The sequence below is a fragment of the Macrotis lagotis genome, chromosome 1 (assembly GCF_037893015.1).
Source record: "Macrotis lagotis isolate mMagLag1 chromosome 1, bilby.v1.9.chrom.fasta, whole genome shotgun sequence".
Taxonomy (NCBI): Eukaryota; Metazoa; Chordata; class Mammalia; order Peramelemorphia; family Peramelidae; genus Macrotis; species Macrotis lagotis.
The window spans coordinates 1,192,114-1,264,202 of NC_133658.1; the positions used below are offsets into that span (position 1 = coordinate 1,192,114).

Genomic DNA, 72,089 nt, shown 5'->3' on the forward strand with positions numbered 1-72,089 from the left:
AAGAAATTTGTTCTTGGGCAACAGAGTTGAAGTTTAATGAGCTGAAGAAATGAGAAAAAAGTCTAAAGCTTCTCATTAGAGACCTGCTTCTCTAGTACTGAACCTGGAGTGGACCTGCACCAGAGGCTGCCCATACTGGCTTCTCCTGGGACCTGCTAGACCTTGCTTTCACAAAACAATGCAATTCTCTGGAAGAAGCCTGACATTTAAAATAAATTTGTGTTCTAAGGCATCCAGCATTTATATTATATACATATAAAATCCCAGAGTTGTTGTAAGGATTAAATGAGATAAAATATCTAAAGCACCTTGTAAACCTTATTATATACTTCACTTCTGCTTGCCTTATTTTCCTCAACTGTAAAATGAGGAATTGAATATCTCCTACTAGGTTGTTGTGAAAATCAAATGAGAGCATATTTGTAAAATATTTAGCTCATTTTGTGACCTAGACTGAATATTGCATAGATCTAAATACTTTTCTCTCCTCTACCATCACTTTTTTTACCCTATTCTTTTCGTTTCCCTTTTCCTCTAATTCTTTCCTGCCTCCGACCCTCTCCCTCTGTGTCCAGTAATGCCCCTCCCTTCCACAATGACCAAGCAGAGGTCAGAGCCTTGCTTCTCCCTCAAGGTTACAGCATTTGTCTCCTCCTGTGGTTCTCTTCCTCTGCCTCTTATCTCCCCTGGGAGCAATCGGCCCACACTTCTCTGGTCCGAGTGGTTGGTATGCATATCAGTACCAGAGTCAGAGCTTCTGGGCAGGAAGGACCTCTAAGACCATCTTGTGCAGTCCCTCTACAGCAGGAAGCCTTCCCCCCATTTTATTGTGCACTGTGCCCTTGTGGTGCCATGTGGGTAATGCCCCTTCACTGTGTGTACCAAAGCTTACCCAAAGAAGGTATTTCATACATGCTGACTTTGGGAAGCCTGTGTCTAGTTGATTCTCTGGGGTGGCTCTTGGGCTGCTCCTGTTGACATCTGCGAAGTATGGGGAATAGGGGATAGGAGAATGAGTTTTGTGTTTGCAACTAATGTCTATCCATTAAGAAACCATCTTTTCTTCTGTTGTAATTCTATTTCTTATACTCTAACACCTACCTTAGTGATAATTACTTATTGCTAATTAAATTTACCAAATCCCTTGGGACTCATATCTTAGGTAAATATTTAGTAGTCCTGCACTAATTATTTTAATCAACATGAAACCTATTTCTAGAGATGACAAATAGTTTGAACTAATTACATTTAGTACAAAATAATCTTTGATGCAATGAATTTCCAGGTACAGAAGTGAGAAGCAGAGCAGCAGGGTGCTGTCCCAGAGGTGTGGTCAAGGGGTCTGTCCCCTCCTTGGTTGCTGCTAAATGCTCCAGGTCCCTTTCCCTCTGGGTAGTCAACGACTCACACACAGAGATTTCTGGACTTGGAAGGGAGCTCAGGGGGTCCATAGTTCTGCCCATCTTTCACCAGAGCACCTGGACAAGAAATCATTCTTCTGATCTCTGCTTGAAAACTTCCAGGGAGGGAGAGGCAGCAGCCCCTTCACCAGTCCAATCTACTGGTGACAACACTCCATGTTGGAAATTTCTTCCTACCTTCCAGCTGGCATAGCATTTCTTCCCTTCTCCTCTGTCCTGCCCTCTGGGGGCCAAACAGAGAAAGGTTCATCCTTTTGCCAAAGGGCAAGTCTTCAAAAGATCTCATGATATATCCTGCCCACTCCACCCCAATCTTCTCCTTTCCAAGCTGAGCATCCCTAGGTCCTACAATCAACCCCCCCCCACAATCTGGTTAGGAATTTAATCAGCTTCTTATGGAGTTTCTTCCGCTTTGATACCCTTTCTCAACTATGGCACCCAGAAGTGTTGGTGAAGCTTCCCATGAGGTCTGACCAGGTCAGAGGCTGAGCACAAGGTGGCCAGACACTCAAAAAACATTTACTAGACATCTAATGTCAATCATGTTTCTGTGCCCTGGTTAAGAATGATGTCTGTGAGACACTCCTCCCTTCAAGAAGCTTCTATTCTATTAGGTCGGAGGAGGGGGGGCAACAAGGATACACATGCTCATGGATAGGGAGGGGAGTTGAGTCTAAGAGGATCAGAAAGAGAAATAACATCCAATGCCATGTGGATAGCCAGATTCAGACCACCCCTCCCATTGGTGAAGACCCTCCACCATTGGTGATGCTCTCTCCTAGATCAATATTTCAAGAACTTCATCCTCCCCAGGCTTCATTTTTTTTTCTCAACGACTTGACTGTCTGCCCTGCCCCCTCCTCTGGTAGCTCTTTTTGTCAAGTGTGGAGAAAGAAGAGGTTGGAGGGTAAAAGATGCTGGAGAAGGCCAGAGCCACATCTTGCTCCTGGAGACTCTCTCAACCTCTCTCTCTTAGCTTTCTTGGATGCCTCCACAGTCCAGCTTTGACCCCACCTTCTGCAGGCCCCTCAGTGTGTAGACATTCTCCCTTGAGATCACCTTCTTTGTACTAGTCATTTATACTGTCTTCCCCATTTGACTGGGAGCTCCCTGAGGGCAGGGACTGCTTTGTTTTTATATCACCAGAACTAAGCCAAGGATCTGATCCTTAGTAGGTGTTTATTAAATGTTTGTCAGCTGACTTATTGAGAGACCATTTCCATTAGACAAGTTCCTATTTAGTTTCTTGGCTGTATCACACTGGGTTTTCACTTCACTTAAATCCCAAGCTTATTTCTAGGCTCCATCATCTTGTGTTATGAAGGTGACTCTGAAGCCATAACAGGTCTTCCAGTGTGAAGGCAAAGCAATGTTGTGGATGAAGAGGGTCTGGATTTGAATCCTAGTTCTGCTTATGGGACCCTTAGACAGGTCACTTTCCCTCTCTTTAAATTCAGGTTTTCCATCTATAAAAATGGTATGAGGTGGTTGGTGCAAGTGGCCTCTAATGTCCTTTTGGGCTCTGAGTCCTTTGCTCCTGTCATTGAGATTGAATTAACTTGAAGGAGTGAACAAAGGAATGAGTGCCCAAAGGCTGGCATGCACCAGACTAACAAGGTCTCCTTCCTCCGCTGATGACTCCTTCCTTCTAGCCCAGGGCCTCAGAGTCCCTAGGGCAGCAAGTCTTCAAGTGTTCAATGGGTTAGACTTCCCATGAAAAAGGGATCAATTCATCTCTTTCTGCTTGACCCTAGAGGGCAGAACCAGAATAAATTAGAAGCAGAAGGAAGGAAGGAAGTTGTCAAGAGAAGGTTGGGATTTGATAAAGAACAGTGGTCTCACTGTCAGAAGAGACCAATCCAAGGGCTGAACCTGTTTGGTTAGTAGTGAGCTACCTAATAGTGTCAGTGGAGAGGCTCAAGCAGAGCCTGGATGACTGACTGCCTCTCCAGGTTGGAGCCCCCTGAGTGGAGGGCTGCCTAGCAGGCATAAGCTCCTCTTCCCACCTAAATCTAGGATCTCTTGACTCCTAGGTGTGATAGCTGATGCCAGAGATCCAAGGATACTAGGCCAGCGGGGGCCGGCTAGCCCCTCCAGTCCAGGCTCCCTGCTTGGAAGAACATTGATGCTGCTTCCTCCAGAAGCTCCTCCCCAGGACATATGGAGCATCCTCCTGCTGTCTTGTGTGATGGTAGGAGACCATCCCCATGGCAACTGACAACTGCCTTAGTCTCCCTATCCATCCCCACCAGGGAGTTGGCAAGCCGAGGCAGGAATATTTTTCCCAGGAAGGTCTGAGGGGTAGATGGGGAGTCCTGGCATGTTGAGCTGGGAGAGGACACCCTGGCATCCTCTCCTGAATGGTCTTTGCTACCTGGAAGCTGGTGTATAGACAGGCAGGCAGACAAGCAGGAAGGAAAAATAAAGGAAGGGAGGAAGGAAGGAAAGAAGGGAGGAAAGAAAAGAAAGGAGGGAGACAGGAAGGAAAAATTTACTAAGAGCCTACTCCGTACCAGGGCAATACTGTGCACTTTACAAAGATCTTGTTGACTGTGGTCAGCTGGTGACAGAGCAGGGAGAGCAGGAATTCAAATGTGGCCTCAGTCACTTGCAAGCTGGGTGACCATGGGTTGATCACTTCACCCTGTTTGCTGCAGTTTCCTCAACTGCAAAATGGAGGTCATAGCTCCCATCTCCCAAAGCTGTGATGATATGATGAGATCAACATTGTAAAATGTTTAGTCAGGATCTGGCATGAAGTAGGCATTCTATAAATGCTTATTGACTCCCTCTCTCTGGAAAGCAAGGATGATTTTTAGTCCCATTTTATAGTTGAGTAAATTGAGGCAAACAGAGATTGAGTGACTTGTTCACTAAGACTGAATTTTCCTACAGGTCTTCCTGCCTCCACGTTCAGTGTACTCTGCAATGTAGAAACTGTCTGTACAGCGTGGGGGGCGGGGGTAGTCCTTTCGGTCAGCCCCCCTAGGGCTCTCCCCAGCCTCATTCTGAGTGACAGTGAACTTGGGCTGCCCTGGGAGGGAGATAAAGTTTCAACATTATAGACTGTCTTGTGGTGGGGGGAGGAGGGGGAGAAGGCACCTACCCTAGGGTGTTGGGAGGTAAGTGAGTCAGTGGTTGGCAGCAGGATTCCCTCCCCCCACACCATGGCTAGGATCATTGCTAGAATGGGACTAGGCTTCTGACTGCAGAGCTGACCCCCCCCACCCAGAGGGGGGACTGGGAGGTTGCTTTGCAACTGTTAAAGGGCTTCCAGGGCACCAGTGTGCCACTGGAGTTCTCCTTGGCATGCTTTGCCTCCAAAGTACTCAGCTCAAGATCTCCTGGGTTCTTAACAGGTCTAAAGGACACCATACAACCCAGGTATTGGCAAACAGAAGAGAGGAGGAAGGGCAGGGGGGCCTCACTAACTTTATCCCTATGGTGACATCCCCACCTGTCAGGAGGAACAACAGGACCAGATCTCAGTGAGGGATGAGGATAAAGAGGGGGATCCTGGACTGTAGGGTCCAGGCTATAGGCTGGGGCTTCCATCCCCACTGGCCCATATGCCTTCCATGCCAAGAGACCATGCTGGACCTCTTGTATCTGCAGCAGTCTCTGTCTGGGCCCCTGGCATCAGGGTTGGGCAACTCTGGGGGCCATGTCCCTTTGAAGGTCAGTGAGCTTACTGGGCCTTGGAATAGCTGAACCAGTGGCTGATGAAAGGTCTCTGAGTCTCCCAAAGGGGCAGAGCATGGACAAAACCCAAGTCTTGCTGACTGATTCCTTGGTGCTTCTGTGAGGCCTGGAATGGAAGAGCAGTTAAAGAGGCAGGGATATGTGTCCTGGGAAGACCCAGAGGAGGGAGGAGTTTCATTGAACTTGTCCTAGAGAGGGCAGAGCTCCAAGAGCTGGAGACTGGCATGGGAAGAATCAGACAGAAGAAAAGGGTATTGGTAAGCACTGCCCCAACTGGGTCAGGACACTGGACAGCTCCCAGGGATCTGAAGGGATTTCAGAACCCTGGTTAAGTAGATACCTTTGAGAAGTAGCCAGCTCTTGCTCTGTGAGGATATGAGCTGATGGTGATCCAGGCTAGGCCATCAGAGTCATGCATGGGGCCTGCTCTGAGCTAGGGACTTCTAAGATCAGCTAAGAAGTCAGGCTATGGTGTCAGGACAGGATTGGGTCTGCCTTGGGTCTCCAGCTCCCTCAGAGGGACCCTGACCAGGATGCCCCAAGGATCTCTCAGTCTCTTGACAGAAAGTTGACTTGGAGGGTTGTCTCAGACTGCCCAGGCTTGAGGTGCTTCTTATGACCAGGGCTGGTGCTGCCTTCTCCTTCCTTAGATACATTGAGTTCCCTGGGCAGCGTTCTCTGATGCCTTCTGGGGGAGATGACCAGGAGCTCTCCAAGATGATCATAGTGGGGAACATCTCCATTGTCTCATTCACTAATCTCTCCATTCATTCCTATACTTTCCGGTCATACAGCCAACAGAGAATGAGCATCTTGTACAAAGTAGGTGCTTTCATCAGGGCTTGGGCTGAGTTTGTAGGGGAGAGGAAGTTAGCCTCAAGCCCTTGTAATGGATTGGGGAGGCAGAGCACACCTGTCCAAAAACCCATTTAAACCTAACTGTTGTTCAGTTGGCTTCATGGAAAACTCAGACTGGGGGAGTAGGAGAGGTTTCTTATGATGAAACTGCTTGTGTCCAACCAAATGCCAGAGAAGTCCTAGTATTGTCCCTTTTTTCTAGGAAGGGGCTTTTCTTTTCACTAAGGGCTGAAGGGAAGCCAAGGGGAGATCTGGTCAAATGGGTGCAACCAGCTTCCTTTTCCAAGCATAAGTCAGAGGTAAGACAGTGTAGGCCTCCTACACTGACCCCTATGGTATTCGTCATGAAATCAGTCCAGTGGGCTAATGTACTGCCCAAAGTTATGCTCTGAGTTAACAGAAGGGCTAAGAGCAGAATTAAGGACTCCTTCCTCCTGGATCAGGACTCTTGGCTTTTTTCAGGACCTGCCCAATCAGCCAACTCTTCTCATTGGGTTTAGCCATTCCACCTTCATAAACTCCCAAGAGATGAGAGCAACCAGGATGAAGTGACAATCAGGATTCAAGGGCTTGCAGTTGACCAAGAAGACTCTGAGAGAGGAGGATTCTTGTCCTGGGTTGTCAGAGAGGTTCCATGATGGGGAAGCAAGTCCACTATGGAGGCAAAGGTTATCCCTGAGAGGTGTGATTGACAAGGTACCCTTTGAGGGATGGGGCAGATGAGGTCTGAACATTTTGAATGTTTGTGGGAATACGTGGGAGCCAAGAGTGGTTGGGAGGAATGGGGGGGGGTGAAGGGCAAGAGCCAGGGCATTCCTCCATTAGAACACATGGGGAAGATTGACCCTGGTAGGAGGAGCAGCAGAAAATAGGGGTCTCTAAACCTTTGGGATTCTCTGGGGCTTTTCTCCCTCTTTGTTGACCAGACTGCCTTTGAGCATCTGCCTCCCCCTGAACTCCTTAGCTTCCTGTGCTTGTCCCACTGGCTAGTCCATTACCAAGCTAGCCTTCATTTCATGCTCTCAGTAGGTAGAGACTCCAGGACCCCAGAACATCAAAGATTAAACAAAGAGGTCAGTTATAGATAAGAGGAACTGGAGAAGGGAGGCCAGAGGGCATTGTCTAGGCTGAAGATGGTTAAAGGGCTCTGTCCTGTGGGTGCTTGGTCAGAAGGCAGAGTCAGGGAGAGCTGCAGAGAAACTTATTTAGATTTGATGTCAGAAAACATGCTTCTGGATCAGCCAGAAGATGTCCTTGGAGAGGTCATGACTTCTCTACAGTTACTTCCCAAATGGCACAGCCAGGGTTGGCCCTGGGTTCTCTGTCTCTAGTCTAGAACTTTTTCCAAGGTGCCCTGCTGCATCTGTCTAACTTCACAGAACTGAGGAGTCCTTCATTTGGAACTGCTAGAAAGAGGGTGGGGTAAGACTGGCATAAACAGAGGAAGGGGTAGAGCCCACTCCTGGCCTCTGAGGGACTGTTAAAGGCTCAGGGGAAACAGGGAACGGTGAGGATGCCCACATGTCACATCCCCCACTTTCTGTTGGTGGCAGGACATCGAGTGCCAGAGCTGGGAACAGAGAACAGATGATTCAATCAAGAACATCAGACTTGAGGTCGATGTGACCTGTCAGCAATGTGTTTGGAAGCTGCTTCTGGGCTCTGGCAGCATCTTCCCTAGAGATGTGAGTGAGAAGAGTCTTTTCATTGTCAAAGGGGAGCAGGCTCACTGAGGCAAGGCTGGTCTGTGGTGGGGGTAAGGCATCATTGCTGGATTCGTGGTATGTAAGAAAAGTGGAAAGATGTGTGGAGGAGGGGCACATTCTGAAGGGCTTTGGACACCAAACAGATGGTTTTCTATTTAATGCTAGGAGGGGAGTGGCAGGTAAGAAGACTGAGGAGTTTACTGAGTAGGGGGGTGACATGATTTGGTCTATTTAGTTTTCTTTGCCATCCTATAGACTTTCTTTTATGCATTAAAAATGAGTCTTCATTGCACATCATGTAAAATCTTTAATTGCACATTATGTATAACCTTGAGGAGGGTGGGGAAGAGGGAAAGAATTTGGAACTCAAAACTTTAAAAAATCCTAAATGTAATGCAATTGGGAAAAATTATATATATATATATATATATATATATATGTATTTAAAAAATGAAAATATGGTTTCTAGACTGTCCAAGGGGCCCATGGTCCATAAAAGTTCTGAAGACTCACTACCCTCAAGGGAAGGGGTTGAGGGAGTGAGCGTAAGTCTGATTTCCTGTCTCACTCACCATGCCTATTCTGGGGAGACCACTACTCCTGGAGACAGTGGGTCACACTCGTTTGGGCAAAATTCTCTAGTCAAATGCATTCTCTCATTTTATTCTCATTCTACAAATGCAGAAAATGAGGTTGTGAAACCTTGGGGAGTAGGAGTTGGGGCCAAACCAATAAAGATTTATCATGCCCTACTGTGGGGGTACAGTGAACAAAAAGAAGCTCCTTGCACTCTGGAAACTTGCAATGTGAGAGGTGGTAGAAAGATTAGGGGTGACAGGACAGCAGTGGGGTTGTCCTTGTTCTGAAGAGATGAAACCAGGAGTGACAGCAGATGACAGGCAGAGGGGTCTGCAAGACCAGTTTCTGCCCTCCATTTGGAAAGAAGGCATTAGGAGGAGTTGTCATCCCATCCTCCTCAGCCCTCCAATCGGTGGGGAGGAGTCAATCAAGACTTGAATTAGTTGCATGGTGGTGAGTGGGAAAATGATGGGCTTCTCTCAGGAGGGATATCTAGGTTCATGAAACTAAAATTGAGCATGGAAAAAGAAGCAGAGTGGTGATTTTAAATCTTTTTTCCGGTTTTTGAAAGGTGGTGGGGTTAAGTGACTTGCCAAAGGTCACACAGCTAGGTAATTATTATGTGTCTGAGGTCTGATTTGAATTCAGGTCCTGCTGACTCCAAGGCCAGTGCTCTATCCACTGTGGCACCTAGCTGCACCAATTTTAAATCTTAAATCCACACTAAGACTTTTGGAATGCCCAGTCTACTTCCCACTAGTGGTGAACTACAGGTGTGGAAAGAGACATACACATGTCCATTGTGTTGCTCTATTCTTATTGATCAGGTTTTTTTAGGTTTTTGCAAGGCAATGGGGTTGAGTGACTTGCCCAAAGCCATATTATTATTAAATGTCTGAGGTCAGATTTGAACTCAGGTCCTCCTGACTCCAGGGCTGGTGCTCTATGCACTGTGCCACCTAGCTGCCCCTTGATCAGTTTTTTTTTTAAAAGAGACTTCTATTAGTGGCCGAAGTTATTATATATTATCCTCTCCATTACATGTAAGTTTCATTGTTTTCTTTTTTTTAAGTTTTGCTTTCTGAATTCTATCCCACCCTTTCTCCCTTACATTTTTCTTGAGACAGTAAGAAATCTGTTATAGAATTTACATGTGAAATCATGTAAAACATTTCCATATAGGTCATTTTGTGCAAGAGGACTTTAAGGAGGGCAGAAAAAGAAAATGCAAAGTAGTATGCTTCTGTCTATATTCAGACTGTCAGACCCAGTTCTTTTTCTGGAGGTGGATAGCATTTTTCATCATGAGTCTTTTGGGATCATTGGATCATTTTATTATTGAGAATGCCAGGTTAATTCACAGTTCTTCACTGTCAAGTGTTGCGGATACTGTGTACAATTATTATTCTATGCATCAGTTCATGTTGCTTTTACAGTTTTTCTTCCTGAAATCATCCTGCTTTACATTTTTTTAGCATGGTAATATGCCATCATAATCAAGAACCACAACTCGTTCAGTCATTCTCCAACTGATGGGTGTCCCCTCAATGGCCGATTCTTAGCCACCAAAAATGTTGCTATCAATATTTTGGTGCAAATATATAGTTTTCCTTATTTTTTGAAATCTTTGGGGTATAGATCTAGCAGTGGTATTGCTAGATCTTAGAGTGTATACAGTTTTAGAGAGTTTGGGGCACAGATAGCTCCAAATTGCTCTCCAGAATGGTAGGAATCAAGACGATGGCAATTCAAATCCAACCTGACACTGTGTGACCTTGGGTAAATCACTTAACCCCAGCCACCTTCCATCTAGGGACATCTCCAGTTGTCTTGATTCATATATGACCACGGGATCCACTGGAGGAGAAAGTGAGGCTGGTGACTTAGCATAACAGCCCCTCACTCAGATTAAGTTCATGTGTTTGTCATGGCTTCACCTCCCTGACGTCATGGTCTTCTTTGAAGGAGAAACATCAAATCATCAAATTAGTGGCCCAATTTTCCCTTATCTCCTCTATCATTTATCATGAGAAGGAGAAATGTGTTCACAAGTGGGGAAGGTCAGAGTGGTCCACAGTGGAAGTAGGAGAGATTAGATGAGTGCCAATTCCCCCTCATGGATGGATTGCTTCTTCAGCTATGGGTTGGATCTGAGCTCCTGATTTTTCTTCTAGCTCAGCCATTCTGAGAATCTGAGTACTCAGCTTCCAATGCCATTTCAGGTATGAAGTTCCACCCAAAGGAATTCTAGGGAAACCTCCATCTGAACCTGAACTAGTCTTCTTCTGGAGCCCGTATTCCATGGGGTGCACTTCATGCTTCTCTGAACAGACCTGCACTATGAAGCAGGAAGGAAATGGAAACCTCCTCTTGGGATTGTCACATGGAGCCTGTTGAGCTAATTAACAGTTGACTCTTCTGGACTGTTAACAAGGAGAATTGATGATTTCCCAGGAATGTGATGCATGGCTTGCTGCCTTCACAAGTTTGCCTGGGGAGTTGTGATCCCTGCCTAAGACTGAGGGAGAACTTATGGTCTTAGGAGGGAGAGCTGCTTCCTAAAATGGTGGGGAACTTTACCCTTAGAAGGCAGGGCATGAAACAGGGGCTCCCTTGGAGCACCTCCAGCAGAGGCTGCATGACCCCTTGTCAGGAAGGTTGTGGTGGAGATGCCTGTTCAGGCTGGTCGGTCAGGTTGACTTCTGACATTCAATGTGCTTTGTCTTTGATACCTGGAAAATTGTAGATGCGCGTAATTGAAGAGGAGGTTCAAGGCTGTATTAAGATAGAAGTAACAATTTCCCAGAGTCGTCCCAATTTCATTAAAGACAGGGTCTGCCAGACCAACTTCATAAGCCAGTGAAGCAGGGGAAGGCTGTTGCTAGAGCTTTTCTTGATATTAGTAAAACTTTTGATAAAGCATACTTATTAATCTTGCCATGAAGACAAGGAGATGTGGGATTGGGCAGTTAGAATCAGGTTTAGAAATTGAGTTGGGGTTAGGTATAGTTAGGAATAGCTATATTCACTGAAGGTTTAGTTGGTCATAGTCCACTGTCTGTCTGACGTGAGATGTCCGGGAAGAGGCATTATGGTCTGTGCATCCCATTTGCACTAACATCAAGGTGAAGGGAGAGCTAAGCCACTGAATCACAGTCCGGACCTGGATCAAAGGGTAGGTACAGTTTTATACCCCTTTGGGCAAAGGTCCAAACTGTTTTCCTGGAATGATTGGATCAGTTTACAATTTTTCCACATTCCTTCCAACATAGGTTATTTTCCTTTTTTGTCGTATTAACTGCTCCAATTGGTATGAGATCATATGTCAGAGTTGTTTTAAATTGCATTTCTCTAATCAATAGTGATTTAGAGAATTTTTTCACATGATTATAGCTTTGATTTAATCTCCTGAGAACTGCCTATTCATATCCTTTGACCATTTGTCAATTGGGGAAGGAGTCATATTTTTGTAAATTTGATTCAGTTCCTTGTATATGTGAGAAGAGAGACCTTTATCAGGGAAGATTACTATAAGCTTTTCTCCTGGTTTTCTTCTTTTCTTCTAAATTTAGCTACATTGGTTTCATTTGTGTAAAATCTTTTTAATATTATATGATCAAAATTATCCATTTTACTTCCTGTAATCCTCTGTACTTCTTTGCTCATCAATTCATCTCTTATCCATAGATCTGGCCAGATATTTCATTTTGCTTAAGGTATCACCCTTTTTGTTTAAACCACGTGTCCCTATTGACCTTATCTTGGTATACAGTGTGACATGTGGGGCTAAACCCAATTTCTGCCAAACCACTTTCTAGTTTTCTCAGAACTTTTTTGCCAATGTGTGAATTTTTGTCCCATAGGTTTGGATCTTTGTGTTTAGCAAACATTAGATTACTATGATCATCTACCTTTGTGTGCTGTGTCCCCAATCCATTCCACTGACACTAGATTGCTTGGATGATTACCAGTTTATAATTTAGTTCTAGAGCTGAATGACTAGGCTGCCTTCTTTCTCACTTTTCACTGATTTCCCTTGAGATTCTTGACCTTTTGTTCTTCCAGATGAATTTTATTATTTTTAACTCTATAAAATAATTTTGGTCGTTGATTGGTATGTCACTAAGTAAATTAATTAAGATAGAATTGCTATTTCTATTTTATTAACTCAGTGTACTTGCATAATTGATATTTCTCTAATTGTTTAGATATGATTTTATTTGTGTGAAAAGTATTTTGTCATTATGTTCCTCCAGTTCCCAGATTTGTCTCAGTAAATAGACTCTCAAGTATTTTATATTGTCTATAGCTATTTTAAATTGAATTTCTCTTTTTTATCTTTTGCTGCTGGACTGTTGGTAAGATATAGAAATGTTGATGATTTATGTGGGTTTATTTTATGGCCCTCAACTTTGCTAAAGTCGTTGTTTTGACTAGTTTTGTTAGTTATTCTCTGGGGTTCCCTAAATATACCATCATATCACCTGCAAAGAGCAATGACTTTAGTTCATCATTTCCTATTCTAATTCCTTCTGTTTTTTCCTTGTCTTATTGCTATGCCTAGCATCTCTAGTATAATACTGAACATCAGACTCAGTAATGGACTTCCTGGCTTCCCCGGGAGCTTCTTGGCGAAGCTATCTCTCAGGTGGACACTAGGTGGCACCAAGGTGCATAGAGTGCTGGGTTTGAAATCAAGGAGCCCTCAAAGTCCTGAGTTCAAGGTCGACCTAGACCCTTCCTGACTGTGTGACCCTGGCCTTCATCCTGTCTGCCTCAGTTTCCTCATCTGTAAAGTGAACTGGAGAAGGCAATGGTGAAACTCCATCTCTCTTCCAAGAAAACCCTAAAGGAGAGGGTTCCCCTGAAATTGGCCAATAATTGAATAAACTCCTCCAGGGGAAAATGTTCACTACTTTGTTTGTCAGTTAAAGCCCTCTACATTTTGACTCCTTCACACCTGCTGGTATTTTTACTCATCAGGAAGCTAAGTTGCACCCAGAGTCAGCAAAATCTGAGTTCAAATCTGGCCTCAGACACTTACTTGCTGTATGTCCCTGGACAAGTCACCTCAACCCTGTCTGCCTCAATTTCCCCAAATGTACAACGGGGATGATAACATCCTTTCCACGGTTGTGGGGGATCAAATGAGAAAGCCATTATAAAGTCCTCAGGACAGTGCGGTTCCCTTGTCTCTTCCTCCTCAGCCCTTCCCTGATCTGTTCTGGTCGTGGGGTTACTCTCTGTTCTTCACATACACTACCTCCCATCTCTTTGCCTTTTCACTGACTAGGTCAGATGCCTGAAGTGCCCTCCCTCCCCACCTTTGCCTCTCAGAATCTCTGGCTTTCATAGACTGCTCAAATGTCATCTCCTTTGATTCCCCAGGATGCTCTTCTTTCCCCCTAGGATTATCTTCCCCCAAATCATCTTTATCTCACATAGGACGTGTTCACGGCTCACTTCCCTGGCCTCGCTTGACTGGTGGGTTGGGTCTCCAGGGAAAGTCTATGTCTACCCTCCAGACTTGAAGGTAACTCAGAAGGAATGGAAGGGTGTACACAAACTATGAGGCACTTGGGCCCCCACTCCACTGCAATCAGTATGACTCAGTTCAGTGAGATTCCATGGGGTAATGCTGATGAGCGATAATTTGTGATGAACTCATCTGGTAACACACATTTAGTCAGTTGGCTAACAAGATCAAGTGTTGATCCAGAGTTACATAAATTGTAGAGGCTGAATTAGATAAGAGAGGTTCAAATGTCAATCCTTCATTTATCTCTGGTCCTTTACTACTCTCTAGCACGGCCATGAGAATCCTGTCAAAGAGATTCCCATCTGAGTGACTCAATCCACGTCCATTTTGGGGTGGCATGGAACATCCCCCAGTGCATCTCTGTGTTACTCATATCATTTCCTCTCACCCCACATGTGGAGGAGCCTACGCTTCATGGGATCAGTTAGTCAGCAGAGATATCCCATGCTTCCTCCAAACCCAGGAGCCCCTGCTGATATATCATTTTTGGTCCTCAAACACAAATTCTATCAAACAGAGGGATTTTGTAGTTTACTTTGCCACTCCTGAGTATCTGGGCATCAAACTCTATAAAACCAAAGTCCTGGGGACCACAGATTGTGAGGAAGACAAGAAGTCTGCTTCATTAGAAGGGCCATGGACCCTTTAGTAAAGTTCTGTTGACTTGGAGCTCCAACTCAGTGGTTCTTCTTGCAGACTGAATAATTCTGGACTCCACACAGGCCCCCCAGGATCAGTTAACCTGTTAACATTTCTTTGATTTCAATGAACTAATTAATGTCAATTAGGCTTGACACTAACCTGCTACCCCAAATAGGAGGTTTACTCTTCCCTCAGGAAATCTACTTGTTCCCTGGGAAGGGTGGTCTGGAGTATTTTCCCCACTTTTTAAAAGGATTTTCCAAGGCATTGGGGTTAAGTGGCTTGCCCAAGGCCACACAGCTAGGTAATTATTAAGTGTCCGAGGCTGGATTTGAACTCACGTCCTCCTGACTTCAGGGCAGGTGCTCTATCTACTGCACTACCTAGCCGCCCCCTCCCCACTTCTTTTGACTTTTTATTTCCTCACTGAGTCTCTAACACTGTCACTTCTGTTTGTGGAATTGCCAATGAACAAGCCACTCCCTCGCTTGAGGGCCACAGCAGTTTGTCTGCCAGGGCTCTGTCAAGCTGACTTGGCTTCCTTGTGGTCTTCTCCCAGTTCTTGACTGCTCTGGCTGGTGGCAAATGCTACTCTGGATTCGAGGTGCTGGACCTCTCTAAAGGTTCCTCAGGACCCCGCATGTTCTGTTCTATATCTGTCATGTGTCCACCCATGACGAGGAAAGAATGTGCACAAAGAGACTGAGAAAGTCAAGACGCCCCATGCTCATTACCAAGGAAGCCAAGGTGCCAGATGCTCATGATTAAGGCACCATACACTTATAGTCAAAGTGCCACACTCGTGACCAGAGGCCAAGGAGTCACACAACTGAGGCCTAGGAAAACCAAGGTGCCACATGCTCATGACCAGGGAAGCCAACCAAAGAAACAAAGGCAGAATGGGTACCACATGATTCTGACCATTCAGACACCAAGAGATGCCAAGGGTCTGGGTTCCTCCTTGTCTGGACTCTCACATGGCCCTTTTTCCTCCCTCAGAGGCTACCAGGGAGGGCAAGAAGAAGAGCTGGTTATTCTCACTGTGTCCACATGGTGGGATCCAGGGCAAGGTTGTGGGTATCCCCCTCCCTTCTCCCCCCCACCCTTCAGGATTTCTAAATGGAAGTTTGGAGAGTTCTCTGCAGCTTTTGCTGGACTGCCCTGAGTGAGGCTATAAATAGTCAGCGATTCATGTCTAAAGACCTCTTAAGGCTAGTATCAATGGCACTAAAAGGTTTTGGAAAGTCCTTGGGCATCAGCTGCTTTCTCAGTTCCATCTCTGCTCCAGGGGAGGAGACAGTTGGCCATGCACCTATTCTTTCCTGATGAGCCACTGAAGGAGAAAGGATCCTGGGATGGATGGGAGATGGCTTTAGGTCCTCCAGCTTCCCAGGTGGAGCAGCCTCAGCTTCTTTAAGCACCATGGTCATGACAAGCACCTCTCACAGGAGCTTAGGCTGGACTCTGGGAGGCAGCATCACCAGGAGGAGGGAGAATCAATTCTGGAGCCAGAAGGGGCTGGCCTTGTCCAGTTCTCTGACCTGACTAACTGTGACCCTGGGGTGGTCCATCAACATCCCAGGGCCTCAGGTACCTCTCCATCTAAAAGCTGGATTGGCAGAGGGATTTCCTCATGAAGAAACTCTCAGTTCCTTTGGAATTACAGATATGGTTAAAAAAACAAACAAGGTAAAAACAGTCTAGAGAGGTAGATAGTGAACAGACACTGACATTCCATTTTGTTGCAGATGACAGCAGGGCAGTGAGAACCATCCCAGGCCCAGGGAGGATTCACAAGGGACAAGAGGAGTCTTCTTGTTGGGGAGGAGGTCTTCAAGAAAAGATGGAAGACCCTCTGCCTAGGAGGTTAGCCCTGGGGGGCGGGGTGGATCCTTGTATGAGTAGGAGCTGCCAGGGATGAACCCAGAGGCCACTGTAGATTCTCTATCCAGAGTCAAATCGATGACTTACCAGTCCCTGAAATGGGCCGACACCCTCCTCTCCCCACCATTGGAATCTTGCGTACTTTTGGCCCCTGCCCCAATCCCCTCCTCCAGTCTCGATTTCACTGGTCAAAATTCAGTTCTGCAGTCACCTCCTTTTTTCCTGTGGGGACAGGAGATTAAGCCTGACTGTGGGGTATAGTCCAGACTCACCTGTCCCTTGATCTAGGAATGCTCAGACCTGCCCAAGAGCATAGACTTCCCATCCTCCTCCTCCCCATGAGGATAAGGCCACCTCCCATTTGGGAGCCCATCTGGGATCCTTGGTGCTTTCTCCAAATAAGGACTTCTAGAAACTTTTCTCTGCTTCACCTGTTTGTGGCCATATGCATATAAGCAACACCTCTCAAGAGAGAGGTAAGCCCAGAATAGCAGCCCCCACTCCCACCCCAGCCAGGCTGGCCCACCCACATGTCAGAACTCCTCTTGGTTTTCTAAAGGCGTGCATATATATGTATATATGCATGTGGATATGTATACACACAGCTGGCTAACATTCTATATTTCCCATTGAGGAGGCCTGTAGGCTCCTGGAGCCCCAAGGCTCGGTCTTCCTGAAATGACCTTTTAAGACAGGGTACCCTAGGATGGGATGCACAGAGGGACCTGGGCTACCAGAGAGGGAGTTTGGGCCTGGCTCCTCTGCACATGGTAGGGCACTTGAACAGAACAGCTTGGGCTGGCTGGGTTCCCATGATCATCTTTGAAGAGTCAGGCCAGCTGGCTCCTTGTCATTTCTGATTGTAGAGAACATAGACCCTTGCTAGACCCTCTGCCCAAGATATGTGTTGGAGAAAGCACTGGGGAGTTAGGCTCCTTCCCAATGGGTTAGAAGGAGAAATAATCTGCGTTTTAGGTGGCCACTGGGTTCCTAAGAAATATCCCTGTCCTGCACAGTTCTGAAGACAAGACTCTACCTATTCCTTGTGCTAGGAAAACAGGTTGGGGTGTGGTCCAGCCTTGGGAAAGATACTGTGACCTAGGGGTCTGTCATTCCCCTTGGCCATAAGGGAGAGCTCAGGGCATGGTTTGACCTGCAGCTAACACTCCAAACATGGTCCAATGATGAGATCAAGGAATCACACATGGCAGGGGGGTGGGGGGGAGATAGAGGCCCAGGAAGAAACCTTCCTCCCACTTGGCAATATTCTCCTTGTTTTGGCTGTCCTCCAAGCTCTCTATGAGAAAACTTCACTGCTACCTCCCTGGCATGCATCACCGGGCAGAACATGGGCAGATCTGTGGCAGGGGCAGGCAGGTCTCAGAGGTCATAGGCACAAGGCCATACAACTGTTTTGTGTCTTCCACATTGAAGGCTGTAAGCTTATAGAAAGGCAGAATCCAAGCATGCTTCAACCCTGGGTGCCCAGAAGAGAATGCTGGCTGACCTGAACTATGTCCTGAATACATGCTGCTTAAATGGGACCTCACATGTATTATGTTCTGAATATGCTCTGGTCATGTTAGGCCTTATGTGGCATATGTCCTGAATCTATCCTGGTCATGTGGGCTCTTTCTTGTAGTATATTCTGAATGCATAATTTTCATGTGGAGCCTTATGTAGTATGTCCTGAATTCATCCTGGTCATATAGAGTCTTACATGCAGATATCCTGAATCCATCCTGGTCATTTTGGATCATACATGTAGTATATTCTGAATCCATCTTAGTCATTTTGGATCTTACATGTAGTATATCCTGAATCCTTCCTGGTCATGTTGGGCCTTACATGTGTCAGGTCCTGAATACATCAATATCACATGGAGCCTTAGATAGAGAGTTTCCTGAATCCATCCTGGTGATCTAGTTCCTGAATATAGCCTGGTCATGTTCAGCATTACATGTAGTATGTGCTGGATATATTCTGATCCTGTTTAAAGCCTCTTATTTGATGACACATGAATCTTTCCCTGGTGGCCCCTTACTTTTCTGACCTGGGGTACCCCATCTGTACCTGCTTTATTCTCCCCTGAATGCTTTTCCTGTCCTTCTGACTTGGCCTTCAGCCCAAGAATCTCTTCCCCAGTCTAGTATTGATTTCCATGGTTTCCTTCTTTCCCTCCTTCACCTATAGCTCCATCATGTAGGATCAATTCTTCAGTCTGCCATTGAGGACTTTTCTATATCTGCCTTCCATTGACTGCACCAGATCTCTTTTTTTAAAAGTTTACTTCCTTTCAGGAATTACAAGTTCTACCCAAATGGAATTATTGGCTATTCCTCCAACTCCACAGACCACCTCTTCTTTCTGTACCTTTAAAGTGGCTAGCCACCATGTCTTGGAAGGAACCCCTCCTTCCATCTTCAATTCTCTCTTTCAGATTTATTATCTTTCTTCAAGACAGCTCAGGGAAACCTACCTTCCTTCTCCTTGTAGGGCCTGTCTTCTCCCTCCTCAATATCCCTTGGGAGACACATCTTTGTGCCTTCCCTGTATCCTCCTGGTAGGTCATAGGCTCCTGGAGGTTCAAGAAGTCCTGTCTTTGTCCCTGGGAGAAGCAACCTGCCTTGCATAGAATGGAGGTTTAAGTAGTGATGGACAGAATTAATAGTTTCAGAGCAGGACAGTGGGGAAGTCAGAGTCTGCCTTTGAAAAGTTCTGTTGGTAGCTGGGGAGGTGGCATGAAGAGAAGATACTGGAAGAAAAGGAGCTCTGCAGAAAGGGTCCAGGCAGAGAAGGGTAGGTTGGCCAAGTAGAGTGTCTTGCCAAGTAAATTCCTTTATGTCTTTATTCTCTTAAATCGATGTTGTTTCCTAATCCACAATCGCCTTCTGTAAGGTCAGTATGTTTTTGTTTTCACTAGTGCTACAGATGACCTAGCATTCTATGGAATGTATCTTGTTGACTGGCACACAGTAGGCACTTAAGAAAACCAATGAAACCTCTTTATCACAAATTTGGAATCTAGACTTAGAAGGGACCACCTGATTGAGTGTCTGCCATCTTGCAGAGTGGATAAATAGCATGGTCAAAGTCTCAAAGCGTGATGAGCCAAGGATTGAACCCAAGTCTGCTGAGCTCCACATTCCTCTCCAAGATGCTCTTGTCTGGGTCTGTCCTAGCCTTGAACTTCAACTTCTTTCTGTTTCATTAATCTCAACAATGCCCAATTTAAAGATTTCTGTTCTCCAGGTCTGACATTCTATCCACTGTGCCAACCAGCTGCCCAAGAGCCTTTTACTCGGGCAGCTAGGCAGTATCACAGTGTATAAAGAGCTGACCTAGAATCAGGAAAATTCATCTTTCTAAGTTCAAATTCAGTCTCAGACACTTACTAGCTATGTGACCCAGACAAGTCCCTTAATATTGTTTGCCTTGGTTTTCTCATCTGCAAAATGAGCTGTAGAAGGAAATGGCAAACCTTTCCAGTGTCTCTGCCAAGGAAATCCCAAATGGGGGTATGGAGAGCTGAACACAACTCTCCTCTCTGCTGGTGGAGACAACAACATCAACAAAATATTAACTTCACCGAATGGGAAATGTGTAGTCAATTAACAGTGCATTTGTTCAAAATGAGGTACCCAGGGTGTGGCAATCCCCAATGCTACAATTTCCATGAGCATTAAGAGAGACATATTGTGACTAATAGGAAATATATTTATAAGAGTGCATATACACAACTTTGATCAAACTGTTTGCTGTCCCAGGCAGGGGGGAATGAGAAGAAGGGGGAGAATTTGGAACTCAAAATTTTAGAAAACAGATGTTAAAAATTGTTTCGACATGTAATGTAGAAAAAACCAGAATGTTAAAGAGAAAAGAAGTCAGAGAGAGACAGAAAGACAGGTAGAGATGGTGCTGTTGGCTCCAGCAGCAGGGAGGCAATGGTGCCTCTCTCTTTCACCCCCAGATGGACCTCATCTGGGGTGGACCATGGTCAGGTCTGGGCACAAGAATTTAAAGATAACTTTGATCAGGTGGAGCATATCTGAGGGAGAGCAGCCAGGATTGGCAAGGGATCCAAGTCATGTTACACTGAAGGATTTGGAGATGCCTAGGATGAACATGAGAAGACTGAGGGATGCACTGGATTTGTTCAATCTTTTGAAGGGGGTCCCATGGAGGAGGTGCCATCTTTGTTTGATTCTGGAGTTCAGTATCAGGAACAATGGGGGAAGCTGCAAAGAAGTCAGTTTGGATCTTCTGGGGAAGGGTCCTCATCATTCCAATTCTCCAAAGATGGGGAGGAACTTCAGGCTTTTCTATGTCTGAATCACAGGTAATGTGGACAACAAAGACACTTCTTTTACTTTTTTTTTTTAACATTTTAAATATTTTATTTATTTTTCCAGCTACATGAAAAGATAGTTTTCAACAATTATATCTGGCAAGGTTTTGAGTTTCACATTTTTCTCCCTCTCCCTCCCCTCTTCCCCCTGACAGAAAGCAATTTAATAAAGGCTATACATATATGGCTATGTTAAACATATATCCATATGAATCATGTTGTGAAAGAAGACTCGAAGCAAAACAGAAAAACCCTAGAGAGAAAAAATATATGACAATTTTTAAAAAATTGAAAATAGTAAGCTTTGGTTTGCATTTGAATTTCACCATTCCTTCTCTGGATGGGTATGGTATTTTTCTACCCCAAGTCTTTTGGAATTGTCTTTCATTACTGTACAATTGAAATGAGCAAGTTTATCATAGTTGACCATCACCCAGTGTTGTTAGTGTGAACAATGATCTCCTGGTCCTGCTCACTTCACTCAGCATCAGTTTATGCCAATCTCTCCAGGCTATTCTGAAGTCCCATCCCTCATAATTTCTTATAGAATAATAGTATTACATCATATTCATATTCATATTCCACAATTTGTTCAGCCATTCCCCAATGGATGGGCATCCCCTCATTTTCTAATCCTTTGCCACCATCAGAAAAGAGCTGCTATAAAATTTTTGGACATGTGGGAGTTTTAGCCTTTTTCATGATCTCTTCAGGATACAGACCCAGTAGTGGTCCTGCTGGATCAAAAGGTCGGCACAGTTTTATTGCCCTTTGGGTGTAATTCCAAATTGCTCTCCAGCAAGATTCGATCATTTACAACTCCACTAACAGGTTTCCCATATCCCCTCCAACTCTGATCATTTCCCTTTTTAATTATATTGACCAATCTGATAGGGTGGAGATGGAACTTCAGAGTTGTTTTAATTTGTGTTTCTCCAATCATTAATTGATTTAAAACATTTTTATATGACTATAGATGGTCTTCATTTCTTGTGAGAATTGTCTTTCTCTAGCATTTGACCATTTGTCAATAGGGAAATGATGGTATTGTTATACATTTGAATAAGTTCCCTATATAGTTTAGAAATGAATGCTTTGTCAGAAACACTAACTATAAGAATTGTTTCCCAACTTACTGTCTTCCTTTGATTTTTGGTTGTATTGGTTTTAGTTTTGCAAAACTTTTCAATTTCATGTAACCAAAATTATCTTTTTGTGTTTTATAACATTCTTTATCTCTTCTTTGGTCATAAACTCTTCTCATTTCCCTGGATCAGAGAGACTAAACTGTTCCTTGTTCTCCTACTTGGCTTATGGTTCCACCCTTTATGCCTAAATCCTGAACCCATTTCAACCTTATCTTGCAATAAGGTGTGAGTGATGGTCTGAAATACTGTTTTCTAATAAAGACACTTCTAACAAGGATCCTTCTTCCTAAATGAGGGCCCCAGGTTTCCTTCCAGCAAAGGGACTCAATGGGTGCCAGGTGGAAGGACAATGGCTTATTCCTCCATCACAGAAAATATGGAAGAATCAAAAGGCCCTAAGATGCTCACTCAACAAACACCTACTGAACACTGCTATGATCTCAGCCTGGTGCTGAAAGCTGTGGGTTCAAAGAAAGGGCCCTGCAAGGAACTCCCAGTCTAATGGGGGAACTCCTGCTCATACCCTTCAAAGAATAGAAGTGGAAGTCTAAAGGACAGATCATCTCCCTGTGAGGCCAGATTTAGGCCATGTGAAAGACCAGGAAAGTTGTCATCCTCTGGCAGGTGAGACTTGTGCTGTCCTGAAGGCAGTTGGAGGCAGAGGGGAAGAGTGAGAGCATGCCAAGCAGGAGACCCAGACAAGGCCAAGCCCTTGCCATGGTCAGGAGATGAGGTCTGTGTGTGTTACCATCTTAAAGAGGCTGGAGGGGGAGTGTGGCATCAGAAAACCAGAAGGGGAGTAAGGGACTGGACAGAGAGTTTTATGTTTGATTCTGGAGGATGATTCTGTTTGACTTTTAGTCAGACGTTAGCTGGCATCAAACAGTGGCCCACCATGCTTGTTATTCTTAGTCGGGATGTAAAGACCAGTACTTGCACTGCCACCTTTATTGATGACGACTTCCCAATTAGCCATAAAGGTTCAGATTCTCTTGTTTGGCTCTTCAGCTGTTTAGGGTTTGGGATAGTTCTCCATTTTAGTGAGGTCACCCAGACCTCTCTTCTTTATCACCTCCATGCTTGTCTCCTTCCATCTTCTTAGTCTTCCTTGATTAAAATCTAAGCTCCTTGAGGGTAGGGACTTCTCTTTGTATTCCCAGAACTTACCAATGGGCCTTAATCAATGTTGGTTGGCTCAGAGCTGGAAATAAAATTTTTGATTACACGTAGCTGTAAATGTATTTCAGCTAGAACAAGAGGTAGGTTCAAGGCTTTGTCTTTGTTCTCTGTGGGTTTTGTCCAAATGTTCCTCCAGCCACCAAGTCTGAGGGCCTTGGAGCTATGTTCTGACTACAAGAAAACTGACATATGAGCCTTAGTCTGGTTGGTTCCCAAGGGCCACATTCTGCCCCCAGCTGGTACTTTGTAATGTCCTTTATTTGTCCAAAAAAGTCACCTTAGGAGAGCTGTGGACCCTCATGTCTGTCTTCTTCCTGCTGGAGGTTCTTGCTTCCATTTCTTGCCATTGTCTTTCTGATCCCTGGTGGCTGATCCCACGCCTCTAGGCCCCGTCCCAGTTATCTTCACCCCCATGGCCCTGTTTCTCTCTTTGTGGTTTTAGTTGACAGAGCTGGGGCATATGCACTGGGAGGTACTGTGGATCTGGGCCCTGGGTGCTGAGTTCTCAATAAGCAGGGAGAACTCAGCAGCCCCTGTCCTTCCCGAAATCGATAAAAGCCTGGCAATTGTGCCAGTGAACTGAGTGAAATCATGGAATTAACATCCACATGATCTTGAGCTCAAGATGATAGGATCAACCCCAGAAGGAGAGTCACAGAGATGAATTAGTCCACAGAGCCTCTGGCCAGTCCAGTTCCCCAGACTGGCAGCCTTCAAGCACCTGCCTATACCTGGGAAGGGAAAACTGTAATGCCCAGCCCAGGGGCTCTCCTCTCTAGAATGGCCAAGTCAGCAGCTCAATCCTCAGCTTCCTCCTCCTTCCTTCCTAGTACGGCCAAAACTCCACTCAGCTTCGGCCCACTGTGCTGGGTCGGCCTTGTGAAATGGCTGCATATGCTTGTGAGGACTTTATTGGGATGTCAAGGAGCCTTGTCATCTTTCTGGCTCCCAACACCTGAGCAGATTGTGAGCCACCCAGGGTTGCCCTCCCAAGGATCATCTGCCCTGTAAGTTCTTCTACTAGGCTGGCCTCAGGGTGTGGTGACTCTTGGGCCACCTTTAGATGGGGCACCTCCGAGGAAGACCCCTCTGGACTAAGACCTATATGATGTCCTTCATCTGAGAGGAATTTCAATGTCACATCACCAGCAAGGCAGCCAAACTCCCTCCTAGAGCTTCATTTGGCTGGTCCTCCTATCTTGTGAGAACAGAGTTGGGAAGCCAGGCCAGCGGGCAGTCTGGGGCCCTGGCACGTCCAAGCATCTAACCCTTTCCAGACAGAATAGGATAGGAAAAAAGCATCAGGTTCAGGCTGGAGGTTTGGGAATTCAGCTTCAACAGCCACTATCTTTCATGGCTTCAGTGTGGCCAGGTCCAGTGACTGAAGGTAGTGGGGGTAAGAGGAACAGAACCGAGATCGAGAAATGAAGCCAGAAGCCAGTGAAGTCAGAAACTTTGTCCATGCTTCCTTGTGCTGCTCCTCTGGCCACAAACCCTTTTGTTGTCATCTAAAAACCTGTCCAGAGACCTACTAAGTATTTTTAGATCTTGGGCTGCATAAAGAGGAGGAGAGCTTCCAGAAACCAGGACATGATAATGGGACAACCTGGGTGGTCATTTCTGGCCTATTATGTTCCCTTCTGGGTACTGTATTTTAGGGAGGACATGGATAAGCTGACTGTGGGTGGGGAGTCACATTGGAAAAGGACCTGTGGAATTGCAATAAAAATTAAGCACTGAATGGATTACAAAAAAGAGAAGCGCTCTGCTAAGCATATGATGTGACCACATCATCCTTCATCTTGTCTTCTAGAAGACAGATCGATCCTTTTCTTGTCTAAGGATAAATTGCTGCCCCAGTATGGTCACTCTAGGATCCAGAGCAGGTAAACACCTGGGCTCATTGCAGAGGCTGAATCGCTAAGCCAACCTTTCCTGCAGCTGTGGAAGGACTATTTCCTTCCTCCAGACCAATTCATTCTCAATTAAGAAATCATTTGGGAATCACCAAAGGAGAAGAGCTTCTTTTTCCCTTCTAATCTCCAAATAAGTGGGAGGAGGAAGCTGAGGACGGTTTTGCTGTGATCATTACGAATCCCAAAACATATATGCTTGTTTGACTAACCTCATTAGATGTGCTTGTTGGTGAGTAGAACTATCCAGAATGCATAGGCTTGCTGTTCGAGTTAAATGAAACCACTCAAATATTGGTTCTTTGGGTGAATTTCATTGTCTTTTTCATGTTTTGTGGCAGGGAGATTCCCTGAACATCCCCAACTAGTCTGTTGAGTCAGAGATGCTTCATCTCCCACTGAATGTATGGGCAGCTGCTTCAATTAGCTGTGGTTTGTGGAAGCAACCAATCACCTCCAATATTTCCACTGAAGTCATAAAACCTATTGGGAAAAAACAAAATAAATCACAACCAAAGAATTTCAGAGCTTGAAGTGACCTCAATGGCCTCCAAAGGATTCCCTTTTCTAATACATAGAATTTGGTCATTCAGATTTGTTTGGAAATGTCCAGGGAGGGGAACCCACCATGTTCTGAGGTATTGCATCTCTGGGGTGGGATACCTTATATCTCAAGTCTGATTCTTTGTTAAGAAGCTCCTACCTCATTTACCACTTTGTGGGAAAATGTGCTTCGAGATGGTACCAGAACTCTGGAATAAGACAGAGACAGGGAAAAGAGAAGTAACCCTGGTGTTCTTGCTGATGAAATTAGCTACATGGTTCAAATCCAGTAGCCACAGCTTGGTGCAGATGGGCTTTTCCTTTGAATCTTGGTACTCTTCAATGGCTCCCCATAGGTTGCCCCAGAAAGCCTTTCCTATTAAGAGGTAGATGTATACAAAAGAGTCCTTCCTGGGTGCCTTGGAGTCATTGCAGCCTACAAGTCCCATTGCTCCAAGGCCCCAGATAAACAAGAGAATACTAACTCCTGGATCAGGATGGGTGGAAGGGTTTCTTGACCCATGACCTATGTAGAAACCTCAGGAAGCCCTGGAAAAGTTTTCACAGAAATGTGAAGGGGTTCATATGTTTTATGGAAGGATGTAGAATGGGAGGGGAAGGGGTGTCAAGGTCTTGGAATTGCTCACAAATGGGTTTGTCAAAACTTGGACTCTTTCCTTATTCTAAGACTTCACTGTGTAAATGGTATCAGAATGAAGTGACCTACTAAGTGTGAACTAACAATCACTGGGTCTGAGGAAAATGCAAGACCTCCTAGACCCTACAAACACCTCTGTCTTGGGCATTCGTCAACTTGCTCATTGCATTAACCTAAATCACATGGGACACAAATGAATTGGTTTTTTGCCATTTTGTAGTTGGATACATAGATTCAGGGACTTAAGGATATATCTGCTATGTCAGGGTCTATAATGAAATGTGCCTGAAGCATAATCTTTTTTTTTTTAGATTTTTGCAAGGCAAATGGGGTAAAGTGGTTTGCCCAGGGCCACACATCTAGGTAATTATTAAGTGACTGAGGTCAGATTTGGACTCAGGTCCTCCTGACTCCAGGGCCGGTGCTCTATGCACTGTGCCACCTAGCTGCCCCATTTGCCACCTAGTCGCCCCCCCCCCCGAAGCATAATCTTGATCAATATCCTCATTGTATAAATGGGGAAAACTGAACCTGCAGAGCAGAGATGGCATAATCAGGGGTGTGGAGCTTCTGTAAGGGCAAGACCGTTCTACCCTAAGCTTGCTCCCTTCAATCCGAAAACATGCAAGTTTCCCCCTTTTGTTTCATTCTGCAGGTCACAGACTCATTCACTTTTAGAGCTAGAAAGAATCTTAGAGATTATTTTGGCCCACCTGCCATTTTCAGTGATGGGATTAGAGACCCAGAGACCAGGAGAACTTGCTTGTTCCAAGGCCCCCATCAAATAAAATCCGGTAGTATTTATTAAAAACTTAGTGAGAGCTTATAGCATATAGGGAGGAGATCTAAGGTGGCCCCAAAGATTAGAAAGTCATTCATAATTTTGGATGATATTTTCACAACAGCAAATACTGGAAAAAAACTATCATTTTTATATGGCCACCATTTCTGAAAATATTCCTTCCCACTCAGGTTATCCCTTACAACAAATAATTATGACTAAAATGAAAAAAAAGTCCCATTCCTCACTTTCTCATTTTCTAAATCTCAGCACAAATGCCACCTCATCCAGAAACCTCCTCAGATTCTCCCCTCCTCCAGGCAGACGTGACCTTCCCCTCCTCAGCCTATGCTGATGAATAACACCCCCATCCCTCTTTCTGCCTTTTGCTTTGAGAATTCAAGAAAAAAATAATCCTACCATTCCCATGTAGGACATGCCCAGTGTTCCTACTTTCTATCCCTGTCACTACTGAGACTGGAAGAATGCTCCCTGACTCCATGCCCAACACACACCTCTCTATTGCCTTCTTTAGTCTTTTCAGAGGGGAATCTCTCTGACATATGACAACATGACTAGTATTGAATGAATGAGAAGTGTGAGAGCCAATAAGAGTGCTTGTATTCTTCCCAGTGTTTATTTGGGGCTTAGCTCACGGTCCATGTGTACTGAGTCTATTCAGATTCATTTCCTAAACTGACAATAAACACTTTTCATCTACTTGGCCTATTCTGTATTATCATCCACTTGGCCTATTCTGCATGGATCTAGAGTCTACACTCTTTTGAGTGATCACAGATCTCTTCCAGGAGCTCTGGGCTTGATGCAATCAGGATGGTATCTTCTACAAAGAGGAGCATCGGGAGGACCTCGGCATTTGCAAGGAATCTTGCTTAGCCTGGGACTGTTGGATTCTCTCTATCACCATGGTGAAACTGTCTGGTCAGCAGATGTCTTCTGATCAGAGAGCCATGAATAGGGTCCCTTCTCTTCTTAACCTAGTATTTAGCACATGGTAGGTTCTTCATCAATGTGTATTGACTGCCAGACATCTTCTAAGGACTACTGGACAGTCCCGGCCTTCATAAGAGAGAGCCTGTTTATTCTGCTAAGCCAAGGGTCCCTTGTATCAGCATACAATAAACCCAGTGGACTTCTATTATTTATATCTCTTTTCTAACTGTGAGGTGGTAGAGATGTGGGCTCCTGTTGAATGCTACTTATGAAATCCTGCTGAAGACTCACTGAATATAATATACAGTTGGACACAGAAAAATATATGTTGGAAGATGGGGTTTGGTGTTGAGAAATGAAAGAGGCCAAAGGTTCCCTGGCTGCTCAGAAGTCTCACACCTGAATATCTTTCATCAAAACTGGGCAACTGCTGTTCGCCAAACCCATCATTCCCCCTCTCCCTTTGGTGCTTGCAAAAGTGGCGCCCCATGCCAGGAATACCCACCACACCCATTGCCGCCTCTGAGAATCTTGATCTTCCTTCAGAGCTCAGCTCAGATATCTCCTCCTCTCTGAAGCCTTCCCTTCCCAGTAACAATTTCCTTCTCACATTGAATATACCATTTTTGAACATATTGCATGCTCCACATAGGATTTAAAGTCCTTGAAGCGAGGCTTGATTCCTTTTTTTGTCTTGGGAGCCTCAGTACCTGCCAATGTCTTTGACCAGTTCAGTGCATGAGGAAGGCTGATTGGATTGAAATGGACCAAACCTTAACAGTTAACAAATGACTAATTATTGATGTAGCCTCTAATCCACTGGTCAGAGCAAAACTCATTGTCTTCACCTAGTGAGACAGAAGGACAATGGCACTGCCTTGAGTTACAGCAGATCCAATTGTCTCATTTGAGATGGCTGATCACTTCCCAAATGAGAAATTAAAAACAATAAACCTCGAAGACATTAATTCTTGTTATCCATATTTCTTGAAGAAATGGGGCTGGCATGAACTGGTTGCCCACTAGTTTGCAAACTTCTTGAGTCAGGGTCCATCTTTCTCTTATCTTAGCACAGTACAACTTTAAAAAATTGTATCTTACATAAAGTAGAATTTAATCCATGTTTATCAAATGACCCCAGACACTCCTTAGCCACCAGACACTGGGTCAGAGGGAAATTCCATTGGCAAATTATTATGGAGGAAGATGATAAGAGGATCTCTTGAAATAAAGAGAATCAGGTGAGGCAGAAACAAGCCTTCAGAGACTTAAATACTTGGCCCAATGAGACCTGCTACTGGTAAAATTGGCAGGAAGACTTTAATAAACATGAAAGCAATCTGTCCTCATTCCCACAGCATTAGTTATCCATGATGGAAAATACCTTCACAGGTAAGTGACAACACCTCATTGCCTGCATGAAGATGAAGCAGTAGAGACAGAGCCAAGACAATATTGTCCTTATTTGGGGTACCTAAATAGAGCATCAGTTTGCAAGATTCACATTCTGGTCTTGACTCAGCCAGGATTTGGGTAATAATAAAAGGAAACTGAGATCTCCAGACTGTCTTCAGGTGAAACACAAATTATGGTTTCCTATTGGTGGGTCCAACCTGGCTTACCAAATCCATGGCATCCTGTTCTCCTTTATGAGTGTCATATTGCAGCAAAATAGGTCATGGAAAGTTTCTTGTCCCTATAACACTCTGCATCCCACCTCTGGGCCTTTGGTACTGACTGTCTCTGACATTTGGGATGCTGATTGTCCTCATTCCTAATTCTTGGATAATAGAAGATTCTAGAGAAGGAAGCAAGAGGGAAGAGAAGGAATTCGGATTGAAATGATCACAGACTTGCCCATCCAAGTTCATTGGCAAGGGCTGTTGTAGATGATCAAGAGAAAGTAGGAAATTGAAAATCCACATTGACCTAGGAGAGAGATTCTGAGGTTGGAGGCTGAGACAGGGGAAGGAAGAGCTCTTGAGGGAAAGATAGAGAGGGTACAGAGGGGATAGCCCAACCCAGGTCAGGAAAGAAAAGGGGTCACTGGGAAGGACCCATAGATCTTGTGCAGGTTAAAGAGTTGCCTCATGGGAACTTTGTCACTCACTTCACCATCTGGTTCCACATCCCAAATCCAAGGCATATTAATATTATTGTGGGTGCTATTTAGGGGTGTGGAGGGGATAGAGTGTAATTTCAGACCCTAGCCCTAGACTATGTACTGAGATAAGAACATATTCAGGAAGAAATAGTAAATGTGTGACTCTAATCTCGGGAGCAGAGCAGACTCTTGGTTCTATCTTCCAGACTAGGAATAACCAGGACAGAATCCCAGACCAAAGAGAAGTCTACAGTTTTATCCCTCTGATTTAGCAGATCCTTCCAGCTGGCTTATGGGAACCAAGGCCAGAAGCATTTGCCCATACCCAGATACAAACCTAGATCAGGAGACTGGAGCTCAGACCAGGGACAGGGATCACTTATTGCCCTGAATCAGATCATTTTGGAAGCACTGAAAGGTTGAAAGTCCCCAGTCCAAGCTAACTCTGAGATTGTAGAATAATTCAACTGTCAATGTCCCCAAGCAAGCAGCTACAAGATGAGTCCAGACCTTCCCTTCAGAGTTGGAAAGAGCCTGGACTTAATGGAACATTAAGGCTAAAGTCAGTGCCAGACTGGAAGAATGGACAAACGAAAAAATCTCATCATAAATAGCTATTATACTGACAGGGATGCTGTAGATGGAAATGAAGAAGAGAATAACTCTAAAGCATCTATAAACAAATACTCAAAAATAGAGCTTGAGGGGAAAATTCAAAAAAGAATTTCTGGGAGAGATGAAGCAACAGTTCCAAAAAGAATCAAAACATTTTTTTATATAAATTAAATTAGAGTGTTAGAGGAAAAAATGGAAAAGAAATTAGAGTTATGGGAGGAAGAATTGGAAAGGAAATTACAGCTTGGCAGAAGAAAAATAAAGCCTCATGCAAGCATCAAACTCTCTGAACATTAGAATGGACCAAACAGAAATGAATGATTTCATGAGATTGGAAGACATATTAAAATGAAATCAAAAGACTAAAAAATGGAAAAGACAATGAAAGGATCTTAACGAAAAAATGACCTAACACAAATCAAGGAGAAAAAAAAGTAAGGGTCCTTGAATTACCTGAAAACTATGATCAAAAACATTATTTCTAATATTACCTTTCAAGAAATCACAAAAGAAAATCGTCCAGAACTCTTGGAAACCAGAGAGCTGAGTAGAATTAGAAAGCATTGATGCCACTTCCTAAAAGATGCCCCCAAATAAAAACTTCTATGGTCAACCTCTAGAGTTTCCAGATCAAAGAAAAAAATACTGCAAGCATTTAGAAAGAAAGAATTCCAGGTTTGAGTAGCCACAGTCAAGATTATATAGGGTTTAGTAGTCACCACTTCAAAGTGGAGTGGAGATCTTGGAATTCAATATTGCAGAAAGCCAAGACTATATCCTTACAACCAAGAATAACTGACCTAGAAAAAACTTGAATATAGTTTTATGGCACGTGTATGTGCTGGGAACAAACCTGTAATAAAATACAGGACTTACAAACATTCCTGATGAGAAGACTGGGGCTATGTAGAAACTTTGAAGTGCAAATATAGGGGTCAAGAGAAGTACTTAGAAGATAACAATGAAGAATCATTGTAGTTGTTTGTCTTTCCTTGTTGGAGAGGACCAATGATATCATGGTTGAGGCTTTGACTTTTGGGTGAATTAGAGCTATACAAGGTCCTAAGTCTTATTCTCTACCAGAGTCATCAGTGTCAGGACAAAAGTCAGGATGACTGGAAATGACTCTGGAATGTAGTGGATGACCTTGGTATCTTCAAAGTCTGATCAGAGCTAACTAAGCATTTGGGAGGCTCTGAAAGAAAGTGTAGGAGAGAAGAGGTATTAGACTGACTACCACACTAAAGGTCTCCAGAGTCGTTGTGCTGACTTCATTGCTATGAAACCTAGACAGTCTACCAGCACCATGTCAGGAAACTGAATCCCTTCCATTTAAACTGTCTTAGGAAGATTCTGAAGATCACCTGGCAGGAGAAGATCCCAGACCCTGAGGGTTTTCTTAGCTAAACTGCTGAGCATTCCAACATGACTACAGAGAGGGCAACTATGACGCTATGATGGGCTGGGCACGTTGTCAGAATGCCAGGTGGATGCTTGCCAAAAACACTATTTTCTGGAGAACTCACCCAGGGCAAGCACTCACAAGGGGGGGGGAGAAGAAGCGATACTGAGACACCCTGAAGATCTCATTGGAGAACTTTAGCATGGATTATGCAGCATGGGAGACACTGGCACAGGACCGCCCAGCATGGTGTGCCCTCATCAGTGAGGGGTCTGCACTCTATGAGGAGGGCAGAATGGAAGCAGCTCAAAGGAAACATGAGATAGGTAAATTCAGATTACCCAGGTGTTTCCATGGATTATCTGTGCCCGACCTGTGGTAGAGCATTCCGAGCTCCTATTGGGCTGCTTAGCCACAGTTCGATGCACTGTCATTTGTCTCAAACGTAGAGATGCCATTTTGGTCTTCTTTGATAATGAAGGACAAGAAGCAAACAAGAACTAAAGACTCCACAGCACCTGCTTCATTTGCCTTCAGCTGCTGTTGGAACATATCGTTCTTATTCACTCATTCATTCTGTCGGGGATAATCTTCACATACCTGGACCTCACAAGCAGACAGACAAACTTTTGCTGGTTTCTTTTGTCTTTAGTCAACTACACTAGAGCCTTTTGACTGTCTAGGAGATCTCCTTGGTCTTCTCTTTCTTTCTTGGATCCTAAGTCTTTGGTTTGAAGCCTCTTGATTACCTTCAACCTAGTTTAGCCTGTTTGACAGGGTGGTATGGTATAACCAGGATGTGGCTGCTGGGTGTATGGGAGCCTCAGGTGAGAACTGGACAAAGGTGAAGACCATATGTGGCTGAACAGACCTCAAAAGGGCTGATCCTCCCTGTCCTGCCAATTATTCCCACATAACTATAGAGAGTTCAACTACAATGGGCTGGACCCATTATTAGAATGCCGGATGTATTCTTGCCAAAAGACTATTCTATGGAGAACTCACCCAGGGCAAATGTTCACAAGGGGGTCACAAGAAGCAATACCAAGACACCTTGAAGGTCTCAGGGAAGAACTTCAGAATTGATTGTACAGCATAGGAGACCCTGGCACAGGACCACCCAGCATGGCGAGCCCTCATCCATGAGTGTGCTGTACTCTGTGAGGAAGGCAGAATGGAAGTAGCTCAAAGGAAACATGACATATGTAAGTACCCACCCCAGGTGTTCACATGGACAGTGGATAGAGCTCTGCTCTTGGAGTCAGATCATGAATTCAAATCTGACTTTAGACACTTATAGCTGGCTGCTCCTGGCAAGTCACTCAATCTTATTTGTCTTAGTTTCTTCATGTATAAAATGAACTTAAGAAATAAATGGGAAAACCACTCCAGTACCTCTGCCAAGAAAATCACAAAGAGGGTCACAAAGTGTCATCCATGACTGAAACAACTGAACAACAAAGCCAAGGTGAGGGAGAGGAAGTCCACAGGAATGAAACATTGAATATGTTGGATGATCATAAGGGATTAACCAAGGATAAGCTTCTTAGAGTTATGTTACTCCCTAATTTAGGGAGATGATACATGTGACCTCTCTGAATTCCATTATCATTAGGCATTATAAAGAGTGTGACCAAAGGTCTTAGAATAATTCTCTATGTGTTGCTAGTTTTAAGAGAAAAATGAAAAAGGTAGGAAAGAAGATCACACCAGGATGATTAGGGACATTGATCTCATATAACTGTAGTGTGCAAGTAAATGTTTATAGAAAGAAGAAGGAAAGGATTAGGGGAGCAGATGATCCTTGAACTTGTCTTTCACATTAGCTGGTCAAAGGAAGGAAAAATATGCATGAACAATTGAGTACAGAAATTTACTTCACTCAACAGGGAAATAGAAGAGAAAGGGAAGAAGGGAGGAGGAAAGAGAAGAAGGGTAGATTAAGGAAGGAATTAGACCTAAGCAAAACAAACTCTAAGGATGTACAAAAATATTTTACAGCTCTTTCTGTAGTGGCAAAAATAGAACACTGAGGAGTGCCTATCAGTTAGGGCATGGCTGACTAAATCATGGTGTAACAGATGTGATGGAATTTGATCATGTTGTAAGAAATGAAGCAAGAGCAAGTTTCAGAGAAAACCTATGGGAGACCTATGAGAAGTGATGTAATAAAGTAAGGAGAATCCAAACAACATAGGCCACCATTATTGTTAAGACAAATGGCCTCTGAAGGAATGAAGAACTCTGATCAGTTTAGTGGCTGACTGTGGTTCAAGAAATCTATGATTAAACACGGTACCCACCTCCTAAAAGAGAGATGGGCCTAGGGGTGGCTAGGTGGCATAGTGGATAAAGCACCAGCCCTGGAGTCAGGAGTACCTGGGTTCAAATCTGGTCTCAGGCACTTAATAATTATCTAGCTGTGTGGTGTGGCCTCGGGCAAGCCACTTAACCCCGTTTGCCTTGCAAAAACCTAAAAGAGAGAGAGAGAGAGAGAGAGAGAGAGAGAGAGAGAGAGAGAGAGAGAGAGAGAAAGAGAGAGGTGGGCCTCAAGGTGGAAATACAACTATTTTTAGACATGGAAAATGAGAAAATTTGTTTTGCTTGATCATGCAGGTTTTGAAACAGGGGGTTGAGTTTCTTTACTTATCAGTTAAAGAGGGAAAAGAGCTATATGAGTGGAGAGAAGGCAGACTTTTACATAAAAAATGATTTAAGAAAAGATGCTGAAAGTGGAGAGTGACACAATTTGACCAAATGTGTAGGGAAGAAATCTATGCTGGAGGCAGAATCAGATTAAATACATCCTGGCCTCAATTTTCCAGGTTCTCAGAGTCAAATATAAAAATCTGTTGTTAGAAGTTACAGAAGGACTTGTATGGATGAGTGAGAAAAGTGTGGCCCCATAAGCCTCTGGGCAGGTTTCTAGGAAATCCTTATTCAAATGGTCTGTTCCTTCCATCAGAGTAGCTACATGAAAGCACTAAAAGCAGACAAACAAACCCTTATTGGTTCTTTCTGTCTCTAGCCAACTATAACAGCAAAGTCTCATGGCTGACAGAGAGATCTTTACTTTGGATTTCCAAGGATTCTGGTCTTCCTTCCCTCTCTTGGGTCCTTCTTTCTTCTTTTGCTTCCCAGATCCTGATGAGAGCCTCATTTTGTTTGCCTTAGTGGAAAAGGAGTCCCTACTAAACTTTGCTAGGGCAGGCATCTGGTCCCAAATGGGCTTCTGGGCTCCTTCCTTCACCAGCCTCCATGCTTTGCCTAGGACCTATGCTTTGGTGTAGACCCCTGCCTGGGAATTCAGCATCCTCCCTTCTCCTGGGTAGAACAGTAAGGGCCTTGCCAGGGATACTCAACCTTTGCCATTATCCTAGGGGAAGCTGGCTGTGCCAGAAGCACAAAACTGAGGCTTTGTTTGCTCTTCTGGATCTGGACAGGATAGTGAGGTAGGTGTGTGTGTGTGTCTGTGTCTGTGTGTGTGTGTGTTCAGAGAGGAATCCTTAAGCATTAAAATTCTCTCATGCCATTTCATGAAGAGATGACCTCCTGCAGGGTTCTGGCTTCTTATCTTTAAATTTTTTTTTTATTTTTGCAAGGCAGTGGGGTTAAGTGACTTGCCCAGGGTAATTATTGTCTGTGGTTAGATTTGAATTCAGGTCCTCCTGACTCAAGGGCCAGTGCTCTATCCATTGTGCCATCTAGCTGTCCCACTTTAAAATTTTTTTTTGCAAGGCAAGTGACTTCTGGCTTCTTATCTTATAGATTTGGTGGCAGGCCTACTGCATCTTGGATTGACTTCCCTTTCCTGGGATTTGTGGGCTGCTCACAACAATTATCCCTCCCTCTTGTCAGTATACTCTACAGTAGAGGAATCACAGAAATGGGATTTTGATCTATAAAGTAGGGATGTAGGCTTAGAACTGGGGCACAGAATCCTTCCACAGCCCAAACTCCGAGAAGACTGTAGCAGTGAGAACCCTTTTTGCTGACACCTCTACTGTCTACACATCACATTCTTCCAGTAGGCTTCCCATGGACTACCTCAGGATGCTCAATAACCTGCCCTTTTCTATTCTTTGTAGCAGGATAGGTCAGCCTTGGAACCCTCTTAAGGGTGAAGAAGACAACCCCATAACCATTAAAATAGAGCTTCAGGGCTGGTGACTAGGCTAGGGAAACCAACCTTTTGTTTTTTTTTTCTGGAGAAGGTGATACTTGAGGCTCAGGTTAGACTTTGGACTGGCCCAGAGGAAGAGATGGTACAGAAGGAGTCCCAGAAAGGATGAGAAGACCCCCCCCCCCGAGGGGAGAGACCTGGGGGAAGAACCAAGCAGAAAGGGACACAGGGAGCCCCTCATTTAATATCTATCATAGAGGAGAAAACTGAGGCAACAATAGAGTCCAAAAGGGCCTTCTCCCACTTGAGTCAACTTGTTGTAGGGAAGGTACATAGGATCTGGAACTCGGGTTCATATCTTGGCATTGCCACTGACAATCTGTGTGACCTTGGGCAGGTATATGTCTGTCAGGGTCTCAGACTCTTCAAATGCCAAGTGAGTCCTTACCATTCACCAGAACCAGTGAATGGAGGGAGCCGGGCAAGCAGATTGACCTTTCTGGGCCAAGGATGCAATGTGGGTTTCAATGGACTTCTAAGGTGGGGTCTCTGCTCTGTGGGTCCTAGAGGGATGGGGCAGGAGGCCCATAGTCCATGCCTTTTTTCTGGGGGGGGGGAGAAAAGAGAGTTGGGGAACCAGCAAGTCCAGAGCCATCTGCCTCTGTTTCTGCCTCTATCTCTCTGTCTCTGGCAGCCTGGGAAAGCTGCAAAGCCAGTCTTTGTTTGCATGTTCTGTGTGATGGGGTGCTAACTCCTAGTGTGTGTGTGATGTGACCCCAAGAAGTAACTGAGGTCAACCAGTGCTAGATCCTCCTCTGTCTCCCTAGATTCCCTGCAGGCTTGGAGAATTCTCTTCTGAATCCTGACACTGGTCATCGTCCTAGCACTCTTTCTGCACAATTGTTCACTATTAATATGATATAGCCTCCTCGTACCCAACAGACTCCTCTCCATGGCCCTTTGGTTTTGTTTTCTTTAAAAATGTGTATTTTTTTAAAAAAAAATGCAATCTGGGATTAAAATGTCCTTCCTTCAGATAGGTCGTCATGGAGACTTGGTGGATAAGTGCACATTACCCAGAATTCCCCAAGTTTCAGAGTTTAAGGGCTTTGGGAGAACCCTTCTGTCTATGGAACATGCATAAGATAGAATCAATGAGAAAATAGAAATGGCCATTAAAGGTTCCATGTTTTCATTTGGGGTTGGCAGGCAGCAAGGCCTCGTCTGCTGCCAAGCAGGCCCTGAGACCTCACTACACATAAGGTGTGTAAAGTGGGGGACTTTGAGAGATGAGTGGACACATCCAAATGAGAGGAGAGAAGAAGGTCCGTGTGGTTTGTGGATGTATCAGGGTGAGCCAGCCATGGTCAAGGCCAGCAACCACCCTCAGCAATGTACATCAAGGATGAAAAACTCAATCCTTTTTCTCCTATAACTTTCAGACCAGGTGAGATGAAGAGAGAGACAGAGAGACAGAGACAGAGACAAAGACAGAGAGACACAGAGACACAGAGAGACAGAAAGAGAGAGAGAGAGAGAGAGAGAGAGAGAGAGAGAGAGAGAGAATAGCACAGATAAATTTTTCCCCTTCCATTTTTGATAAGTTATTAATACATTTAAAACATGGCAGCTAATCTGCCTGGAACCCAGAGAACAAACTCCCAAAGGAGAAAAGCCTATGAAAGCAGTAAAGGTCTGTGGGATGGCTAAGGGGGAGCCTCTTTTGGTGTCTCTCTCCCAGAATCTGGAGTCTCTTCTCCCACACCTCTCTCTCCCCTCCTGTTCATTGACCCTGGAGGGCCATGGGTGGGCCTTGCCTGGAATCAAGCTGCACTGAGATGCAGCTCTCATCTCCTTTGCGGACCCTTATGTGAACCCCTGGTTCACAGGGACAATGAGGACAGTCTTGGTGTGGCTTTGGAGGATCGTGGCAGAGGTGTGCTTCATGGCTCCTTGCCTCCCTCTAGTCATCTCAATTGTTTTGCACTGACTTCCTTCAGGTCTGTATGTGACACACTTCTTCCTCTCTGCCTCTGAGAAAATTTGCATCTTTTAAAAAAATCGGATCATTTGTTGGTTCTTCATCACCTCAGATGCCCTTGTCTCTTCTCCACAGCCAATCTTCCCAACACTCTCTCCTCTCCCCCTCTCATTCATTGCATTTTGGACTCATGTCATTTTGGGAAACAGATTTTTCCTTTTCTCATTCATCTCTGTTGCTCATATCTTTGAGAGTATGGCAATGGGAAATTTCCAGTAGGTCATCTCTCATATTTCTCTGATAGTTGGGTGCTCTAGTCCACATCCTCTCTCCTTGACACTTGGGGTGTGGACATCTGAGACTGCTTCCCTTCTCCTGATGGGTCTTGGTTTGATAATCTGTTAAGTGGGGTGAATGATAGCAGCCAGTCTCAGTTTGACCCTTGAAGGCCACAGCACCCCATGGATGGGAAATCTCACCTGCTGTTTCTAAAGCCCTGGCTACAGCCTGGGTTGATGCGATGAGGCCCAAGTCTGTGCCTGGAATGTTAATGCCAGAGTTGCCTCTGTGAGGTGGCATCCTCCCCTTGAATCTCAATTCTTAGAAAACAGGGAAAGCAGCTGAGAGATGTTTTACTATTTTGCTCTTGGTTCCCCAATTATGCCAAGCCTGGCTTTGTGTCCCACAGATAATGAAGAGACGTCCCCTGCTCCAAGATAACAATAACTCTCAAGTAGGGTGAGGAAGCCGTTTATCTCCCCATTGCCACTCTGCCAGCATGCATCGGAAAAGCACCAACATTCCAATTGGAATAAATATTTGGGGAGGGCTTGCTCATTTGAATTTCTACCCTCCATCACTGCCATCACTGGCAAGAGGAAGAGCAGAGAGAGACGGAATTGATTCTTTGAGCATTTTAGCTTCCTTTTGGGGGGGGAGGCTCCAACTATTAGATAGATCCTTTGGTCTCAACCCCATTTGGGGACCCAGAGGTACCTCCAACAGTGGCTATGTCACTTAGGTGTTCCTTGGGCCCTTGAAAAGATAAGGAGCCCCCATGAGCATTTGCCAGGGGGCATCTGGTGCCTTCCAGGAAGTGCACACAGTTAGATTCAGACTTTCCACAAAGGACATTTTTGACTTCTTTCCCTTCTAAGGGAGGGGTGTTGAGAGGTGTTCAGGCTGAGTTGGTGATCATTATGTGATGCTTTGGAGATTGCTCAAGAACACAAATCTTGGTGCTCCATGAGGAAGACTGAGGCCGTGATTGAGATGTTGGTGTGTGATGTGGGAGTGCATAAGACAGGTCAGGTCTGGGGGTCCAGAGTTGACTGACCTACAAATGAAAATTTGGGAGAACCCTTCTGTCTATGGAACATGCATAAGATAGAATCAGTAAGAAAATAGAAATGACCATGGAGGGTTCCACGTTTTCATTTGGAGTGGGGAGAACCCTGAGAAACCAAGAATGGCAGATGGAGTCATTTCCTGAAACAGGAAATGGTTTGGGGAGAGGGCCAGAAGAAAGAGAGCCCTCAGAAAAGGGTCCAAGGACTTGAGACCTATGGAAAAGGATGCAGGGGGTTGGAGGGAAGCAAGACTCTTCCCAAGACCACCCACCCGAGGACAATGGCAGGAACATGCCCATGTTCTTAGAAGTATAATGGAACAGTCTAAGGAATGTTGACAGGATGGGGAAACTACCAGGAGGCTTTGAATGGTCCCCTCAACCTGGATACCTGAGTCTGGTGGATGAGAGGAGAGACTGGAGACCCTGTCTGGCAGCTTCAGGGGGAGCTGTCTCATGAATTCTGGCCTTGTGGGCTGTGAGTGTGTGAGACTATATGTGTGTGTGTGTGTGTGTGTGTGTGTGTGTGTGTGTGTGTGTGTGTGTGGCTTCTAAGAACGAGCATGGTTTGGGGCCCTTTCCAGGCCCTTTTGCCATCAGAAAACTGAAGCTAGAAGGGGTAGGTGACTAGGGCTGGCCACACAGCTTGGAAGAGATGAAGGCAATGTTTGAACTCAGTTCCTCCTGACTCGTCCCTCCTGCTCTAGCCCTTAGGCTAGAAGTGAAACTTGTCAATGAGTTCCACCCTTGAGGGCGCTTTCCTGGGGTTTGGGCAGCATTACCCCCCAAATCTCAGTGCAACAATTTCTCCTGGACCTCTTGACACCTGCCTCCTGGAGAACCAGAGTTTCCAAAGAGAATGAATCTCATGGATACTGCTCCCAGGGCAGCAGCAAATCTCCATTTGGGGTCTCTGGCCCCCCAAGAACTCTAGAACCAGATCTTGGGAGCTCTTCATTTGGGGGAGCAGCTTGCCTTGGTCCTCCTCTCAATTTGGCTGAATGAGTCTAAAGGCAGGAGACTGAGCAGGGTCCTGAGGCCTGACCAGCCCACTCCTCTTCGATGGGCTGCAGATAAGCCCCCAGGCTTCCAAGGGCACCAGATGCCTTGATGCCTCAGGGGGCCCATCCCCTGTGGGAGGCAATGCCTTCTTCCTAGGGACTCATGAAGACAGCCCTCCCCCCTGCTCATTCTGCTCCTCCCATCCTGAAGCTCAACCTAAGCCCTCCTTCTGGTCCCCAGGCCTACATCATGTCTGCTCCTTCACCTTGATGGTCCTCAAGGGTGAAGACCTCTGTTTTTGCATTCCCAATCCTTTGCACTTGAAGCTGCTAGGGGCGCCAGAGAGCTAGAGTCAGGAAGATCTGAGTTCAAATGGACATTTGCTAGCAGGGTGACTCTGGCTAAGTCTTTTAACTTCTGCTATTTCCTCTATAAAATAGGAATAGGGAAAGCTCCTACTTCTGAGGGTGGGGTGCAGTGTGAGACTTGGATGAGATCCTATTAATAAGGTGCTTAGCATAGTGCTGGCACATAGTAAACACTATAAAAATGTTAGTTTAATGATAATAATTGTGATGATGACGATGATGACGACAACAACAACGACAATGATGATGCTGATGAATGTTTGCTGACTTGTTGTCTTGACTTGACTACTGCAGGGCCACAGGTACAGATTTTGGAGCCACTCCAGGAGCCAGGAGCTCCCCAACTATAGAAGCTTTCAGATAAATGTTGGCTAAGGCACGTTCACCTGATGGGTAGGTGGCAATAATTATCTGGAGAGTCACCTTGGAAAAGGTTTCATCATTTTAGAGCTGGGAGGAGGGTGGGAAGCAAAGGCCGGAAGATTCCTTTCAACCATTACCAAGTAGAAGGGGACTAAAAAAAAAGCAAATACTGAATTTTTAAGGAACAAACTACTAAGCTCAGCTTGGTGGATGTTTCTTCTCCCAAGGAGGGAGTTTGCACCAACTCTATAGATGTTCAAACACCAGAAGTGGAAAATAGATGCTCTATGGCCTCAGATCCTGGGCAGTCTGCCCTTCACAGGCTCTGTCCTCACTTTTGGTGGGCTGCTGCTATTGTCCAAGAGGCAGGGTAAGAAAAAAGCCCTCCAAGAGGGGACACGATGAGAGGGATGGAGGGCCTAGGGAAGGTTCAGATTCTCTCACTCCTCCACCCGGCAACACACAATGTCAGCCAATCATTTGCTATTGATCTGTATGAAATATTGCATAGTAATGAATGGATTCACACTCATGTGATTCCCATTTGTCATTAACCAAAATTTAATAGATTTAGAACCAGAAGGAACTTTAAGGGTTCTAGAGTCCAATCCCCTCACTTTAGATATGAGGAAACTGAGGCTCAGCAAGGTATGGGAATGGATCAAGATCATACGGGTACAGTCTTGGGTGGATTTCGGACCTGGGGCTCCCTGACCGCAAGTCCACCAACCTCTTCATGATGCTGTGCTGTGATTACAATGCTTCATGGTTTGATGTTCATTGAGAAGGCAGGGGAGAGTGAAGGGAATGGACTGGGTGTTAGCTGTGTGATGTTCTAACTTTTGCCAGGCCAAAGTCATTTTTCTTGGAAGAGAATATTCAGACAAGTCAGAATTGACTAGTTCTTTCTAGTTGTCATCTAGTCAGTGACACTGACCAGAATTTCTACCCTTCTTTAATTTCCTTCCTTTCCCCTAATATAGGTTTCATAAACACACACACACACACACATGCTCCTATGTTCTAAAGTCCTTTTAAGCTTCAATTTTCTCTGTTCTATACTCTAAAGTCCCTCCTTGCTCTAAAATGCTGATTCAGCAAGTCTATGACATCAGAAATATACTACTCCATCTTCAGGGAAAGAGTATTTTCCAAAGCACAAAGTTAGGTCAATTAAGTTGGAAGATGAGGTGAGTTCCTATTATATGATTCCAAAGAAGTCAATCTGATTCAACATCTCTAGGCCTTCCAGAAATCTAATGCATGTTGAATCTAGATAGCTCCTGGTGAGAGATATTGGAAAGGAACTTCCTGCCCAGGAGCTGACTAGACTAGATCCTAACAAGTTGCTGTCCTAAAGATGAGGTTCCCTATCATTAGAAGATGCCGAAATATCATTTTCTTTTACATATTATAGAACATTCTGTCTCTTTGAACTCGTTTGATTTTGCTATGGATAACCTGTATAAATATTAGATAATTTGGGTAATGAGTGCAAATTTAGGTATCAAGAGTGGGGGGGAAATACCTTCCTCCCATGAAGATCAATTGATCAATTATCAAGCATTTATTTTGCCCCTGCAACAACAGGTAAGGTACAGCTAGGTAAACAAAGACAAAACTGAGCCTGGAAGGTATCTCTAACTTATAGTCATAGAATTGTAAGGGCCACTGAGAGGTTAAGTGACTTGCTCTTGGTCTCCTAGCTAATAGACATCATAGATCAGATTTGAATTCTGGTAATCCAGACATTAGAGAATCACCTACACATGTACATTTGTACATACATACAGTAGATCAACTGATCACATCGGGGTGAATCTATGATAACTAGCCATCCATGACTGCCTTTTGTCCTCTGAATATGAATTCACATTTTCACATTCTTTCTCAAAAAGGCAAGAGAAGAGTCATTGTCCCTAGACTCCAGCCACACACCATCCAATGAGCTCCTTTTTCTTGGTTCGGGTGGCTGTCTACATGTGCAGCAAGGAGGATATATATTTTTTGACTGTAGAATGAAAGGACAGTTTCCTGTTTGTTGTTTTTCAAAATAATGGCTGTGGGTTCTCTCCCCACAGAAAAGATGCTATTTATTTTTTAATGATGAGCTGTTTCCCAGAGAAACAAAGTGGCATTCTGTCGACACCATATGGTGGCTGAGCGGCAGATTTCACCGAATGCTATTTGTTAGCCCGTCTTCTGAATGTCTGCATCCATAATTTATATGGGGGCTTCTGTGCTCGCCAAAATAGCCCAATGGTGTTTTCTTAGCAGGTCCATTTGCATGGGTAGGAGGGAGAGGTTCTCCCAACAGGATGTCCTGCCCAGCTTCCTGGGGCTTGAGGGCTGACATTTCCAAACTCTTGTTCTGGAGACTCTTATTCATACTGTATTCAGGGAGAAAGCCACTCAGGGAAAGCATCTTGGTCCCTTTGTGCTGAGCTCATTCCACTTGTTTCTAACCCATATCAGATCCAACCACAAACTGAATCCTCTGTCCTAGATCATGGGCTCCTGTCAATGCTGTCCTCTTACATAAAGAGAAAACAAAGGAATCCCTGGACAAGATAAGCCCAGCAGATGAGCCCTTCCCCTTCCCCCACCCCCACCCAATCCCCAGCATGGAATTACTAGTTAAATTTTTGGGACCATTAGAAAACTATGGGCAGCCTTTTCTCAGATGCATAAATAGATATAGACAAACAGAAGATCAATGCAGAACACACACACACACACACACACACAGAGAATTTAGGTGACTCAGAATAGTTGGCTCTTGAAGCAGAAGTATAACTTGGCCAAATTACATATTAACTAGCAGAAAATCTGAGAGTCTAGAAAGAAAGCTGAGTGCCCACTCATCCACACTGTCTCTGGGTCCCCTCTCTGAGATATTTTTTTTTTTGCTCTGGGGATTGGATAGCCTGTAGCTTTGCAGAGGAGATGCTCAAATGAGCTTTTTAAAAGAAGACCTGAAAAGAAATGTGGACATCTCTATCCTTTCCTCCTCTACAGCCCTACAGAACTGGACCAGCATTAGCAGCCACACCTGAAGTCTCTGAGAGGGACATTGCCTGGTAAAATGTAAACTCTTGGAGGTGAACTACTATATCATTGTCATCTCTCTGTACCCTCAATTGTTTATGGAATGAATGAATGAATGAATGATTTGTCTCTCCCTCCTTTGAAGAGCAGAGATATATTGATGTGACTGGAGGTGAGAATAGTAAGTGAATCCAACTATGGAGCAAGGACAAAGAGATATGGGGCTGTTGAATGAATCTGGAGAAAATCATGGAACTGTGCTGACCGGGTCCACTATAGATGTATTTCATAATCTCAATTAAACCTTCAGTGCAGTAAGGGAACCCTTTTACACTTCCTCACTTTACTATACTATGCACCACTATGACTTTTCGGAATTGTCTTGCTTCTCTTCAGGCTTTACATGTCACTCATCCCATAACCCTTTCACATGAAATCCTTGCCTCTTATTTGTTTTGTTAAAGTTATTATTTCTTTTTTAACATTATTTAAAATTATTTTTGAATTTCAAATTCTCTCCCTCATTTCCCCTCAGCACTGGGAAGGTGAGCAATATGATATTAATTATACATATGAAATCATGTACAGCATATTTCCATTTTAGACATATTACAAAAATAAAGAAAATGAGAAGAGCTGTACTCAGCGTTCATCAATTCTCTCTGTGGAGGTGGTTAGCAATTTTTCATCCTGAGTCCCTTGGAATTGTCTCAGATCATTATGTTGATCAGGGCAGCTAAGTATTTCACAGGTAATTATTATTATACTGATGTCTGTTTCCAGTGATCTCTTGGTCCTACTCTTGGTCCTACTCACTTCATCGATTCACTTGTATCAATTTATGTCAGGTCTTCCCATGCTTTTCGGGAACTATCCTCCTAATCATTTCTTATAGCACAATAGTATTCCATCACATTCATATACCACAGTCTATTCAGTCATTCCCCAACTGATGGACATCCTTTCAATTTCCAATTCTTTGTCACTATAAAAAGAGCTTCTATAGGTATTTTTTGTACAAAGAGGTACTTTTCTCTTTTTTTGGATCTTTTTGGGATGCAAATCAAGAATTAGCTTGTGGATCCAAGGGTATGGCACAATTTTATGGTGCCTTGAGTGTAGTTCTAAATCATTCCCCAGAATGGTTGGACAAATTAACTGCTCCACCAACAGTGTGTTAGTGTCCCTATCTTCCCTTACATTTGTCATTTCTGATAGGTATCAGGTGGCACCTCATAGTTGTTTGAATTTGTCTTTCTCTAATCAATAGTGATTTAGAGAATTTTCAAACTAAGACTACAGATCGTTTTGATTCTTCATTCTGAAAACTACCTGTTCAAATCCCTTGTCAGTTTAGAATTTGGGCAATATCTCTTATTTTTATAAATTTGACTGAGTTCCTTATATATTTGAAAAAAGAGAAGAGGGTTTTATCCGATAAAATTTCTTTAAAATATTTTTATATTACTCCAATGTCTATGGCACCTTTTGTCAGAATTAGCTTCCTTGATCATCTCTTTTAATTAGATCTATTTTGCTTTTGCTTTGTCTGAGATGATGATGGTTATTCTCCTTTTTACTTTAGCTGAAGCATAATTAATTTTATTAAAACATTTTATTTGAATACTGTGTATTTCTCCGTTTCAGGTGTGTCTCTTGTAAACCACATAATGTAGAATTCTGGTTTCTAATCCACTCTGCTATCCACTTCTGTTTTATGAATGAATTCATCTCTTTCACATTCACTACTATGATTACTGTGTATTTCCCTCTATTCTCTTTTCTTCTATTTCTTCTCTCTCTTTTTTTACCCTGTCACTCCTTAGAAGTCTGTTTTGCATTGCCTATCTTAATCTGATCTCCCTTTTAAGATTTCCCTTCCTTCTTGGTAATATGGTGAGTATATTAAGTAATATAAAGTAATATGATAAGAGGGAATTCTATATCCATGTGTGTGTGTGCATGCACGCATGGATTCTTCCCTCTTTTTTTAAGGTGTTTTTGCAAGGCAAATGGGGTTAAGTGGCTTGCCCAAGGCCACACAGCTAGGTGATTATTAAGTGTTTGAGACCAAATTTGAACCCAGGTACTCCTGACTCCAAGGCCGGTGCTTTATCCATTGCGCCACCTAGCCACCCCCCGATTCTTCCCTCTTTGAACCAATTCAGATGAGAGTGGGTCTCAAGTGTTGTCTTTCACCTCTTGCTTCATATGTCACTGAAAAACTTGAGGTCATTCCTCATAAGTTTGCTTTACTCCTCTGCTCCATATCTCCCATCACTTAGACTGTCACTATCTTCTCCTTCACACCTGTCTCACATGGAAAGATGGCCCTTCCCCTTTCTAAGGCAAACCATTCTTTCTATGGGCTCTACCTTCTTCATTCTATTCCCTCCCACCTTCACCAGCAATTTGGACTCTTAAGCTCTAATTCTGATTGTCTTTGGATTTGTTTGATATCCCCAGAACTTTGCATAGTGCCTAGTCAATTTTAATCAATGTTTGATGAATGAATGAATGGTCATTTATCCCTTCTAATTTTTAGTCTCTCCCTCTCGACTGGCTCCTTCTTTGCTGCCTACAAGCTTCTTCTTGACATCCTGGTTCTGGGGCCTCTGATCTCCACTAGCTCTTTGTTTTTTCTCTTCTCAACTTAACTCCTTGAGAAGGTTGTCTTCAACTGGGGCCTTCACTTCCTCTCCTCTCACTCTGAAAATCTCCTATATCCTGACTTCCACCCCTTGCCATTCAACTGAAAGAACCATCTTTGAAAGTTTCCAGGTTCTCCATTCACAACATTCTTGACCTCCCTGTGACATCTGGCATCACTGATCCCTTCTCCTGGCTGTTCTCTCCTCTCTAGTTCTTGATGGACTCACTGTCTACTGGTCCTCCTCCCTGTCTGGTCACTTCTCTGTCTCCTTTACAGAGTCACCATCCCCACATATGATGCCCGTTTTTTTTTCCTGTGGCCTTCTCATCTGTTGGAGGAAAGCTCTCTTTTCTATTTTTCTTTTACATTGTTTTGTGGTCCTAGGTATTTGGGAAAGTGTGAACAGTCTGAAGCCAGAGTTGATAGAGTTTTTCTATAGGTCACTCCTATCTGTGTTGTTTACATCCTTCCCCTCAGTACACCCTAGCTGCCTCCCTCATAAGCCACTCTTTTAGGAGGTAGTATGGTAGTGTGGAAGTCCACTGGTCTTGACTTTTATGAGCTTCAAGCCTGGGCATATCATGATTTTCTACCTCTATTTTTCCCTCATAGGATTGTTGTGAGTCTCACATGAGACAATGTGTGTAAAATCCTTAATTAAAATTTTAAACATTCTCTCACAACAGTTAACATGATTTAGATACTCCCTGGGTTTTGATTCCTGAATTGGCCTAAAAGAGGAACTTAGTTTAGTAAGGCTTGTCTGTAGATGTGCTCCTAACCCCCTCGGCTCACAATTCTTCAATGATCACTCAATACCTTTGCACCAAATAAAGCATCAAGGTTCTACTTAATCTTCTGCAACCTTATCCTTCTGTCTGGGGCAGCTAAGTGGCTCAGTGGAATATGTGCTGGGCCTGGAGTCAGGATAGACCTAAGTTCAAATCTGACTCCAGACACTTAACAGCTTGGCAATGCCTTGGCAAATCCTTTTACCTTTCTGTCTCAGTTTCCTCAACTATCAAAGGAGATGGAGAAGGAAATGGCAAATCACTACAGTATCTTTGCCATAGAAACCCACAATGAGGTCATGAAGAGTCAGATGTGACTGAAACAACTGAACAATAGCAGCCTAGCCTTCTGATCCTTTCTAACTTTGCCCTTGAAGGTAACTACTGTTTACACAATTAGCCCCTGGAGGCCATATTAAACACAGGGTTGGAATGCTGAGGTAGCTGAGGCAGCATCAGGGGTCAGGACCTCTAACCCAGGTATCAGTGAAAGAGGAGGATGATATGTGTCTTCTCCTTGGGCTAGGAGTTAAGAGGAATGTCAGGTCAGAGTAGCAGCAGGGAACATCTTGGGCTCCTACATTTTTCTCCTGGGCCTGAGGATGGCTTGAGGATGCCACCATACTCCAAGGACTGGAGGAATGACTCCAAACACAACTCTTTAGTAAATTCGGGAGAAAGATCATTCAACTGGGAAGCAAGAAACTCAAGTTTCAACTCTAACTTGACTGATAATTAGTTATGTGTGCTAAGGGATGTGCAGCTTCACCTCAGTTTGAGCTTCCTAAGCTGTCAAATGAGGGAGGTGGACTGGATAATCCTCAAAGTCCCTTTGTGCTCTGACATCTAGAGTCATCTATTACTCTAAGGAGAGACTTGAGTCACTTCTCTGACACTTGTCTCTTATCGCAGGAAGTTCTTTCTGCCAAGGTTCTGCACAATGCCATCCTGCTGGAGAATAGGGATTCTCCATTGAACTATGGATTTTGAGGGAATACTGTTTATCAGGTGAAATGGAAGGACCTTTAGAGATGCATTTTAACTAATCTGGTAAAAATTCCTTTGCATCTTTTTGGAATAATTGGGAATATTTGTGGCTTCTGACTAGAAAGGAGGTTTAGTTAAGTTCAAATGTTTTAAATCATGAGAGAAGTCCTCTTTCAGATTTATCTAGGGAGTCTCAACTGGGGAGACATTAATTTAGCCAGAAGTAATGAAAAAGTTTCTCAGGAATCCCAAAGATGAGTTCTGATGTGGAATCCAGCTTCTTGGCCATAGCCATTTCGAGTTATACTCCCAAGACTCCTTCCTAATTTCTTGCATCCTTGGACAAAAAAATAGAGTCAGCACCATTATCTTGGGGGGGGGTGCTATAATTCACTTTTCAGAAATATGGTTGGGTTTGGCTAAAGGAGTCAGGTGTGCCTGGTCTGTATCTAAGACAGATGCTGCTGCTTTCCCCCATCATCCTGAGGTCAATGAAGTCAATGGGTGAGGGTTAAGTCCCAAGGCTGAGACCTCTACAGCTCCTTCTCTGGAAGGCAAGGATGGATTTTTGTTTTCATCTTTGTGCTCCTGACTTCAAGCACAATCCCTGACCTATAACCAGTGATCAACAAATTCTGACTGATTTCTTGAACTCTGAGCCTTGTGACTTGAAAGCTGTCTTCTTTTTAGAAGTCTCTTCTGGCTACTCTGCCATAAATCACCCATTCAGATTGCCCAAATCCCGGAGCATCACATATTGCCTGGTCAACATATGTATACATCTCTGAGTCGGCATCCTCCCTTTCTCCTCCCTCCTCATCTTCCACCAGTCAGCTCTTGACTGATTGATTGAGGGACAGAGCCTAGGACTTCTTCAGCAACTCTGGACCTCTTCCAAAGGTCTATGGAAACACATGGGAGAAGTGGGAGAAGGTCCTAATGCTACAAAAGACTTGCCAGACACAGGGGGTCAACTTTTTCAGACAAAGGTGTCCAAGCTTCTCTCCTGATTTCAGGGTCAGGGGTACTATAATTTGCTTTTTAGTCTTCAGCTTCCATGAAGTCTTTAGCTGTAGTCTCAATATCAGAAAGGGTGGGGTATGTCCCAAAGCCTGTGTACAGAGACAATGTCTAACCCTGCTCCTTTGGGCCTCGTCAGTGATCTATGAACTGTCTTTTGGCTTCAAGAATGGGATTTGGGGGTGGGGGGGTCTGACCATACTGTCCTTCAGTCTGAAGGACAAAGTTGACCCCGTCCTCATAGTTCTTCCTGTCTGCTCTGGGATGAGGATGCCAGGTCACACTTGGGGAAGGAAGATAGTAGCCTGAATGTCCAGGTTTAGTGAGGCTTGGAGTATGGGGATGACAGCCTGAATAGGGACTCACAGCTGGGAAGGAATCTTTCCCTTTACCGGAGTCATTTTTCAATTAAGAATAGTTATACATTCAATTCCATTCCATCTGTGAATGGGCTCCAGTGTTAATTAAGATGAACATTCTGGAGTGTGTCATAAAAAGTAATATTTTTCTTCTTTCTCATGGGGGTTTGGAAAAACGTTTTCCCGGTGGAAATGAAATGGTTGTGAGTTGCCAAAAGGGGCCTTCCATATTCAATCCTGAGTGATGATGTATGGGCTGCTGGCTGTAGTACTGTGGAGGCTGAGTCATTAGGAGAGAGATTTAGTAAACAAACGTGATGGGTGACTGCTGGCTTTTAAAGAAGGTTTGGGCCAGGACCAGATGAACAGGGAGATGAACCTGGCATCTCCTTTTCTCTCCCCTTTTGCCCTCCCCTTTTCTCCTCTTTCCTCCCCTCCCCTTCTCTCCTCCCCTGCTTTGTCCTGTCCTCTCTTCTCTCTTCTTCTCTCCTCTTTCCTCCCCCAGTGGTCTCCTCCAAGGACATATGCTGGGATATCATGCATATTCTATAAGAATAGGATGAATTGCTTCTTTGCAAACAGATTTTTGTGGTACAAATGATTTTGATTTACTTTTTGCCTAGCAGGCTGTTGGACAAAATCACAATTTATCATAAACCTTGTGCTTCCATGGTAGGGTCTGCCTATGTTTTCATAAGTGGCTCCAGTGGAGGGAAGGTCCCACTTTTGGACCCTAAGCTGGCTGGGCAGGGGCTCCTTGAACCCATGCCAGGAGCAGTTGCTTATTTGAGCTTTTGATCACCAGTTGCACTGGACTTGAAAGAGAAGTAGCAGGAGTAAAGTTCTCTTAATGCTCTTCAATTTTCATTTTGATCTAATTATGGCATCAAACAGAGGGTCTTCTCTGAGCAATGTGTATGGAACTTAAGGATAGACGAATCAAGTCAAGGAATATTTATTTATTTTTTTTAGGGGTTTTTTTTTTTTTTTGCAAGGCAAATGGGGTTAAGTGGCTTGCCCAAGCCCACACAGCTAGGTAATTATTAAGTATCTGAGACTGGATTTGAACCCAGGTACTCCTGACTCCAGGGCTGGTGCTTTATCCACTACGCCACCTAGCCACCCCTTCAAGGAAGATTTATTAAGGATCTTCCATGTTTTGGGTAGTGTGATGAATACTGGGGATACAAAAAAGCCAAAACTGTGGTCTCTGTCCTCCAGGACCTCATTGTCTAAAGAAGGAATCCACACTAGACAACTCTGTACAAGCGAGATATCCCTAGGCACGTGGAATCACCTGAGGGAAGGCCCATCCATGAAGGGAGATCAGGAAAGACTTTTTACAGAAGCTCAGAGTCAGGAGGCCAAAAGGAGAGAGATGTTAGGCGTAGACTTGTAAAGGCACCCTAAGCTCATATGTGAGTAATGAATGAGCAGAGATGGAATATAGAGTGTAAGGATGAAGCAAGGTGCAAGAAGCTTTGAAAGGTTCAAGGGGTAAGTTATAAAAGGACTTTTGAAAGCCAGGGTCAACTGGAATGAATGGTCCCTTGTAGAGGAGGAAGCCTTTCAAGCAAGCAATTCTCATCTCACAATCAGGGTGTCCCAAGGTGTATCTATAATAGGTATTGGGTTTGTCTGACCCTTCCACTCTGCCCTTTATCCTCATTGGCCATGCTCCTGTGTGTGGCAGCTAGCAGGAAAAAAGACACCCTTGCTGACAGATTAAGGTATCCATCTATGACTGAGGTTGGGTGTTTTCTGTTGACCTTCAGAGATAGGGGTCAGTCAAAGGCAAGAACTGCAGCTCAGTCAGTGATAGGGTGCAAGGCTCATTCACACTGTGGCTGGAGTCAGAAGGGCCACCTGGAGGTGAGTTAGATTGAACTCTGTGTTGGGGTGGGCTGTATCTGTGATGGCTGATTTGCCTGTGACCAGAGTTCCCTTGTGTTCAGGTTTGGTTGTAGTCTGTGGTCAGGCTCAGCTCTCAAACTATGTCAGGATTTTGGTTCATCTAAAGATCATAGCTATACCCATACAGAGGAAGAGAGTATGTGGCCAGGTCAGGGAACCAGTCTACAGGGGAGGAGTGAAGGATCTTCATTACATTGGGAATTGAAGCTGTACACTTCACCTTTGAACAGGCCTGTTTAAGAATCTGAAGCTAAGCACCTTAATTCTGTGACACTGACAGAATCCTTCTTGTTCCCCAACTCATCTCATTCATTGTGAATGTTCTTTCCTGTCTGACATTTCTCACATGGTAATCCTGGGTAATGGATCCCAGTGGAGCAGAATGGTGGCTGTGTCTGATAAGAAGAGTTCTCCCAAGAGCCTCCAGGGCACTCCAAACCCCTGGGGTTGAATCTCATTGCAGTTAATAGGAAGGAAAATGACTTTATGAATTGGTCTAGGATAGATGGGAGAGGGCCTCAGCTCCATGCCTGATTAGAGCCTCAGTAGGATCATTTCACACAGTCGTGTATGCAGCAGCCTGGCTGATGAGGACAGACCAGAGGCGTAGGTATTGTCCAGATAGAGGAAATAAGTTTAGTCCTAGTTTCCTTTCTATGGTGATCTGAGGTTGACCTCTGTCATTAGAAGTAGCTTAGGGGCTCCTCCTAATACAACAAAACCATTGAGTCAGCTTCCAGATCTTTTGGGGGCAAAGGAAGTCCAGAATTCATGATGCCCTACTTTTCTAGAAAAAAAATCTGTAATCAAACATAGTGAGTAGCTAATTGGAAGCCAATAGTTAGAATCAGTGAGGTGTCCTTCAAGTCCCTCTTATCCAGTTGTCTTGTGCCTTCGCACTTCTCTCCATTGTTCCTCTTTTCTTGCCCTTACCTCCAGTTTCATAGATCAAGTGATGCTTCAATAAGTGGCTGGATTCAATTAGTGTCTGGATCTTTGAAATCATCATTGCATTGGCACCTATAATGATCCACACTCATCTACTGTGAATTCTGTGACCATCTTTCTAAAAAAGATGGAAGAGAGAAGCGATTTTGGCATTTGATATTACTACAGACAACTTTGACAGAAAGAAGAAATAGCTGAGGAATTTGGAAGGAGATCTCAAGTGGCATAGAGGCATGATAGAGAAAAGGACTTCAATTATAGAGCCTCTCTCTCTCTCTCTCTGTTTCTCTCTCTCCCAATATAATGACTACTTGATTTGTTTTTAATAATTATTTCATTCTTCAAAAAGGGGAAATTCTGTTCTGAAATTGATTATATTAATAGCAAGAAATTTATATTTGGGGTAGAAATGATGGGAGCTCTGTGAGGAAGTGGTCACTCCATCCTAGAATTGACAAAGAAGGGAAATCTGATCATCTGGAAAGTTAATCATACAGCCAAAATAGGGGGAAATCAGCATTCAAGAATTCAGAGGAAAGTTGGGAAGGACCCATAACCTTAAGATTTCAAGGGCAGTGATCCCATTCTCAGGACACAAGAAAACAAGGTCAATGAGGGAAAAACATAGGGTATGTCTGAAGTGAATGAGGTGGATGTACATTTAGCTTACTGACCTAATTAGAATTTTAAAAAATATATAAAGAAGATAAAGACAAAGACAGGATATAGAGGATTTATGGAATAGTATAACTGACAAAAAACTTTAAATTTGGGATTGGGAGAAGATGGAAGATCAGAAAAGAGTTAGAAACTTGACTTAGGATAGATGGGACAATGATCACATTCAAAGGTCAAATGGTTGACCTGCTCGTCTGCTCTTTTTTCAGTTTTGTTTGCAAAAGAGAATAGTTTTTGCACTGGTAATAAGAGAACAAAAATTACTAATAAGGAACTGGAATGAAGGTAAGTAAGGGAGTAGCAAGGCAATATCCAGTTCTCCTTACACTCAAATCACCTGGCTTAAATAAAAAGTGTGCTGAAGTCCTGAAAGAACTGTTAGCTATGACTATTGATCCCCTATCAGTGATATTTGAAAGAGCAGAGAAAAGTACCATGAGACTGGAAAAGCAAAAAATGTTCCAATTTTCAAACAGATTTTGTTTATTTTAATAAGTAATCTTGATTTCCATTCCTGGGAAAATTCTGGAATGATCACTGAAGAAATGGTCTGATACATCTGGAAAGGAAAGTGCTCCAACAAGATGGCTTCATGAAGGAAAGACTGACCTCATTTCATCCTCCTCCCTTTCAATAGGATTACCAAACAATTTCCTAAGGGATTAATGAATAAGAAGGATGTTGTGGCTATCATCAAACAAATCTAGTTCATCCAGATTTATGCAGCTAGATAAACAAATCTAGTTTATTTGGATTTTAGGCAAGCTTTTATAAATCATCTCTTATTCTTATAGAGGTGATAGGCACAGATTAGGTGATAAAAAGGTCATAATTTTCATTTGAAGTTGGAATGGACCTTAGCAGTTAACCTAATATAATTCTCTCATTTTATAGATGAGACCCTGAGGCCAAGAGAAGTGAAATGACTTGTCCAGAATCACATAGCTAACTAATGAGAGACAGAATCCAACTTCTATCTTCCTGATTCTAAGCATAGCATTCTATCCACTTGTCTCCTGATCACCCTCCAGGGTGCAGCCTACAAAGAGTGGTGAGACAGTCTTCCCAACTGTAAAATAGAAATACTAACCACACATCCCTCCCAGGGCTACTGTGAGAAAGAAATGAATTACTTGTAAAATGCTTAGTGCAGCATCATCACATAGTAGGTGCTTAATGATCACCCTTTCTTCTATCCTTTTATCAAACATTGTCATGTGGATTCAAATTGATTGGATGGCTATACTCAGAGAGGAATCATTGCTGATTCAACACCAATGTGTACAGAGGTGCCTGGTAGTTCATGCCAGGAATTTCTGCTTGGCCTTGAATTGTTTAATACTGTTATCAATGACTTGGCTCCAGAAATTGATGTTCATCAGATATTCATATGACAAAGTTAGGAGGGAGAGCTAACAGTGGGTGAGAGAAGCAGAACTCACAATTTGATCGGCTGGGACAGGGATGTTAAACAAATAGAAATGGAGATCACTAAATCACACATATGGATCCCTGTAGACTTATATTGACTTAGAAAATCATGCTAATATTATATATATTTTGTTGCATTTTTATTTATCTTGTTAACTATTTTCCAATTACATTTTAATTTGGTTTAGGTTGTACTCAGGAGTGTTGTGGGTCACTGATGACATGTCTGAAAGCTCTGGGTCACAACATTGGACTGAATCAAAAGGACTGAATTAATTCAATGGATATAGGTGTAAAGTGTTGTACTTGAATACAAACATTAACTCTACAATAATATGGGGGAAGTGTGGATTTTTTAAATTAAATTAATTTCATTTTTAATTTATGGAATAAAACACATGCTTCTATAATAGAATAAAAAGATGATTGCATATAAACTGAAAATCTAGGATGCACAACTTGCTAATCCTTTTCAATAGACAACAAAGATATGTCAGTTTCTTTTTTTTCTCTCTCTCTCCCCTTCCCCCACCTAGAAGTAGCTGCTATTAGACAATAATATATATATATATATATATATATAATATATTAATGATGATGATGTTTGCCTTTCATTCTCAAAGAACACTGTGAGATCAGGGAGATGATACCATGACAAACACCTGAATTGGATTTGAGTGAAAGGGATACTGTGCTAAGTCCCCAGACTCACTTTCTCCTCCAGAGCCATCTGGGTCCAGTAGCCAGATTTGAATCGGGACACCTGGAGATGGCCCTGGATGTGAGGCAATCAGGGTGCAGTGATTTTTCCAGGGTCACACAGCTAGTAAATGTCAAGAGTCAGAGATCAGATTTGAACTCAGGTTCTCCTTAATCTACTGCTGTTGCTCTATCCATTACAGTGTCCAATTGCTCCACATATATAGGAATATATATGTATATATATATATATATGTATATATTATATATATACAAATATACACATATACACAATACATGCATATATATGAATATAAAATCATTCTATTCATTTATCAGTTCTTTCTCTGATTACCGGTAGCATCTTTCTTCATATGTCCTTTATAGTCAATTTGTGTATTTGTAATATTCAATACTCAAGAGTTGTTCTAAAACATTATTACTATTACTGTATTCAATATTTTCTGGGTTCTGCTCATTTTGATCTTTATTATTTTATGCAAGTCTTTCCATGTTTTCCTAAGAGCACTGAACTTTATCATTTCTTAAGGAACAGTAGTATTCCATCACAATCAAATACCATAATATGTTCAGTCATTCCCCAATAGGTGAGCATCCCTGCAATTTCCAGTTCTTTGGCACCATTAAGAAAGTTGCTATAAACATTTGAGAACATATAGGTTCTTTCATTTTTTCCTCTAATCATCTTTGGAAATAGATCTAATAGTGGTATCATTGGATCAAAGGGGATAGGTAGCTTAATAACTCCTTGGGCATAACTCCAGATTACTTTCCAGAATGGCTGGATCAGTTCACAGTTCCAACAATGAGCTGGTGTTCCAGTTTTTCTATATCTTCCCCAACATCTGTTGTTTTCCCCTTCAATCATTTTAGTCCATCTGATAGGTATAAAATGATATCTCAAGTTTTTTTAATTTACATTTCTTTGATCAATAATAATTTAGAGCATTTTTTATAATATGATTTTTTTTCTTTTCCCCCCATTACATGCAAAAAAACAAGTTTCAACACTTTTTCCACCCCAACCCTCCTCATTGAGAAAGCAAGTTATTTAAAACATATTAAAAATTTGTAGGGGGTGGCTAGGTGATGCAGTGGATAAAACACCGGCCCTGGAGTCAGGAGTACCTGGGTTCAAATCCAGTCTCAGACACTTAATAATTACCTAGCTGTGTGGCCTTGGGCAAGCCACTTAACCCTATCTGCCTTGCAAAAACCTAAAAAAAATATGTGGTCATGAAAAACATTACCACAATAGTCATGTTGTAAAAGTAAATATACCCCCCCCCAAAAAAAAGGAAACTTCAAGAAAAAACATTTTTTTTTTTAAAAAGTATGCTTCAACCATCAAGTTCTGTGTTTGGGATGGATAATATTCTTTGTCATAAGTCCTTCAAAGTTCTCTTAGGTCACAGCATTGCTGAGAAAAAGTAAGTCATGTATAGCTAATCATCCTATAACATTGCTGCTGCTTTGCATATAGTACATTTCACATTGTATCTGCTCATGCAAGATTTTTACTGAGAGTATCCTGTTCATCATTTCACAGAAAAGCATTTCATCTTACTCACATACCACAATTTTTTCAGTCATTCTGGTTTACCTTTTTATGCTGCACTTGGATTTTTTCAGGTTTGGTCATTTCATCAGGAAAGTTTCAGGGTCCCCTATTGAATTGAATAACCATCTTTTCCTCTGAAAGAGGATATTCAGTTTTGTTGGATAGCTGATTTTTTTGTAATCCATACTCTTTTCCCTTCTAGAGTATCATATTCTAAGTCCCATGATCCCTTAATGCAGAAATAGCTATATTTAGCATTATCCTGTCTATAGCTCCATGATAACAGAATTGTTTCTTCCTGGCTGCTTGCAATGTTTCCTCCTTGACTTTAGAACTCTGAAATTTGGCTATAATAATCCTGATCGCTTCATTTTGGGTTCTTTTTCAGGAGATGATCATTGGATTCTATCAATGTTTATTTTACCCACTGCTTCTAGAATATTAGGGCAATTTTCCTAGATAATTTCTTTAAAAATGAGGTCTAGGTACTATTTTTGTTCATGGCTTTCAGGTAGTCCAATAATTTTCAAATTGGCTCGTCTGATCTGTTTCCAGGTCAATTGTTTTTCCAATGAGTTATTTCACATTTTCTTCTAGTTTTTCATTGTTTCTTGCTTTCTCACAGAATCAACAGTTTCCCTTTGGTCTATTCTATATTTTAAGGAATTATTTTCTTCAGGGAGCTGTTGTATCTCCTTTTCCATTTGGCCAATTCTGCTTTATAATGCTTTCTTCTCCTAATTGAGTTTTTTGGACCTCTTTTTCAATTTGACCCAGTCTAGTTTTTAAGATGTTACTTTCTTTAGTATTTTTTTTTGCTAATTCAGTTTTCATATTTTCCTATATCCCTCTCATTTTCTTTCAAGTTTTTCCTCTACTTCCCTTACTTGATTTTCAAAATTCTTTTTGAGCTCTTTCATAGCCTGAGCCCAAGTCAGTTTTTGGAAAACATGAAGACTTTGGTTTTAAAAGCTTTGGCTTTGTTATCTTCTGAGTGTGTATTTTGATCTTCCAAATGACCACAGTAGCTGTTTATATTTGGATTTCTTTTTCTTCTGTTGCTTGTTCATTTCCCTAACCTATGATTTGATTTTAATTCTTTATTAAGGTGTAACTCTGCTTTCAGCATGGAGGATGCATTGTCCCAAGCTTTTGAGGGTTTTGTAGCTGTTTTCAATTCTTCCAAGGTCTTATGCAAGGCTATGCTTATTATCCTTGCCTGTGCTCTGAACTGTGAGTGACCTCAAGCATTCCTTTCTGTCCTGAAACTGTGAGGAGAGTTCATTTTCTGCTATGGCAGTAAGTGCTGTTATGCTTCTGCTCCTCTTCCTAGGATTGGGTCATCCCCCTTCCAGACTGCAGCTCAGATCTTAGTATGGGCAAAGCACCAGAGTTCTGCCTCAGAGACAGCAAAGAGATCCCTATAATCTCCTTCCCACTCCCTTACCATCCATGGGCTAAGAACTGTAGAAGCAGCTGTTTATTGCTTATGCAGTAGCTCCTGAGGATCCCTGCTCTACTGGGGTCAGTTCTATTCTTTGGAGGCCTGTGCTGGACTGTGTTCCAATCTCACTGCAGTGTAGCAGAGTTTTCCTGCTGACCTTCCAAGATGTCCTTGGCAACCCCTGGGCTGAGAGATTTGGAAACCACAGTCACTGGCATTGACTCAGTTGTCCAGCTTCCTGTTCCTGGATGGCTTAGACTGGTTCATTCCAACACAGCTAGCTCTCTTCTCCTCTCTCACCATGGTGCAGTAGACTCTTCTTACTGATTTTCCAAGTTGTCTTGGGTTGGAAGATTGTTTCACTCAGTCTTCTTGTCAGTTCTGCCATTCTAGAATTAGATTAGAGTCATTATTTAAAGGTATTTCAAGTAGTTTGAGGGAGAGCTCAGATGAGTTGCTGCCTTTACTCTGACTCCACTTTCTAGAACATTTTTAATATAACTATAAATTGTTTTAATTTCTTCATTGGAAAACTATCTGTTCATATTCTTTGACCATTTATTAATTGCTGAATGACATATTCGCATAGATTTAACAAATTTCTTCATATATTTTAGATATAAAACATTTCTTTGAGAAATTGTCTTTATCTCCCCCCCAATTTTCTGTTTTCCTTCTAATCTTGGCTACATTTGTTTTAGCTGTACAAAGCCTTTTAGTTTAATATAATGAAAATAATCAATTTTATACCTAACTTTGCTGTTTATCTCTTATTTATTCATAAATTATTCACCTATCCATCAGATTGTTAAGTAATATGTTCCATATTCTTCTAATTTTCTTGTAATAGCTCTCTTTATAGCTAGGAACAGAAAGATTAGATCAATGGTATAGAGTAGACATACACTTTACAGCAAATAAACATAATAATATTTTATTTGACAAGTGCTATGACAAGATTTTGCGATAAGAGTTCATTATTTAGTAAAAATTATTGGGAAAACTAGAAAGCAGTATGGGAGGAACTGGGCACAGAACAATATCTTAACACTATTTGCCAAGATAAGGTCAAAATTGTTACACAGAAAATGTTTTGCAAAAGTTCTTTAGTGTATGAGTGGCCTACAAGTTCAAGGAGAGTTAACAATGTGATGTAGCTTCAAAAGAAATGACTACCATCTCAGACTCCAAGAAGAAGAGAATTAGTTTGTGGTTTGTTGTTTTAGTCATTTTTTAGTCATTTCCAACTCTTTTTGGCCTAATATTTTTGGGAAGGGGTAGAGATATTGGAATGGTGTATAATTTCCTTCTCCTGCTCATTTCAGATGAGGAAACAGTGAATTTACTTGCCTAGAGTTGCACAACTGTCTGAGACCAGATTTGAACTCAGGGAGAGGAATTTTCCTGACTCCAGACCCAGCAAATTAGCCATTGTGCTACCTGGATAGCTCCCACAAGAAGAAAGGAATAATTTGACTGTAGTCATTTCCCACCAGAAGTTACTTGGGATTTGGTATTCATTTCTGGGCACCATGATTTAAGAAGGATATTGATACACTAGATAGCAACCAGAGGAGGGAGACCTGGAAGGTATAGGTTTTTGACTCATTATTATATGCTTATTATATGGTTGAATGAACTGAGCAAGTTTAGCATGGAGAATAGAAAAACTGGGGACCATAAGAGCTATCTTTAGATACCATAGAGTGTTTGTGTGAAGGAGAGAGACTATATCATTTTTCACATGTGAACCCTGAGGACAGAACCAGAAGTATTGGGAGTGGGTACAAAAAGGTAAAATGCAATTAGGTTTAAGGGAAACTTTCCAGCCACTGAGAGCATTCCCCAAGTGGAATAGCCTCTCTCCAGATCAATTGGGCTGCCACTAACTGGAAGTCTCCAACAGAGTTTGGGTGAGCACTCGTTGGATATGGTAGTTAGGATTTCTTTCACTTATAAGATGGACTTGAGTTTCCAAGTTCTCTTCCAACTCCCCTGTTTAGAGATTCTGGGCAGGTTCCCTCCATATTCCTTGAGACATTCTTTGGAGGATCTAACTGATGTGCTGAACAGCTTTCTTTGAGTCTTATGTCTCTATTCACTGAACTCTGAGCAGCCTGGCTACTGTCCATTTGCCCATACTAGCTCCTGCCAGGTGACAGATCCACCACCTTTTCCAATCCAGTATTATTTTTTGGCCCTACTTCTTGAAAATAGTTTATCACTAAAATTTTTGTGCAGCCTACTGGTGACCTTGAGGACCCTTCACATTGACTTTGGCTACCCCCAAGGCATTGTGATATTCCAAGAATGGAAATTATATGAAAATTTTGAAAAATATTGGAATTGAAATAGCAGGTCTTTGCATTATAGAAAGATTGTGATCATTAAAAGACATTTCCTAATTCTCAATACGAGTCAGTCTAAGCTTTTTTGTTTATGCTTCACTCCCTTCTCCTACTCATTCAGTCTTTGTCCAAGATTCCTGTTTACTTTTGGTTGCTTCCAGATGTGTGTGCTGATAGGTTGAATAATGACAAGAAACCTGGATTCTCCATACTTACTTTATATCTACAAACAGAAACCAGTGTATTTTCTTGTCTTAATCCTTCTAGATTAGCTCCCCTAGAAACTCTCACCAAGTAGCACTAACTGGCTAAAGCAAATGAAACCTATCAGCATCTCTCTCTCTCTCTCTCTCTCTCTCTCTCTCTCTCTCTCTCTCTCTCCCTCTCTCTCATTATCACAAATTTGTGTATCTAAATATTATGCACATATATACATACCCATAAACAAACACACACATATCAACTTACTATATGCCAGACACTGTGCTTCAGAAGATATAAATATTAAAGTGGAGACATCCCCTGCCTTCAAAGGACTTCCATTGTAATGGGAAAGGATAGCCAGAGCAGAAAGTACAGTGTAGGCAAGGAAATGTTTGGTTTGGAAAGTTTCAGGAGTGATGAATGGAGTCCTTTGGAACAGTCTGATTTGATTCCAGTTTCAGAAATGGAAAACTCAGAATGGGTTCAATGAGATGATAAGGGAACGAAGAGAGCAAAGAGAAGTCTGCTGAGTGGAGAGTTCCCTGGGGCACTGTGGGAGCTGCTGAGAATAGCTCCTAGCTTTGACAGGACCAGCCATCTTTCCTAGGCAAGTTTGATTTCTAAAGGGCTGAATTTCCTCAACTGAACTTCAGCCCTGAAAATTCTTGTTCTGTCATAAGTGTGACTCTTTCCTATGGCAATGTAAATCATAATACTACCTACATGACTTAGGAGATGGGTTTGATAGTTTCTGTGGTTGGCCACTCCTTCCTGTTACTGGATCCAACCTGGAAAGGAGCTTCCTCTTTTTCCTATTTGCCTAGGCTGATTCCAGGAGCTGAGAAACATAGTCAATCCCTGGGTCCAGCCTCAGAGTCTGCTCACCTGGGGCACAATTTCTATGTTTTTGAGAATCCAGGGTCACCTTGGTGCCAGAAGCAGCTTTGAAGGCAGCTTCCATCTCTTTCCCCAGGTTTCTTTTCTGTACAGTGCAAATAAGTCAATTGCACCTGGTAGGTTTTGGAATTCTCTGAATTCCACGTCAAAATAACTTTCCATCATCATCTTTGTCAATGAGAACACTCTTGGTTGGTTCAGTCAGAAGATCTTACTTAGAACCTCCTCTGTCACCATTGTTAGTATATCCAGAAAAGGGGGAATGTGCATTCTCTGAAGTACATGGAAGAGAAGAATCATGCATAGGAAATAGCACCCAGCATAGGATTAAGAGTTAAATTATTTACGAAGTCTTATCGCTGTCCAAAGGAGGGAGATCAGAGAAAGCATGAATGGACAAAGATTCAAGGAAGAGGTGGGTGTATCTGGAAGGTTACGTAGAATTTTTACTGATAGAAGGAAGAAAAGAAGCATCATAGGTAAGGAAAAGGCTAGGCCAGAAGGTGAAGAGAGGCAATCATTTTTTCATGTTCATGAGATTGAGAGGAGGCCATTATAATTTAGTCAGAGGACTTGCCATCCCAAGAATCTTTGGAATAACTCTGCTCCTCCTCCAAACCTCCTGTATTACAATCCCTTAAAAAAGTAACCTTAGGGAGCAGCTAGGTGGCACAGTGAATAGAGCACCAGCCCTGAAGTCAGGAGTATCTGAGTTCAAATCTGGCCTCAGACACTTCATAATTACCTAGCTGTGTGGCCTTGGGCAAGCCACTTAGCACCATTTGTCTTACAAAAACCCTAAAAAAAAGTGACCTTAGCATGGTAGAAAAACCTTGAACCATGTTTTATTAGAATCAAAGCATGCTTAGAGCATGGGTCAAGATGTTTCTAAGCATGTGTCTGTGTGTGTGTGTGTGTGTGTGTATGTGTCTGTGTGTGTCTAGGGTCTTCCTTTAGAGGAAGGGCCAATGATAATGCTCATCCCAAGCGATTCTGAATTACCTGTCTCACTTTATTGAAAGACTTCTTCAAGATGAATTCTACTTTCATAGCACCATTCTTTCTTTTTATGCAAATATATTACCAAGAATTGATGAGACCCCAGATAACACAGTTCTCTTGCCATGCCTCAAACTGAGGGGAGCAACACAAAGATACACCACTGAAATCAGAAGTCTCCTCAGGAATAGAAACAATGCTGTTGTGTCTTCCCTACTCTTTTCCTCTCCTGATTCTTACTCCTTGGCCAAAGGGCCAAGTCCAGGTAAGTTGATCAGGCCCAATCAATCCTTCCTTTTCTCATCTGTGAGCAACTTAGTGCTGTCCACCACCCAAGCGCTGAGCCCTCAGCTACTCTCATCTTTTTCATCCCTCATAAACTCCCTTAGAACTGTGACTTTTCTTCCTCCCTTCACATCCCTGGGAAGGCTCAATATGTATGAGATTTGGTTCTTGGAAGGAAGTAGACCACTACTAGAAGCTTTTAACATTTATTATTGGGTCATGGAGAAGGGCTTTCCATGGGGTTTCCAAAGCCGATATACTACTGCTGATATTTGGCTTCCTTCCTCTGTGTCAGCTGTTCCACATAGCTAAGGTCCTCTGCCATATGTCTCCATGTTTCTATGAGACACAGACACAGTGGTTGTGGCAAAACTGAGAAGATATGGATGATTAGGATTGAATGTGTAGAAAGTACACAATAGTGTCTTCAGTTAACAGTGCTGGATCATATGGGATGCCATAAAGCAGGATATTTAAATAAAGGCAAGGACAGTCAGTTTAGTTAGTGTGACCCATTTGTGCCTTTCTTGATCTGGAGTGTGTGGAGAGTAAGAATAATATCTAGGGCAACCCAGAGTCTGGGGAGGTCATCAATATATTGTCAACCTTTACCTAGGAAGAGATCCCTAGGGGTGGACCACTGTTTGCATCTCTTCCCTGATGTATTGAATAAGACAGCAGCTCAGAAAGGTATTGGTATCTCGGTGTTACTAGATGGAAGCATTTCTCAATGAGGACAATGGAAGAGAAGCAGGGGGCAGATTTATCATGATGTTTGAGAACTCATCTGCTTCATTAACGAGGAGGAACTGTTCCCGTGAGTAGAAATGATGGCTTTGGAGCTAAATAGAAAACCTTCATAGAATTTGTGATGGAGGAAAGGAAGACTGGGCACAGTCTGGCAAGCACCTGAGGTGATCAGAGATCAGATATCAAAGGATTTGGGGAAAAGATAATTATGATTTCATGACTTAATATTCTACTGAGAGACTCAGATCAGGACTAATAGAAAACACTTTTAAGAATGAAATGCTGAAGACAAAAAGGAAGATATGTCAATGAAGAACAAAATGGAGTTTTCTGAATAATGTGATGAAGAGACTTGGGGAGCTCCCCAGCAGACTTGGATTTTGTCATGGTCAGATGATGGAAGCAAGACTGGTTAATGCAAGAGATATTCTTACAAGTGTGATGGACATTTTAGAATTGGCTTAGAACAATTAAATTTTGAAGAGAGATGCAGCTTATATGGAGAATTAAGGGGCATCAGAATGAGAGTTTTGGTATATTAGAGAAAAGAGGAAGATCAAAGAAGATAAAGGAATTCTGTACTGGGATATATGGAGTTATGGGGGAAATGGTAGAAAAAGGTGCTCAGTTCTGATTTAGTTACTATGATAGTGGGCAAAGGGTGGAGGTCACAGAATGTTCAAAGGGAGGTACCCCAACATCCTTCTAGTTCACATGAAAGGGATCCCTTTTTAAGATCACTAACAAGTAGTCAATCAGTCTCTGCTTGAAGAACCCCCCAGGTAGGGAGAGCTCCCCACCAATCCAGATGACCAGTCCTCCTCTTGGATAGCTCTCAGTAGTAGGAGGAGATTTTATTTTCCCCTGACATCCATTCTGAAGTTGTTTCTTTGCTACTTCCATTTCTATTTGTTATTTGGATCCTAATGATGTTTCTTTAAATGGAGGAAGTCAGCTGTCATGCCCCATTTGAGTCTTCTTTAAACTAAATGTCTCAATTCTTTTAGCTGCTTCTCATATAATTTGGACTCGTGCACCTTCATCATCCTGATTAAAATCCCCTGGATATGCTGTCTTCATCTTTTCAGTCTTTAAGAAATGGATCTACTTTTCACCAGTTTAAGTCTCTGCATGTGTGTGTGTGTGTGTGTGTGTGTGTGTGTGTGTGTGTGTGTGTCTGTGATCTGTGCATATGAGAACTTGAAAGCACCTTAGGAGGTCTGATCAGAGGAATTCTTGATTGAGAGCTGGGAGGGTCCAAACCCTTATTTTACAAAGACCCAGAGAGGAAAACAGACTTCTGAAGATTACCCATAATGCAGAGGACAGACCCAGGAATCAAGCTCAGGCCTTCTGCCTACAAGTTCTACAGCATTTTTTCTACTGGACCAGGATCATCCTGACCACCAGAGCAGTCTGAGATCATCTTCTCAAAAATGATTGGGTAGATGCCCCATGTGGCAAGGTTGAGCCCTCTGTCATTTTCTGCAATGATTTAGAAAATTTTTCACCTTTAGCTCATGAGGCCTATCCTCAGAGGCTGGAAGCCAAAGCTGGTAAGTTATTTAAAACTGCTTTTGCTTTGACTCGTTTATTCTTTCAGAGAATGATATATTAGTATTTTCCTTCCACTACCCACTTTAGGAAGTAGTGCCAATAATTTGGGGGACAATAAATTATCCAAATGTGGAAAAGCTCCATAAAAACCCATGAGTGGGCCCTTCCTTAATGAGTGGTGCATGGGCACACACTTACCCTGTTATGCTGAAAACAAACTTGACGTGATCTATGATCTCCTGCCTCAAAGCTCTGCACATTTACTTAAATATCTGTGAGAGACATTAGGGATGCCAAATGCTTAGCCTGCCATTGGAAAATTAGCTTACAGAGGTGGGGGGAGAGGAAGGAAAGCTCCTTAGGATTGAACCCACTATGGCAATCATGAGGACCTGTCTCTGACTAAAGAGAATGGATACCTCTAATAGGAGAAGGCTGTGTTTTGCAAAATGGTCTTATGCATGGAAACTTAGTGGTTCTTCAAATGTTTTTTTTCCTCATTGATGTATGTAGTTATCTCTGAGATGCTCTCTCTCTCTCTCTCTCTCTCTCTCTCTCTCTCTCACTCACTCTTGCTCTCGCTCTCGCTCTCAGTACAAGTCTCAATGCCCTGCCTATTGTCAAGGAGCTAGGGATTGAAGAGCTGTTTCACCCTATGGGGTCCCCACTCCTTGGCAGGAGGACTGTGGCTTGTTCTCACATAATGTGCTGCATCCACACTTAGCATGGGGGAATATCTACTCCCTCCTTGTTCCATTCTCTCCATCTCTACAGCGTGTCCCAAGTGTAGCCTGTACTTATAAAGAATCAGCCAGGCTCCGGGTTTCTCTAATCACACAAAATCTCCCCCAAGCACACCATTCCACCCACATCATGTGAACTTTTTAAGACAAATTCTAACTTCAAAGACCAGACTTCTATCCTGGTAAATAAAACATGATTGGCTCCATGAGGAAAGAAAGTCTAAGAAGAAAATAGATTAATTGAAGGTCTTCCTAAATTCTCATCCCCCCTGGTCATCATCCGTGTGGTTGTGTGTCTAACAAGCCAGAACCACTTAATCTGTTCAAACAGCAAAGTGAAAAAAGCAAGGCTTTGGACTTTTAAGATATGCCATGGTGGTGAGAGGTTTTTTAAAGGCAATAATAAATGTACTGCTGAATTATTCATAGGATCCTGGGATTTAGAGATGGAAGAGACTTTAAGAGATTGTTGAGTCCAACCCCCTCATTTAGATTTGAGGAAACAGGGGAAAGGCAATGCCTTTCCTATAGCTGAAAGCAGATCTATTCAAAAATGGGTCAGCAACCCATCTGATGCCAGTGATCTTGGTGCTGACTGTGGCTTATGAACACCAAAGTGGGCAGCTCTTGTGTCTGAGGTGCCATATTCATGCACTAGAGTAAGATCATTCATACTGCTACCATCTTGGTTTCCTTAACTTCCCATCTCTTCTCATCCTTGCAGTGGATCTGGGAAATCAGGTAGTTCATACTATCTCTGTAATAGGATAATAGTGATTCCAGGGTAGTATCTGTTGTGGCAGTTTTAGCTCATGAGCCACATGAGTGGATACAGGCAGTACCTGGACTTTCTCATGTCAGCTGGGCCCTGAGTCTTACCATAGATCCTCCACCATGGAACCAGAGAAATAGCCTGGGTCTGGTTCAGAAGAGAAATGAGGAGTAACAGCAAGGAGTATTATCTGAGAGCAGGGAGAGAGGGCCACAAATGGGGAGAAGAGGTCCATGCTCCATAGGAGTCACATCCATTGACATGGCTTATGATACTCCCCAAATTTCAAGCCATCTTTGATGTTGTGAGAAACCTCTCCAACAGTGTATATACTTAGGGGTTGAGGGTGAAGAAGGTAGAGCTTCTCTTCCCCCCATTATCTTTGTTATCCTATTATTATTGACCTTGACTAGAGAGTTCAGTTCTTTCCCACAGGGAATCCTCCAAATACATTGGGGGTAGACAGTGTTTCTAGAGGTGTTATAACATTTTGTGGGTACCAAATGGATTGCTGTGGAGCTATTTATATTACCCATGATAATTTTAAATCATTTTAATCTTTTTCTCTTTGAGATATGCTGAAAATTGATCCCTGAGTGCTTTTAAAATTATGTTGACTTCAATATGTCAAGAGGTTTTATTTTTGTGGAAAAAATGAAACCATATGCAAATGTATATATTATAGCAGTGTGTTCTCCCTCTTAAAACATGTTTGCAGATGCTCCAAAGTTTTAAAAAATGGAAAAAAGCAGTTTAGAAAATTTTAAAAATAATTTAATTTTCATACCCTTAGGAATTGAGGAAGATGGAAAACTATTTTATTTTATATCTTATAATTGCTAAATCCACAGTCCTGAGTAAAACAGAAAACAGAAGGCTACTGTGGAATGCACTGTGGTCTCTGTGTTTGGACTAACTCCTGAAGATGGAGTGGTGATGGCAGGGGGAGGAGGCCAAGGAGAAAACCCAGGCCTTCAGTGGGTTACAAGGTAAAGAGCGACCAGGAGTGGCCAAAGCTTGGCACAGTGAACTGGGTTCTTCATCTATCAGTCAACAAATGATTCAGTAAGCACCTGGTGGCCAGTCTGAGAGGCTAGAGATGTAGATGCATACTACATATGAATGAATATGTGCTTATATTCACATATATAATACATATATGTAAATATGGGTGGGTTTTGAGTATATGTATGTATGTATAATCTTCACTAAAATCATACTTAATGGTTCCCAAGCTTCATATCTCAGCATTGGGAAGTTTCTTGGGGATCTCAAAAATCCTCTGGTCTATTGATAGAACAGTCCTGTCCAAATCATTCTGAATTTTCTGGTCATTCCACCAGCAGACCTTGAGTCATTTTAACAGTGTTCTGGCTCACAATAGCCTTAATGGCACTAATGGATGGGGTAGAGGTGACTTAACTAAAGTTGTCCATGTTTGCATCTTAGCTTCCCAGTCCACAACAGCCAAAAGAGCAGGTACAAGGTCACCTTTTTAAGAGGGGCATCAAAATGGTGCTTGAGCAAGAGACAAAGGTGAGGAAACAGGGAATTCTGGTGGAGGGCTTTGGATATGGACAAGATATTGCTGGGGGGGTCTCTTCGAATGGTGAAAAAATTCACACATAGCCCTGGTATTTTAAAGCTGCTCAGGATTTATTATACAAGCCTACAAAGTATACAGATTAAAATCTTTTCTCCTCCTGGAGAAGCAGCAAGCATGTTAAAGAAAAGCTAGATGTGTGTGTGTGTGTGTGTGTGTGTGTGTGTGTGTGTGTGACAGAGAAAGAGAGACAGAGACAGAGACACAGAGAAAGAGAGAGACAGAGAGAGAGAGAGAGAGAGAGAGAGAGTCAGAGACAGAGAGAAAGAGATAGAGACAGAGACAGAGATAGAGGAGATAGACAATGATAAGGACTGGCTTAGCCCGAACACATGGCATAGGGGCCCATGATTCTTCAGAGGACCTAGGCTGGGAACACATGGCCTAAGTAAGAAAGTGACAAATAGCCATCTTTGCAAGGTGAAGGTAGGGTGAAGAAAAAAAAAAGAAAGGGGGGCTCTTCTCTTTTGGATGACTTAAATGCACTACTGTAGTGGGTTGGACAAGTGTGGAGCTTGGGGAGTGGTCTAGCACTTGGCTCCAAGTATCCTCCATTAGGCAACTACATGCTTGTCTTTCCTGTACCAAGTGTGTGACCTCTACATTCAACATGTCATTTCCTGTCATGCCGGCACAAACTTGACCCATCAATGACCAAGGTCAGGTAGCTGGAAACCAGAAGCTGGAGGAAGGGGAACCAAGCCAAGGCCAGTCCCATCTTGACCATTCTCATTCAACAATGGAACAACAGAGTTTCCCAGATAGGCCCAGACATTATTTTTCCTTCCACAATACTTGTTTCTAATCATAATATCTCCTATGTCTATAATTTCCAGTAAGTGGACAGTGGAGGGGATAGAGGACAATATTGTGTGTTAAGGCTCCTCAGAACTGGCTGTAAAAGGCTTCACATAAACATGGGAGCAGAAAACCCAAGTCTTTCAACTGAAGGCTTAAAATTGTACCCTATTTGTGAACCTGGAATTGAATTGATGGAGGAGAGAGGGAACAAAATTGAGACTCTGAGACATGTCATATGGTAGACAGGCCCTCATATTATGGTCTGGTCAGATGGATTGGTTGTTGTAGTCCTTCATTCTTGAAGAAGACCAAAATGACATCACTATGTTGGAGACAAGTTACCATGTGTCCAATTCTCTATCATGAGTCAGGTATAAATAGTCCATGTGAACAGCTAGTTTGGGTTCTCTTAACTTATGCATCTCACATTTCCTTTGAGCTGATCCATTATGTGTTACTCATTAAGTACAGCACCTTCTTTGATGAAGGTATGCCATGCCAATGGTCCTGTTCCAACGTCTCCTATGTCATGCAATTAATTCCAAATTTCTTAAGAGAAATCTTGAGAATATCCTTGTATTGCTTTTTTTTGTCTGCCCCTCACCCCTTGCCCCTCCATGAGTGCTTGTCTTGTGTGAGTCATCCATAAAATAGTCTTTTTGGCAAGTGTACATTTGGCATTTGAACGACAAGACAACCCATTGTCATTATACTCTTTGGAGTAGAGTTTGAATGTTTGGCAAAAGGACCTCAGTGTCTAGTATCTTATCCTAGCTGGGGATCTTTAGCATCTTCCTAAAACACCACAAATGGAAGTGATGCAGTTTCCTGGCTACACTGGAAGATTGTCCAAGTTTCACAGGCATACAACACAAGAGCCTGATCAAATTCTTTATGTTTGGAGTGCCAGGTTCTGTTCGTCTTAAGAAGGACAACAGTAAGCTGGAGAGGGTAATCAGGATGTTTGGGGGTCAGAGCCCATGCCTTCAAAATATGTGAAGGGGCAGCATGTGTGAGAGGGACATGTTGGGTTTTGTGCCAGAGAAATAAAATGAGCCACAAGGCAAAGTGGAAAAGTAGTCAATATTTGTAGGTTTGGCCATTTCCTAACAAAAACTGAAGCTCCAAAAGTGGGCTAAAGAGGAAGTCTGAAAGCAAGCTCCTGGTACTCACATGCCACGAGGAGAGTAACCAAATCTTTTTTCCCCCTTTTTAAAATCACTTCTTCCTCAAAGGAGCTAGAAGAGATATCTACTCAGATCTCTTACAGCTTGAGATAATATGATCTTGGGGGGTGGGGTAATGAGTTCCCAGTCATTCAGAGAAAGAACTGCCAGTGGAGGCACCAAACATCCCTGCCTTCCCCTCACTCACTTTCTAACAGTAGACCACTTAGGAATGGTGTTGAGACACTGTCATGTGTCTAGGAGCCACCAATCATCAACTATAACCCTTCTGTTCAAGTCAGCCACGACACATTCTAGACCTCTGGGCACTGCCACTTGATTTGCTGAGATAGTCTAAGAATTCTGGGACTTGTCATCTACTCCACCTTTGAGACCTTCTATCTAGAGTGTCTTTTTCAATTAAATTGTGAGGAGGGAATGTCTATGCCTTCTATTTGTGTACCAAGCACTTAGTAAGTGCTTCTACATTCATTACAGACATCCGGGCAGAAGCTGGACAGTCCATTGTTAGAGCCAGCGTAGGATGCTTTCCAAGTCCTTGTTGGAAATTGGAATTCATGACTTGTGTGGCCAATTCCCACTTTGCAGTTCCATGAATTCCGGTCCTCAACTCGCACCCAGCCATATGTTTCTTTAATGTGCTAGGAACTGAACATATATCGTTGAATATTCATAGAGCACTCTAGTGTGGTAGAAGAGTATGAGGAAGCCCAGGGGGCCCACTTGCCCCTCTCCTTTTGTTCCCTTTTCATTTGACCTGAAATGTTGAATTCGTATTCTCTTAGTCTAGTTACAAAAATAAAAGGATAACAAGAAAACACCTTATGCTGCAATTTGGGATAATAATATTGTGCTACCCAGAGCCTAAAACAGGGCTTGATGCCTAGCAGGTGCTTAGAAACATTTGTGGAAGGAACGATTTCTAGGGTGTGGAACATATGAAGTGGTTGTGGCTAATGCGGAGACTGAATTAATGGAATGACTCCTGACCAGGTGTGGGAATGTGGGAGAGGGAAGGATCAGGAAGAAGAGATGTCATTGGAGATCAATGAAAAACTGACCATGATAAAGCAATGATCATTCCCAGGGCTTCCTTAGTCCTTCACTGACATAATTTGTGTCAAGAGTTGTTGACTTGACTAGAATTCCCCAGTGAATAGTTCCCAGGTTATCTTCTGAGAGGGAAACAGAAGAAATGGAGCATTTGGCTTCATGGGGGGCCCAAAGG

General features: G+C 43.0%; 1 long non-coding RNA gene across 1 annotated transcript; it reads left to right on the forward strand.

Annotated features, from left to right (window-relative positions):
* Window positions 1-6,484: 6,484 nt before the first annotated feature.
* On the forward strand, window positions 6,485-44,244 carry LOC141512544 (uncharacterized). The gene is made up of 4 exons (XR_012475525.1): window positions 6,485-6,677; window positions 7,535-7,666; window positions 16,196-16,313; window positions 44,180-44,244. It is a non-coding gene; the product is annotated as an uncharacterized LOC141512544 (long non-coding RNA).
* Window positions 44,245-72,089: the final 27,845 nt, after the last annotated feature.